Below are 61,622 nucleotides of genomic sequence, written 5' to 3'. Positions count from 1 at the left end.
CGCTGTTTATACTCTGAGGTTAATTTTCTTTTATTAATACATTATGTAATAAGTATTGTCTCTTGATATTATCCTTATTTGTGGCTATATGTGAGATTTGACTTCCTGGGCTTACATATAGTGTGTATCTGGTTTTGCCTTTAAAACCGGATGCTACAGTTTTATAATTAATCTATATTTAATACTCTTTATTAGTATCTAAACATTCGATATGACATGAATTTTAGGAGCAACTAAAGAACCAAACACTCTGTGTGGGGAAAACAGGCAGATGATCTTGTTTCAAACCTAAAACAAGAGGCTTTCGTGGGGGTTAGCACTTGCAGGCTGCAGCCCGTCGGGAGTGTTCGGCTGAGCAAGTTCGGTTTGTTTTTTTTTCAGCCGGAGCAGTGTTTTTCTCTCATAAACTTTCAGCATAAACAGTATTTCCAGCATGAACAGTATCAAATTTTATCCTAGCCGAACACTCTGTCGTGCTGAGCATGGCCAAACCTTGTTCAGATAATCACATTGGGCCCTTGTTTAGTTCCTCCAAACTCCCTGAAAAGTGCACTATGTAAAAAGAAGATTCTCCATCACATCAAACTTACGGTACATGTATGGAGTACTAAATGTAGACGAAATCAAAAACTAATTATACAGTTTGCTTTAACTTTGCGAGACGAATCTTTTGAGCCTAATTAGTCAATATTTAAACAATAATTCACAAATACAAACGAAATGCTATAGTAGGAAATCTTCACTATACAAATCTTTCGGGCGTCTTCCCTCCGGTCTGTGACACCCGATGCCCCGATACGCGTGTGACAAAGACGTCAAGGCAGATTCTTTGGCTCCACAAGTGCTAGGCTGCTAGCTAGTTCTTGATTTCGTGAAGCGGTGTTGGGATTTTAGCTCACTAATACCCCCTCCCAAAGCAGTTCCAATAATACTTTGGTGATTAGACAGAGTGCTAATGGATGGGAAGAACTTGAAAAAAATAAAACCGTGTTTTCAAAAACTTGGAAAATGAAGTTTCTAGATCTTAGTTGTCCCATTAGTTACGTGAGGCTCCCTTCGTTAGACGCTAACCCCCAACTATATATTTTTTATCTGTCTAAACTGAGTGTTCCAGAAGCTCATGACACTTGATTTTTGTCCATACATTTACGATGTCTTTTAGCTATATTTACAATGTCTTATTATTATATTTACAATGATTTCTTTACTGTAATTTATTGGACAAAGTGATGTAATTTAGGGATAACACAACTTCTATTTTTATGGATTGCAGATCTCCGAGAAATATATGTCAAATTATTCAGAAAAGTTTACAAATTATTTATATGGATTATAGATATCAGAGAAATATATATCAAATTCTTCACAAATGTTAGATGTCAGGGACAGAACATATCAAAACGAAGATCGAACCCATTCTCTTCTCTTCAACCTCCAGTTCAGGCGTGGGCGCCACCACCTCCTCCTCATCGCCATCGTCACTGTAGGCGTAGGCGTAGGCATTGTCGTCGTGCTCGCGCCCCCACTCGAGAGCCGACGCGAGCACCAACTGGTCCCTCTCCCCCAACGCATTGGCGTCACCCAGACGAGTGAGGTCGTCCCGCACGATGACATCGAGCTTGTCGGCGCTGCAGAAGAGGGAGGCAAGGATCACCCTGGCCCTGCTCCGGCACTTCTCGGCGGTGGCCCTCCGCCAGGCCGTGAAGCCGGGGGCGGGCCTAGGAGGAGCGGGGAGCGAGAGGGCGAGAATTTGCTGAACGGCCAGGAATCAGGTGTTGATGGCGCCCAAAATAACCGGTTGCTGTGTAGCAATCTTCTGTATTTTCTAAGTCCGGAAAGATAACCGCATTTTGACAAGAAAATAATTTCTCAAAAAAGATTTTGACACTTAATTTCTCTGACAAATATATTGACAGTTGCTTAACGCTCAATATCTTTTCAAAGGCACTTTGAATACAAATGGAATGATGCAAAAAATTATATTTTAAACTTGCATAATTAGTCATTTTTTTTATTTAAGTTTCCCCTGTCGAAATACGCTTACTATTTGTAGACGTAGGTGGAGAGAAATAAGACTTCGAGCGTAGTTGATTAGTAGAGTAAAAAAAGGCTTTCTAATTATAGGAGTATATACACAAGTACTGTATTAAAAAAAAAGGCAAATCTAGGCTTTGCTAAATCCCTCCTGGAGCCCATAGCACAAGTACTGTATATATAAGAAGCAGACCTGATAGATGTGACCCACGAGCCATTGACTTATCAAATTATAGATTAATTAGTCTTAATAGATTCGTCTCGTAAATTAATTTTAATCTGTGTTTTTGTAATTAGTCTATATTTAATACATTAAATTATTGTACAAACATCCAACGTAACATAGACTAAACTTAATCCCTTAAACCAAACGTACCCTTGCTACTGTGATGTCAGTAAAACCTGGTCGGCTGGTCCAACACAAGCCAAACTTGGGCAGTTGGGCCGCTACACGCACCGCAGACTCGCAGCACCAGAAAATAGAAGCGCCATATAAACGCCAGGCCTTTATTGTGCAAAAAATAGGAGGCGAGGCAGGATAGCCTCGCGGGTGAGGTTGACGTCGATGGGTGCACGGATCACCTGAAACCTCCACCGTGGCTGCTATTCCTCGCCGGAATTCGGTAACGCAGAGACCGGGCACACGTGTGTGGTGGCCGTCGCTCCGGCAAATATCCCTCCTCCGTCGTCCTCCCCGGCTCCTCCGACAACTCCCCCTTTCGTTCGTGGAACACGAACACGACCGTCATTTCGCCGCGCACGGCGCACCAGTGCACCACCTTCCTCCGTCTCTCGACGTCGCGCAACGTCAAAGGCAAGAGGGCGTCACACGGCTCACTTCGCACTCCGCCACCGCCATGCGGGCCCCACGGACACCCGTTCCCCGCATGCCAGTGACAAGCACTAGCAGCTCTTCCGGCCTAATCAGAGTTTCATAAAACACCTTTTGGGTCACCACTCACCAGCAAATATTTAAAATCATCCACTTCACAGCCACCGCGAGAGTCGCCGCCTCGCCTCGCCTCACCTCCTCGGACTTGGCCGCGCCGCGCGAAACCTCACCACCGCTCCAAACGCGGGTCGCAACGCGCCGCGCGGCGCTGCCGCATCGAGAGCTCTTTTCTTGCGGCCTGCTTTTAGGGTCTTAGCGCGGCCCGCCCCGGCGATCACGGGATAAGGGACCGCCGGTCGCCGGAGTTCGGTGAGTGCCTGATCTGCCCTGGTGCCCTGTATCGCCTGTCGTCGTCGTTGTCTTTGTCTTCCGACAACCGGGTTTAGACCTCCCTGATCTCGAGACTTCGAGAGCTGCGCGCGGGCTTTGGATTGGAGCCGTGCGGATCGATCCGAGTCGATCCGCCGGACAAATTTGAATCCGGAGGAAGGAGATTCATCGGCGCTACTGAATTGGGAGGAAGCCGGCATACGAGATTCGAAGAGATTTTGGTTGGACACGGTTTCGCCGTGAATTGGTTAGAAGCCGATTTGGCAACAGGGAAGCTCTGGAATGGGAGATCGGGCGGCTGCGGCGGAGGACGGGAAATGGTGAGCGGAAGCTTTAGCCGGAGCACATCCGCGCGGCTCACAGCGAGGGGCGGCGTTGGGAGCCCGCGGGTCTCGACGCCGGGAGCCGCGCACCGGAACTGGTACTGGGCGGCGGCGCCGTCGGGGCCGTCGTTCGATCGCGTCGTCTTGGCCTTCTTCCTGGCCTCCGTCGCGCTCGTGCTCTCCTGCGCTCTGTACCTCTACGTGTTCCGATACTTGGGCCGGGGCCGTGTGGTCGCCGAGTTCGCCGGCGGCGAGAATCTCGAGTCCTGCGACGTGTTCGACGGCGTCTGGGTGCCGGATCAGGGGCACCCCTTGTACAACAGCTCGCAGTGCCCGTTTGCGGAGAGGGGGTTCAATTGCCTGGCCAATGGGAGGAAGGACACCGAGTACCTCAAGTGGCGGTGGAAGCCTCGGGGATGCGATTTGCCGCGGTTCAGTGCCCGGGCTCTGTTGCAGTGGCTGAGAGGGAAGAGGGTCGTGTTTGTGGGGGACTCCATGAGCCGAACGCAGTGGGAGTCCTTCATTTGCATGCTCATGACAGGGGTAGATGATCCACAGACGGTTTATGAGGTTAATGGCAACCAGATCTCAAAGACAATCCGGTTTTTAGGAGTGAGATTTGAGTCCTTCAACCTCAGTGTGGAGTTCTTCCGGTCCGTTTTCCTTGTGCAGCAGATCCCTGCGCTTCGCCATGGGCGCAGAAGGGTCCGTGCCATCCTCAAGCTTGATAAGTTGGATGATTTAAGTCAGAAATGGGCAAACTCAGATGTTCTTATTTTCAACTCAGGGCATTGGTGGACTGCCAGCAAATTATTTGACATGTGAGTTCTCTTACTTTAATTCATAACTCAGTTTGTTCTTTTATAATTCTTATGTTATAATAACTAGCTAGCTTTCATTGATCTCATTTGTTACCAACATGTATCCCTTCACACATCACAGTCCATGAAAATTGATGCTTTGTTCAAGGCAACTCAAATACCTAGCACATTATTCCTAACTTCCTATGGAAGATGCCACTGCCATGTAGTATTTGAACTTCTAAGCACCTTTGTAGGATTAAAGGAGGATAGACTGTTGTTTTCGACAAGAATTCAAACAAGTTATACTTACCCTATCATGAGTCAATGATGAGGTGCATTCTTATCTGAGGTAGTGAAGCATTGAGGATTGCCGGATCAATGTGATTGACTTGAGATCTGGTATTTTATCAGTTCAGTCGTTTCTTGAAGTCATAGCAACATGAAAGAGTGTTAGGTCCTCTTGTCATCTCATTTGTTCTGGTTGATGTTGATACCTTTGTCTCTGTCTGAATATTGATTAGGTTTCATTTAAAAAGAAATACAGGCTCCAAGTGGACCTTATGATTTTGACAATACCAAGTTGAAAGCATCTAGGCCCCTAGTTGGATTTCGGTGATTAATGTCAATACAAGATTACTATGACTAACGTGTGTTTTGCAGAGGAAATTAAGTTAGGTCATGGTAATGGAGATCGATTGGGCAATCGAGGTTGTCATGCCCCTACGATGGAAATCGTTTCGGTTTTCAGAGGATGGACGACAAGGTTAAGGATAACTAGTTCTAAGTGTCGATTGGAGTTGGAGAGACACTTAGAGTAGTTTAGGACTTTGTTTTTTCCTTTGGCCGTACTATGAAGGGGGGTATGAACGGGTAGCTTGACCTAGTTGAGTCTAGTGAGTTAGGTGTGGTGCACACTTGTTAAAACTAGCTCTAGGTAGCTCCTATGAATGCCTAAGATCCTTTGGAGCAAACTTCATTCACATATGTTCGAAAGTTGAAAGTGAATGGAGGGTCAAACACTGACCGGACGCTGGCTCCGGTGCGACCGGACGCTGGCCGCAGGGTCCGGTCAGTTCGTTTGACTGAGGTGGTTAAGTCTGTTGTGACCGGACGCTGGAGGGTCGTGTGACCGGACGCTGAGAGCTAGCGTCCGGTCGACTCCAGTAAGGGTCCTAGACTTGGAAAAGTGTGACCGGACGCGTCCGGTCAGTGCGACCGGACCCTGAGGGTTCAGCGTCCGGTCGAGTCCAGTAAGGTTCCAGTAAGGGTTTTATGCGACCGGACGCGTCCGGTCAGTGCTGACCGGACCCTGCCAGCGTCCGGTCGACTCTTTAAATACTGGTTCGCGGGTAGAACTGACCGGAGCGTCCGGTCATCACGACCGGAGCGTCCGGTCATCCCGCAGAAGCTCATAACGGATAGTTTTTCAGGCTGCCTTATAAATAGAAGCTCCACTCGTGAGTGGAGTGACTTTTGCTCATTCCAACAGCTGAGAAACACGTTTGTGAGTGCCAAGAAGAGCAAGGTCCTAGTGAGGTGTTTGTGATTTGAGAATCCAAGAGAGTAGCCTCACTAGCAAATCAAGAGTAGCAAAGTGTGCATCCATCGTCTCATTAGGCTTCGCGTGGTCAAGTGAGAGTTCGTGCTTGTTACTCTTGGTGATCGCCATCACCTAGACGGCTTGGTGGTGATTGGGAGTTTGGTGTTCACCCGGCGGAGCTTGTGGGTGACCCAACTCAAGTTGTGAGCGGCTTTGGGTGATTCGCCGCGACGGAGTGTCGAAGAATCAACCCGTAAAGAGCACTTGATCCTTGCGCGGATCAAGGGGGAGCTACACCCTTGCGCGGGTGCTCCAACGAGGACTAGTGGAGAGTGGCGACTCTTCGATACCTCGGCAAAACATCGCCGCGTTCCTTTCTCTCCCTATTTACTTTGAGCACCTACTTTGAGTATTTACTTTGAGCAATTCAATACTTGTTTTACATCCATAGAATTGCTTGCTAGAGTAAGGTTGAAATATAGGTTGTGAGTTCGTTGTGCATTAGTTTAATAGAAACACCTTTCTAGGCACAAGGGGTTAATTGGGCTATCCGTAGGATTTGTTTATTGCAAGAGAATTTCGAATTAGCCCAATTCACCCCCCCCTCTTGGGCATCTTGATCCTTTCAATTGGTATCAGAGCCTCGTGCTCACGTTTTTAAGCTTAATCGCTTAGAGCAAGATGTCTCACGGGGATGGTCCTCCTCCTATCTTTGAGGGAGATGATTTTCCATATTGGAAAATCCGCATGGAGGCATACTTAGAAGCTCTAGATGTTGGAATTCTTAGAGCCGCCTCCCAAGGGTTCCCCGCACCTAGGAATGCCGCCCAACTTCAAGGCGATGAAGTAAATTATGAAAAATGGAATGCAAAGGCTCGCAACACCATTTTTAGAGGCCTTTGCAAAGAGGTGTTCAATCGTGTAAGGAACCACAAAGACGCCCATGCACTATGGTCGGACGTTTGTGCGCTCCATGAGGGAACCAAGAGTGAGCGTGAGGAACGCTATCATCTTGTGATTAAAAAGCTAAATTCTTTTGAGATGTTTCCCAAAGAAAGTGCTAATGAGATGTATTCTCGACTAAATGTTCTTGTAGAGGAAGTCAATGGGCTTGGACTTACTCAAATGTCACCATCCGACGTTGTGAGAAGAATCTTGAGTGTCCTCCCCATTGACAAATATGGGCACATTGTGACCGTGCTACATCAAGGTGATCTTTCCGCCGCTACACCGACACAAATCTTGGGAAAGATCAATGCTCATGAGATGTACATGCACATCACACCACAAGACGGCTCATCCTCTACAAAGAAGAAAGAGAAGGACTTAGCATTCAAAGCTAGCCAAGACAAGGGCAAAGCAAAACTTGAGTATGAGAGCTCAAGTGATGAAGATGATGAAGAAAGTCTTGCCCTCATGGTGAAGAAGACCACCAAGATGCTAAAAAGGCTAAATAAGAGTGGCATCAAGTTTGATGGCAAGAAGAAGAAGTTCTTCACAAGCTCAAGAAGAAAGCCAATCTCCGAGATGGATTGCTACAATTGTGGCGAACTTGGCCATCTAGCTCATCAATGCACAAAGCCCAAGAAAGACAAGTTCAAGAACAAGGGCAAGAAAGATGATTCAAGTGATGAAGATGAAAAGAAGAAGAACAAGCCATACAAGAAGAGAGATGGCAAAAAGAGGGACTTCTACAAGAAGAAGAAGAGTGGCAAGGCCTACATTGTCGGTGATTGGCTCACGGACATTGATTCATCAAGTGGATCATCCGATGATGAGAGTGACGATGAAAAGGTGGCCGCCATTGCTATTGATCTTGCATCTTCACCACCACCATCGCCATCATCCTCTACACACCTATGCCTTATGGCCAAAGGTGAACGCAAGGTAACTAAGAGTGATGATAGTAGTGATGATGAACATGCTAGTGATGATGATAGTGATAGCGATGATGATGACTCACCTACATATGATGATCTTGTCAAAATACTAAGAAAATATACAAAGATCATTAGAAAGAGTAGAGCTACAAATGAAAAACTTGATGCTAAAAATGATTCACTCTTAGCTAAGTGTGATACATTAGAAAAGGCTAATGATGAGCTCAAAGAAACAAATGATTCTATATCATCCAAACTCAAGGAGCTCAAAGCTTCTAAGAAAGAGCTTAAAGATAAAAATGAAAAACTTGAGTGGGTGCACAATGAGCTTGTCACTAGTCACCATGAGCTAAAAGATGAATATACAACTCTAAAGATCAATTATGATACCCTTATTATTGCACAAGAATTCTTACCAAATGAGCCACATGATGCTACTAACCATGTTGTTAAGATTGATATAGCTACCTCATGTGATGATTTAATTGATGAAAGCATTGAGCATGGATCTAGTATCAAGGGCAAGCAAGTGGTTGAGTGCAATGACTATGATGAGTTTGTCAAGCTCAAGAGTGACAATGAAAAGCTCATGAAAGATCTTGAAGAGATGAAAAGTCACAACACCATTGTGCTAGAAACTCTTGATCATGACAAAGAGGTGATCCTTGAGAATGAGAAGCTAAAAGAAGAAATCAAGAAACTCAAGGAGGAGAAGAACAATGATATTCTCAAGGAAGAGAATAAGAAGCTCAAGATGGAGAAAGAGCATCTCAAGGTGGGATTGAGCAAGTTTGCTAGAGGCAAGCATCTCCAAAGTGAGCTACTCATGAATACCGTCATGAAGATGGATAGAAGTGGCATTGGATATATGGCAAGTGTAGAGAAGAAGAAGGCTCAAGCTCAACACCAACAATCAAAGCCAAAGCCAAAGCCAAAGAGATGTTTTGAGTGTGGACAAGAAGGCCACTTTGCTCATGAGTGTCAAACTCCACCACCACAACCCTTGCCCAAGCATGCTAGACCCTTTGCCTTCAATGCTCACTACATGCTTAGAAAAGATTCGAGTGGAAAGATGAAAGTCATGTTCTTAGGTCCCCCCAACAAGAGTAGGCCTAAGAAAATTTGGGTGGCTAAGTCACTTGTTGAGAAGGTGAAGGGCCCTCAACAAGCTTGGATCCCTAAAGCTTGAATCTCTTGTGTGTAGGTGAACTACAAGACCGGTGGAAGTCATTGGGTTATTGATAGTGGTTGCACTCAACATATGACCGGTGATCCTCGTATGTTCACCTCACTAGATGAAAAGGTAGATGGACAAGAGAAAATAACATTTGGAGATAATTCAAAGGGCAAGGTCAAAGGATTGGGCAAAGTGGCAATATCAAATGATCATTCCATCTCCAATGTGCTCTATGTTGCTTCATTAAGTTTCAACTTGCTATCCGTTGGACAATTGTGTGATCTTGGCTTCCAATGCTTGTTCACCGAGAAGGAGGTTGTTGTATCCAAGGTAGATGACAAGCAAGTGATATTCAATGGATTTAGATACAACAACTTATATCTAGTTGACTTCACCTCCGAAGATGCAAATTTGAAGACTTGCCTATTCACCAAAACAACACTTGGGTGGCTATGGCATAGAAGACTTGCTCATGTTGGGATGAGCTCACTCAAGAAGCTTATGAAGAATGATTTGGTGAGAGGATTGAAGGATGTCAAGTTTGAGAAGGACAAGCTTTGTAGTGCATGTCAAGCCGGCAAGCAAGTTGCAAACACTCATCCAACCAAAGCCTTCATGTCAACCACAAGAGTGCTAGAACTCCTACACATGGATTTATTTGGACCAACAACATACAAGAGTTTGGGAGGAAATCTCTATTGTCTTGTGATTGTGGATGACTATTCAAGATATACATGGGTGTTCTTCCTTCATGACAAATCCGAAGTTGCATCATGTTTCAAGAAGTTTGCCAAGAGAGCTCAAAATGAATTTGAAGTGAAGCTAAAGAAGATAAGAAGTGACAATGGCAAAGAGTTTGACAACACAAATATAGAAGCTTATTGTGATGAAGTTGGAATCAAACATGAAGTCTCCGCAACCTATACTCCTCAACAAAATGGTGTAGTTGAGAGGAAGAACCGGACTTTGATCACTCTTGCAAGGACAATGCTAGATGAGTACAACACCCCCGAAGCTCTATGGGCGGAAGCAATCAACACCGCATGTTATGCATCCAACCGCCTATTTCTTCAAAAGTTCCTTGTCAAGACACCATATGAGTTGCTCAATGGGAAGAAGCCGGACGTCTCCTTCTTTAGGGTGTTTGGTTGCAAGTGCTACATCTACAAGAAGCGGCAACACCTAGGGAAGTTTCAAAGGCGTTGTGACATAGGTTTTCTTGTTGGTTACTCATTGAAGTCCAAAGCATATAGAGTATTTAATCATGCCACCGGCTTGGTTGAAGAAACATATGATGTGGAATTTGATGAATCTAACGGCTCCCAAGGAGCACATGAGAATCTTGATGATGTAGGTGATGAACCATTGAGGGAGGCTATGAAGAACATTCCGGTGGGAGACATCAAGCCAAAAGATGATGAAGATGATGTACAAGTCATTAACCAACCTTCTTCATCAAATGTACCACAAGATGGTGAAAAAGTTGGGAGAGTAGAAAATGAAGATACTCATATCTCCCATGAGCAAATGGTGGTACAAGCACAAGATGTTGATGCTCCACAACCTCCTCCTCAAGTGGTCAATAGAAGAAATACACCTCTTCCTACAAGATCATCCACAAGATCTCATCATAGGGAGTCCAACAAAGGGGGTGATGACTCGATCTCAAAAACTTACTTCATTTATTGCTCATCACTCTTTTGTCTCTTGCTATGAGCCTACCAAGGTAGAAGATGCTCTTAAAGATCCGGATTGGATCAATGCCATGCATGAAGAGTTGAACAACTTCACTCGCAATGAAGTTTGGAATCTTGAAGAGCGACCAAAAGGTGCAAGAGTCATTGGAACGAAGTGGGTGTTCCGCAACAAGCAAGATGATCAAGGTGTTGTTGTGAGGAACAAGGCAAGACTAGTTGCAAAGGGGTTCTCTCAAGTTGAAGGTTTAGATTTTGGAGAAACCTTTGCACCGGTTGCAAGATTAGAAGCCATCCGTATCCTTCTTGCATATGCATCACACCATGAAATGAAACTATATCAAATGGATGTGAAAAGTGCATTCTTAAATGGCTTTATTAATGAACTAGTCTATGTTGATCAACCTCCCGGGTTTGAAGACCCTAGATATCCTAATCATGTTTATAGGTTGTCCAAGGCACTATATGGGCTTAAGCAAGCCCCAAGAGCTTGGTATGAGCGCCTTCGGGACTTCCTTATTGAGAAGGGCTTCACCATTGGGAAGGTCGACACCACACTATTCACCAAGAAGCTTGATGGGCATATCTTCATTTGTCAAGTATATGTTGATGATATCATCTTTGGATCGTCAAATGAAGACTCATGCAAAGAATTTGGTGAATTGATGTCTAAGGAGTTCGAGATGTCAATGATTGGTGAGCTTACATTCTTTCTTGGTTTTCAAGTCAAGCAAATGAAAGAAGGCATCTTCATCTCTCAAGAGAAATACACAAAAGATCTTCTCAAGAGATTCAAGATGGATGAATGTAAGCCAATCAAGACCCCAATGCCTACAAATGGACATCTCGACCTAGATGAGGGAGGTAACTCGGTTGATCAAACTCTCTACCGTTCTATGATTGGTAGCTTGTTATATTTAACCGCATCTAGGCCCGACATCATGTTTAGTGTGTGTATGTGTGCTAGATTTCAAGCTAGTCCTAAGGAAACACATTTAATTGCCGTAAAAAGAATCCTTAGGTATCTTAAGCACACACCAAGCATTGGCCTTTGGTATCCCAAAGGAGCTTTATTTGAATTAATTGGCTATTCCGATTCGGATTACGCCGGATGCAAAGTTGATAGAAAGAGCACATCCGGAGGGTGCCATTTGCTTGGTAGATCACTTGTGTCTTGGTCCTCCAAGAAACAAAATAGTGTGGCTTTGTCCACCGCCGAAGCGGAATACATTGCCGCGGGTGCTTGTTGTGCACAAATATTATACATGAAACAAACTTTACTAGACTATGGAGTAGTTCTAGAGAAAGTACCTCTTTTGTGCGACAATGAAAGTGCGGTAAAACTTGCAAATAATCCGGTTCAACACTCTCGCACCAAGCATATAGATATCCGCCATCACTTTCTAAGAGATCATGTAGCCAAAAATGATATATCACTAGAAGGTGTAAGATCCGAAGATCAATTAGCGGATATCTTCACTAAACCGCTAGATGAAGCTACATTTTGTAGATTGCGGAACGAGCTCAATGTACTTGATTTTAGTAACTTCACAAAAAATTGAGCTTGTGTTGTCCCTTGCATTCATTGTAAAATACAACATGTTTAATGTGTGGCAATGCATATAGGGCTTGTCTAACATGGTTAAGATAACCGCCGAAAAGCGTGTGAAGAAGCTTAACCTTGGATCAAACTTGACAAGCAACTAGATTTACTTACAAGCATTACATATGCATGAATGTTGTTTTGTCGTTTTGTTCCATTTGCCCTCTTGTTGCCTACTTTCTTAAAAAGAATTATAGCCTAAGGCAAAATATTTTGAAAAATATGAGGGTTTGAGAGAGGTCACTCACATCAGTCCCAATTGGTGTTTATTTGGATCTTATTCAAGTTGGGACTTGATCGGGAACAGGTAGCGCGAAGGTATTTTGAAGAATTGCTGAAAAAGGTGCACCGGACGCTGCACCGGACGCTACTGTCCAGCATCCGGTCAGTTCACAGGAGGTGAACTGCTGTTGAAGGAGTGACCGGACGCTGCGTCTGTGCGTCCGGTCAGAAAGGGCTCAGCGTCCGGTCGATCGGAGGAATGACAAAGTTGTACTGACCGGACCCTGCCTACGTCCGGTCAAGGACCACCGGACGCGTCCGGTCGCGATTCCAGAGGATTTGGACCTCTCTGGAATCGACCGGACGCTGGGTGGTAGCGTCCGGTCGCTACCACCGGAGCGTCCGGTCAGTGGATCCCGCGCGACTTCAAGTCTCTTTTCCCGTTTCCTTCTCTGTCACGTTCTTGGGGGATTATATTAACAGGGCCTTCAATCTTTTCTTCCCTGACCTAACCCGTGACCCGCGCCCAAGTCGCCGCCGCACCGTTGCGCCGCCGCCTCTTCGCGCCTTACCTCGCGCCCGCGCCGCCGTGCCCTAGCCCGAGCCACCGTCGCAGCCCAGCCGCGCGGCACCTACTCCGGTCAGCCTGCACCCGCGCCCGCCGTCGTGCCTTCGCCTAGCGCGCCACCGAGCCCCGCGCCGCTGTCCCGCGCCTACCATCCTGCCCGTCGCAGCCAAGCGCCGCCGAGCTCCGGCCCTGCCTTGCCTCTGCTCAGCACCTCGCCGGTCACCTCGCACCCAAGCTCGCTGCCCCATCGGTGCCGAGGCTGCCAATCTTCGCCGCTCTTGCCCGATCCTCTCACTGGTTGGTAAGGCAAAATCTTGTGCTTCAATATTGATCTCAAATTGTGACCTAGATCAAACTCTAATCGCACTGATTCCCCATTGCATTCAGGGCATTTGACATAACCCTAGCCCGGTTCCGAGAATCCCCCGCGTGACAATCTTACCTCTTCTCGGTTCGCGTTTCGTCAGGTAGAAAGCCATACGATTCAATTTCGCATCTACATTGCTTTCTCTATTAGGATTTCGCAATCTATTAGATATATGGTATTTATTTGTATATCCATCTATTCCATCGTGCAGCGAGTCGGTTCCGTTGTGTTTCGTCTGGCAGTTGGCAGCAAACTCGGAGCCAAGCTCGCGAGTAAGGATCGAGGCCAAGCCTCGAAAGCAGCAGTATTGACAGTTGATCTTCATCAGCGGCAGTTCACCATCTTGTCAGCTCAGATGGCTCGCACCAAGAATGTTGGTGGTGGCCCAGGCGATGATGATCGGAGGCCCCCGCCTCGTCAGCCAGCCGGATCCAAGGGCAAGTCAACCAAGCAAGTAACATCCAAGAAGCGCAAGTACCCCGACGCCGAGACAGCGAGAGCAGCAGCTGTTGCAGAGGCCGCAGAGCGTGCAGAGAGAGGTGGTACCCGCAGCGGAGTTGTTATTGCAGATCAGCCAGTTTCACCCGCACTCAGAGCTGCGATTGAGGAGGCTGAGCGTCGTCATGGTAGTCCAGCTGGGACTGCCACGTTGGCAGGACGACGGGTTGCCATTGAGGAGGGTCCGTCAGCACAGCAGCAGCCCCCACCAGCAGAGCCTCAGCCAGCCCAGGAGGCTCAGGAGAGTCAGGAGACCGAGCCGGCACCTCAGCTACGCCGCTCGAGTCGTACCAGTGCTACAGTTCCACCGAGGCCAGTTACACGGCGCAGGGGTTCACGTCCCCCGCCCAGACCAGAGGGTCCGCCTCCAGTGGTACACCTCGACTTGAGGGCCGCTACAGCCAGGCAGGTTCAGCAGCTGCGGTTTGTTGAGTTCGAGATCTGGTTTCCTCCGAGGAGGGATGAGAGAGCAGCTGAGGGGTTCTACACGCCACTACATGAGGATTTCTACAATGCATATCTTAACAGTGGGGCAGTGTTCAGATCACAGAGGGTCTGTCAGATAGAGTCCATTGTGGCAGCAGCCGGAGAGGGCATTCGGCAATACTTGTCATATTTGCCAGGACTGTCAGATCTGATTGGACGGACGGGGATATATGTACCATCTTGGGTCCGTCAGTTTTATGCCTCGCTCTATGTTGATCCTCATCACAGATTCATTCACTTTGCCTTCAACGGCAAAGACCATAGAGTGACTAGTGGCAGAGCCAGGGAGATACTGAGACTACAGGAGCAACCCATAAAGATGCATGAGGTTTGCTATGGACAGCAGGGACCTCCCAGGCGTCCCCATGGAGGGTTGGTGCCCCCTACAGACTTAGTGCGGCATTGCTTCAAGGAGCCGTTTGGTGAGGGGTCGAGCAGGAACCCCAGTGACTTGACTCCTACAGCGAGGATACTAGAGGCCATCATCAGGAGGACACTGCTTCCCAGGTTGGGATACAGGGAGGGCCTGACTCGCTTACAGCTCTGGCTTCTCAATGCCATCATGCAGATGACAGTGTTTGACATCTGGGACCTCCTTCTTTCTGAGATGGAGGATACTATAGCTGAGGGATTCAAGGGTCGCAGGCAGCTTCCCTATGCTCACTGGATCACCTTCCTTATTCGCAGAGTTGTGATGGATAAGCCCCCTGGCATGATGGATGAGTATACAGGTGCCACCACAGAGTTCCCAGCTTACAACCTGTCACAGCGGATCAGACACGCCACTCCTCAGGCACCCAGTCAGCCTAGCCGTCGCCCCGACGTGCCAGAGTCTGCAGCTCAGCAGGATGAGATCATCAGAGGGATTGCAGCTACTGAGGAGGCGGAGCTAGAGGCACAGCAGGAGGTGAGCGAGTACAGTGATAGCTCCGACGACGACTACCAGCCTATACCTCAGATGCCTCCACGCAGACACGATGCAGAGGCCGGTAGCTCCAGTTCTGCTCCACCTGCTCCACAGACAGACCCCGCTCTCATTGCTATTCTTGAGCGGATGCAGCAGGATCAGACACGACAGGCACAGGAGACAGCTGCCAACTTCGCACAGTTTCAGGCTCGTCAGGACGAGTTCCAGCGGCAGCAGCAGCTCCTTCAGCACCAGCAGCTACTAATGCAGCAGCAGCTCATGGGATTCATGCAGCATGTAGTGACAGCTATTGGGGTCCCAATGCCACAGCCTTCGCCCCAGCTTGCACAGCCTCCTACCACTTCGACGACTCCAGCAGTACAGCCCATCGGGCTTCAGAGTCAGGGACAGCCTCCAGTTCAGTTCACGTCACCTCCAGTACAGGTGTCCCAGTGGTTAGCCTCACCGGGTGTTGCCCCGCAGTTCACGCCCTTTCAGACGGGCTTTACACCAGAGCAGTCTTCCTCGCTGTTCGTGCCTGAGTCGTCAGTCTCCAGGAGTCTTGGAGCATCATTCAGCGAGTTGACCGGCATGCCTACTCCGCCTCACATGCATACTGCCGGTCCGTCTACAGCAGCTCCAGCTATCATGACCACTCAGAGGCTCCCCTCGTCTGTCGCCTCGTCAGATCCTACGACAGACTTACTTGCAGCGTCACAGGCAGCACCAGCCCCAGCTCAGACCCAGACCGCTTCAGCGACACTTCCTGCTTCAGAGGGTCAGTCAGTTCAGAGCTCAGGATCTGATGATGATGGCGCCCAGTTCCATCTTGCTCCACGTACTTCAGCGCCCAACTCGTCCGCTGCAGCCCCGCCGTCCGACCCTTAGGTTTTGGTGTTTGACGCCAAAGGGGGAGAGGGTTTGAGTATGTAGACTTAGGGGGAGCGAGTTTTAGGGGGAGCTAGTTATCTATTATTAGCTTTTTATATACATTTGGAGTTTTATTTGTGTGATACACTATTACTTATGCATTCGTGTGTTTACTTTCATGCATACTATTATATATATGTGATAGTGCTATCTACGTGATTGTGATATTTGACATGTGTGATTCCTACTTTGCTTTATCTATATGTCATATCACTTGAGTAATGCTCATTTGCCCTTTGCTTCCGCGGTTATACTTCGAAGCAAATGAGCTTTGTAATTAGTACTCATGCTTAATTCATATCCTTTGAGTACATTGTGTTGGCTTGGGTCATATAAGCTTGACTAACTTTTTTTGTTCTTATTGACAAAAGCTTATATGAACCAAGCCCGTCAAAAACCTCACTCCATAACATACTCGAGGTAGTATTGTCATCAATCACCAAAAAGGGGGAGATTGAAAGCATCTAGGCCCCTAGTTGGATTTCGGTGATTAATGTCAATACAAGATTACTATGACTAACGTGTGTTTTGCAGAGGAAATTAAGTTAGGTCATGGTAATGGAGATCGATTGGGCAATCGAGGTTGTCATGCCCCTACGATGGAAATCGTTTCGGTTTTCAGAGGATGGACGACAAGGTTAAGGATAACTAGTTCTAAGTGTCGATTGGAGTTGGAGAGACACTTAGAGTAGTTTAGGACTTTGTTTTTTCCTTTGGCCGTACTATGAAGGGGGGTATGAACGGGTAGCTTGACCTAGTTGAGTCTAGTGAGTTAGGTGTGGTGCACACTTGTTAAAACTAGCTCTAGGTAGCTCCTATGAATGCCTAAGATCCTTTGGAGCAAACTTCATTCACATATGTTCGAAAGTTGAAAGTGAATGGAGGGTCAAACACTGACCGGACGCTGGCTCCGGTGCGACCGGACGCTGGCCGCAGGGTCCGGTCAGTTCGTTTGACTGAGGTGGTTAAGTCTGTTGTGACCGGACGCTGGAGGGTCGTGTGACCGGACGCTGAGAGCTAGCGTCCGGTCGACTCCAGTAAGGGTCTAGACTTGGAAAAGTGTGACCGGACGCGTCCGGTCAGTGCGACCGGACCCTGAGGGTTCAGCGTCCGGTCGAGTCCAGTAAGGTTCCAGTAAGGGTTTTATGCGACCGGACGCGTCCGGTCAGTGCTGACCGGACCCTGCCAGCGTCCGGTCGACTCTTTAAATACTGGTTCGCGGGTAGAACTGACCGGAGCGTCCGGTCATCACGACCGGAGCGTCCGGTCACCCCGCAGAAGCTCATAACGGATAGTTTTTCAGGCTGCCTTATAAATAGAAGCTCCACTCGTGAGTGGAGTGACTTTTGCTCATTCCAACAGCTGAGAAACACGTTTGTGAGTGCCAAGAAGAGCAAGGTCCTAGTGAGGTGTTTGTGATTTGAGAATCCAAGAGAGTAGCCTCACTAGCAAATCAAAAGTAGCAAAGTGTGCATCCATCGTCTCATTAGGCTTCGCGTGGTCAAGTGAGAGTTCGTGCTTGTTACTCTTGGTGATCGCCATCACCTAGACGGCTTGGTGGTGATTGGGAGTTTGGTGTTCACCCGGCGGAGCTTGTGGGTGACCCAACTCAAGTTGTGAGCGGCTTTGGGTGATTCGCCGCGACGGAGTGTCGAAGAATCAACCCGTAAAGAGCACTTGATCCTTGCGCGGATCAAGGGGGAGCTACACCCTTGCGCGGGTGCTCCAACGAGGACTAGTGGAGAGTGGCGACTCTTCGATACCTCGGCAAAACATCGCCGCGTTCCTTTCTCTCCCTATTTACTTTGAGCACCTACTTTGAGTATTTACTTTGAGCAATTCAATACTTGTTTTACATCCATAGAATTGCTTGCTAGAGTAAGGTTGAAATATAGGTTGTGAGTTCGTTGTGCATTAGTTTAATAGAAACACCTTTCTAGGCACAAGGGGTTAATTGGGCTATCCGTAGGATTTGTTTATTGCAAGAGAATTTCGAATTAGCCCAATTCACCCCCCCTCTTGGGCATCTTGATCCTTTCACAAGTAAAGCTTAGTGCTTATCTCAGTTGGCGTTTTGTTCTTTTCTTGTATTCTTTTGGCTTATTGGTGTGTCCATGTTTCTAAGATCACAACATAGTAATAAACGTGTCATTTTTAAGTCTTTTGAATGCTTAGCTTTGGTAGGGTAGCCACTGAGTACCTCTCAATGGAATTGGTATTATAAGGTGTAACCCATCGTAATTTCTTGATTTGCATTGACGTCAACTTCATATATGTTTGATTTTCAAGCTTGATCTTTGCAACAGGGGTTGCTATTTTGAGGCTGGAGGTGTGCTTAAACTAGGAACATCCATTAATGCTGCTTTCAAAATGGCATTGGAAACTTGGGCTTCATGGGTGAAAGAGAAAATCGATTTAAGGCGAACACGAGTATTCTTCCGTACATATGAACCGTCTCACTGGAGGTGTGTTTTTCTAGCATACAAAAGAGGTTTTACTTTCTTCTCTATTGCATTTTAGGAGTAAGTACAATTCAAAATGAAGATATAGAGCACTGCATCCTCAAAATTACATTATGATTATGTGGCTATTCGAAAAGAAAATATGCACTGTGCACAGGTCATTTTGAGAAAGTATATACTCAATGATTTTTTTTTCACATTTACAGTGGCTTAAATCAAAAGGTGTGCGAAGTAACAGAACAACCTACAACTGAGGCCAATGGAAATGACAGGAGAGAATTTGGGGATATACTTGCTGGTGTTGTGGCAAATATGAGTGTCCCTGTGACCATACTAAATGTGACTTTGATGGGGGCCTTCAGAAGTGATGCTCATATTGGCCTTTGGAGTCATCCTAATACCATACTTGATTGCAGCCACTGGTGCCTTCCAGGAGTTCCAGATGCTTGGAATGAGCTTGTATTCTCCCACCTTTTGACGAATGGTGAGTTCCTTGTTTACATTCTTATATGATTTTTTTTTTATAAATGTTGCTAAATCATCCAAGTAAAATATTTTGTAACTGCATAGAATTGCCTTGTCTCACAAGCCATTTTTACTTGGGATGTAATATGGAAATGCTGAGCTTTGTAATATGTAATGCAAAACACACATCTTTGGTGATGCCCACTGCCGTCATGATTCCTCTACAGTATCGTGCTCAATTGATTCACAGATCTGTGCTTGGCAATTGTGAAGGGTCAAAACTGAATAGTTTGAATATTAGAGAAACTGCATTTATATGCACAAGTAAATAATGCCTTTACAAACTCATTGACAATGTTATTCTGGTTGGGGCTCACTACGATTCCCAGCCCACCTGGGTTCTATACTTCTATCCTTGAGAGTTGAGAGCGGCATGGGTGCTCGCTAATGGAATTCTCAGGTGTTTTAGCTGGACATTTGTGATGCTCGGCTAGCCCGAGTTCAAGAGTCTCTGTACTCTTTCTTAGACAGTATGCAAGGAAAGCTACATGGCAAAAGAAAAGTTATCCGGAGCTCTTCCAGAAAATGTATATTTGAGTAAATAGAACTATTCCATCGATATCAATGACTCACAGAATTCGATAGAGCTTCATATTGCATATCCTCCTTTTGTTTCTGCTTGATGAACCATGATGCGGTTCAATGGTGGTGATCTGATGTTTTGCTGTCTGATTCTGCAGGTTGGCGAGTGCCGGCTAGCTGACTATTGACATGGTATACCTTTTTTCCCTGCTTCGTAATTTCTTCTTTCTTTGCTGCAAGAATCCTCGTGGGCAGCAGCATCTTCCACCAAGTTGTGTTATGTTCACCTTTTTTCCCCCTCGGTCACACAGATCTGCACATCTCCAGAGGCATAGAATTTTGTGTCATTTCCTGTTTTGGCTGTTTAGGCACAGAAACACATCACAACTGGCAACCTGTATGTAACAACAGTTCATTTGCAAAACTTTTGGAAATTCAATTCTTATGCACAGGGCGTATTTTCTGCATTCTCATTCATCAGGCACATCGTCAAAAGAAACAGCTATGAATATGCAATGTCTTTTTTGTCCATTGTCTTCCTTTTCAGCTTTTGCATCAGCGCCTGCTCCGGTGCTCCCTGTCCTCAGTTCAGCCTGTGGCCGGTGCGCCGACCATTTCAGTTTGATCCTCACGGTGGTTGGCCAGGTGGGCAAGCTCGCATTCGCAACCCATCTCCCCGCGGCCATGCTAAATTTGCCATTATCGCGTGGGGCATGGGTAGAAAGCTTCTTGGACCTTGCTTTGCTTGGCAGAACCTCCGTCACATGACAGATCAAACAAACTGCGCTCTTGCTATGTGGCAGCAGACCACGGTGCGAGGGTACTATGCATGTTCACCTGTCGCCGTAGTCTCTTCGTCCATTTCCAAACCGGCAGGCGGCAGCTATCGTGCCAAATTGACTAATCAGGGTATCAATGCACGGTATGCACCCGACCATAGAGGCAACCAGGCAGTGCAAGGGGGAAAGTGCCTTCAGGCGTGCCCGGTTGTGCAATTTAGCAGTGTTCGACGTTCGCCGGAGCCGTCTGCGGTTGCGGCTCCTCCGTTTGCTATTAGCCGTTTCCGGTTACAGCTCCTCCGTATTTTAGTAAGAAAATGTTTTTTTAATTTTTTTTAAAAATAAATTAGAAGTTGATGAGGTCATTAATTTTAGCTTCATCGGCTATAGTTCCACCGTGCATTAGGGCGTCCTCAATGAAAATCGTCGGCATCTAGCTATTTAGAAACCACGTCATCATGTGTGGGTCTACATTTAATCTATTTATTTTCTTAACCTTCCCAAAGGCTTCCTCTCATCCATGAAACCCGTCGCATGCATGCAAAAGATTCTTTCCAACCGCTGAGCCTATCCCACCTCGTTTTTTAGCGAGACTAGTGATGAAGGAATAGCTAGCGAGACTTTTTTTTTTCATTTTCTCGTCTCAATTTTTTTTTCATTTTCTCTTATTGCCACATCAGATGAAATTCTAGTCAGCTAACTATGTAGCCTCTTATTGGGGACGCCGTTATAGAAAAATTCAAAACCACTAACTATGCCAAATAGGACCTAAGTTAAGAAGTAATTGACCATCTTCCTCTGAGCTTATAGATTGTAGAGTTTGTTTTAGCTGAAATAAGAACCAATGTGAAAATCTTTTTGCCGAGACTTATAGACCTTACTCGAAGCTCATAACTATCTAAATGTCTTTTTTTTATCATCAGCAATGATTATAGGGTTGTGTATGCATAGTGATGACGGTGGGGTTATGTGCTAAATTGATAGCTCGATGGTACATTGATATGTGGATGTATGGCGGTGCGTCCATGTATTTGTGGGTATGACAGAAAAATGGACAATTCTCTTATACTTTAAGACCTACTAGGAACTGTTTCCCAGTCATATTACAACAAGGTCTTGCATATCTAGCTGGAGCTTTTTCTTGTAGTATAAACGACAAGTTAGGTTGAGTCCTACCTTATCTCTTAAAAGTGCATTTAGGTCTTATTACTAAGTAGGTTTTGGTGAATCGAGTGACAAAGTTGTTTAATCCCATGAAAAATATTTGTATGGTTCAATAAAGATCAAATGATATAAGACAAAGATCATTCCTACAATTTGTGAGATATTGATGCATGCATAAGTTGAAAATAGAAAGAGGTATGAATACATATATATGGTTTCATTTGTTGAAACCATATCTATATGATAGGGGGAGAATGAAATTTTATATGATTCATAAATATAAAGATAGCACATGACTTTTGTTGACTACTGACCCAGTTGTCAGATTGACAGAGCAGTTGCCGAACCGTCAATTATTACACAAAATACAAGTTTTTCAGCGGTACATAACATGTAGCTTTTGCAAATTAGAGTTTTCTTATGCAAATGCTCATGATAATCACGCTCAAAAGGTAGGTGCACACTAGATCATTAAAAAGGATTTAGAAGATAGTCTATAATGAAAATCTTCACTCCAAAAATGCCTTGTCTCGAAAATTATTATTGAAGCTACGATTTAAATCATAGATTCTATCTATAGCACTATGTAGGCGTAGATAATAATTATTCCCTAATTAGCTCCAAATTATAGCTCACTTTAGTTTTAAGTAATCTTTTCTATTTTTGACCAAGCTATTTTTTAAACACATTAACATATGCAATTTCAAATGAATAAGCAATCAACACATGTCTTTAGAAATATAATGAAATTACTTTAATAATATAGATGTTGGTATTTTTATATGAACTTAGTCAAAGGTAGAAAATTAACTCACACCAAAGTTAAATTAAATTATAATTTAGAAATGATGGAGTAGTGGCCAAAGCTCATAGTAATTTGTAGGATGGAGATTGAGGCCCTGTTTATTAGATCGATCCAGCTAATTATTAGCTGTGTTAGCTAGAAGAAACCAGTTAATATCTAATTGTTAGCTACAGCATAGGTACGATATAACAAAACATATTATCTGAGGATTTAGATAGACTAGTATAGTGCCCGTGCTAACGCCACGGCGGCATTTCAGAGACGTACATTAAAATAACAAAACGACGATGTTTCTTAAAACCAACCGTATCAGTTAACAAGGAGAACTACACAATCAAGTAACATATACTTTTTCCATTCTTAAAACCGCCGCCGCTTTCTTCTTGACAAGCTTCCGTTTTGATTCAGGTTTAGCTTGAGACTGGCACCACCTTGACTTAGATGTCTTCAAACAGCCACCACTCTTCATAAACCAACAAGTAACAAAAGTCATCACAATATAGTGTTTTATAAAGTAGAAATTAATTTAAATGACAGAGAGCACTCATAAAATTTCCACCAGCTATAAATCTATTTGCTAGCGGTTTATATTTCTGAAGCATACCTTAATGTTAAACCCAGCTTTAGCACTGGTTTCAATAAACATGACGCCAGGGTCATTCGCCTTGCCTTCCCCTTCCTCTTTCGAGACTTGCTGTTCCATGAGATGCAACAGAATTCAGCAAGAATATAAGAGTGACACATTGAGATTCCAGTTCTAATGACAAAAACAAGCAACAAAAAAAAAGAACACGCTCATACAAATTGAGTAAACATATATAGCAAATGCTAAGTTAATCTAGGATTAGAGAAAGCAAAGCTTCGAGCTTTTTGCTAAATGCTAACCCAGATATGTGCTTCAGAAGAACGCTCTAAATGTCTCACTGAAATTGAGCCATGGACCTAGGTCCCACTTGATATACTCAGCAACCAGCACACGGAATTGTTTTGAATCGCAAAGGGTGATATCCACCTAAAAATTCCTAGGAAATGCAATCCAAATATTTGAATTGAAATCCAATCGAATTGAAAAAATATGTTAGTGATGTTCTTCAAATAGAAAAGCGAAGAACTGAAACAAACACTACATAAATCAAAGTACCTGATATTTTGATTTTCTGAATTCCTTAAGACAAACCAAATTCCATGAGATGTCAGATGGGAATAACCTGTTAAGCCCTTTCTTGCAGCTGCAACATGATGTACCATCCACAAATTACCCTAAGAAACTATAAATCTGAGCCATACAGTGCAAATATGATAGATTAAAAAAAGAAAAGAAAAAGAAAGGCGAGTTCCTCTGCAACTAGCTAGTGCGACATCAACTTATGCTAGTGCGTTAATGGTTCCAAACAATTTCTAAATCCCTGCACTCATGAACCCAGAGTAACAATACAGAAGTCAGATGATCTTCCCTTCTTGTTATGTTTGTAGCGTGATACATTAGTTTTTCTCATTCCAAATTAAGAATATCATTTCCACTTCACTTTCAAAAAATAAAAGATCAGTTCCAATTCAGTGGTTCAGCTAGTACAACACATACATGCATCCATGATCTCTGTTTGGAGTCAAACAAAAAACAGCCTGCAGAAATATATTTATGCAGCCATATGGCAAACAGTGGGCAACAATCACCAAAAGGATAATACATCAAGCAATTGTCAGTAATTCATCAAGAAACCTATAGTCTGCCTTTGCATTATCCAGTACCCACAAATTCACAAAAGAAACCTGAAACTACAAATGATGAAGATTTAATACGAAGAAAAAAATAACTTACTGATGAAAGGATCACCATAATACTTCTCAGGGCCTCATCTAGCCCGCATAAAATTGCTTCAGATTGACCACCTAAATTCAGAACCATTTATCTAATTAAGTAATTAAAATAATTACAAGGTACATATAAAAAAGCACTAAAAAGATCACTTATTCCTTCTAAACCCACTGAACAAACACTTCCAAAATCTAAAGTCCACTTAAAAATTAACTCAGCCAAGTATTAACACCTAAGTCCAAAACAATTATCAAACAGTTAGTAGTAACCAGATTTTTTGTGTCAAGATCATGGATTCAATGAATAAGTCAGTACATGAGTAATCCCTATCTGATCATGTGGTTCATATGTGTCTACTTCTCAACAAGCTTGTCTGCTACGCCAAATATTTGAATCAAGCATGGGTGATAATGTGACTTGGAACTGGTGTCATTTTAGGCAGAGAAATACTTACAATGCCACTGAAACTGCTAGCAATAGAAGTTTGATTCTCCTGAAAAATGGCATCGACCTGTTCCTGTTGATGCGTGCCTGATCAAGTGATCATGGTAGTTTCAAGTGCGAAATAGCAAAATTGTAATAGACTATTGTAGCAAAATTGTAGAGTGAAATAGCAAAGTACCATGTGCCATGCCACGCCTGCAGCGCCCTGCAGAGCGGTTTGATGTCCACTGGCCTGACGCTCCCTGATGACGAACCCTGGCGCCCTACAGAGCGCAATCGTGGACCAAAATGATCTAGAGAACACCAAACTGAAAAACCACTTCTGCAGTATCATCAACGCCTCACCTGCATTTCCCTCTTCGAAAGCACCTTGCCGGCAGGTCACAAGCTTCTGGTGTGGAGGTTCGCGCCGGCAATGAACCATCCCATGTGCCCTGCAAAAGAATCAAAAGTTTATGAATTTGGGGGGGGGGGCAGAGAAATTAGTAGGAGTTGGGCCTGACGGCGTGGAGTCAGGGTAGAGATGTACCGCGAGAAGGAGAGGAGGGTAAGCGCATGGGACCTCAGGCACAGCTCCGGCCCCGGCAGGAGATGGAGGAGGCAGAGGTTCGCCGCCATGGCCATCATCCCTAGGCAGCGGGATCTAGCTTCTCGATCCTCGTGCATTCCACGGTAGTGCAGGCGGCCTCGTCATCCACGCAGATCACCGACGCCGCCATCCCTAGGCAGCGGGATCCAGGCACGCAACGTGGAGTCAGTGGCATCGACGGAGGCAGCCCGAGTGCCCGACGTTTCTTTTTTCGGAAGAGAAGAAAATTGGATGCGGGGATCGGAATCAAACCCTGGTCGCTCAAGCGTCGCGCGGTGTGGGTGTGGGTGCGTGAGAAGCTTGGCATCACACGTCGAACCGTCGCCATCAGATTTGGTTCAGACGTTTTATTAACCTTGATTTTAATAGATTCGTGAGAGGGTGACTGAGGGCAGACACACTAAATATGAGCCGTCGGATTTGGATGAGTAATGAGAGAGAATGACTAAGAGATAATCTGGTGTATCTGTTTTGATGGTGTTATATTTTCTAGGTGCATTCATGGGTGTGAATGTAGCATAGGTCATGACTGTGGAGTAGATATTTGTTGTGTGGGTGTAGATTTATTTTAACTGATGTATTATAGGGTGGGGTAGATTCTTTAGTTAGTTTTTAGCAGCTGATCCAAACAGATTGTTAGAAGGCCATGAAGTATTGATCATAGTCCCCAGACATGCCTTATGTTATCTAGCCAAATCAAGAATTTTTTTTTGGAAATCATCAGGAACGATCCACATCCGAGACATGAATGCTTTTCCTCCCTACTTTCCGTTCCGTTACATCTGCACCAGTCAAAATCACCATTCAACCCTTCCCTTCTCCAAACGAGCCATCGGCCCATCTCCATCCATCCGCGATATATAAACTGCTTACGGTCAAGATAAATTGAAATCAATAATTAAATATCATATTTTTTAATAGCTTATTCTGAATACGCATATTCCAACCGTTTTCATTTATACTAAAAAAATATAAACTAATTAGACCGACTTATTTTAAGCGCCGTTTTTACTCTGTTTATACAGCTCGTCTCTACCATCCCGGCCGCCGCGCGGTCCATTTGCGACTCCGCTCATCACAGTGGCGCGCCCACACAAGGCCGTCCGACCATCACCAATGCCTCCTGCAATTCGACTCCTTCCCCTCCTCGTCCTCGTCCTCTTCCTCTTCCATCTCCCCGTCTCCCTCTCCTCCCGCCACCACCGCCACCGCACCCCGTCCGCGTCCCCGTCCCCGTCCCCAGCGTCTTCTGATTCGGCGCCACTAGCGGTCCTCCTGGCCTGCAACGCCACCCGCTTCCAGCCGGCCTGCGTCTCCACGCTCTCCGGCGCCGCCTCCGATGCCTCCACCGCCGACCTCCTCGCCGCGACGCTCTCCGCGCTCCGCGCGCGCCTCCCGCCGGCCGTCACCACGGCCAAGTCCGTGCTGGCGTCCTCCTCCAACGTGAACCTCACCAACGCCGCCACCAACTGCCTCACGTTCCTCGCGCTCTCCTCGCACCGCCTCTCGCCGTCCCCGTCGCCGTCACTGCTCTCCGCCTCCACCGCGCTGCTCCACCTCTACGACTGCTGGTCCGCGTACAAGTACGTCAACTTCTCCCGAACCATCTCCGACGCCATGGCCTACCTCGACGCCACCATCACCGTGAACAGCAACTACATCTCCATGCTCGCCGCGTTGCAGCGCTACGGCGACGAGACGTCCCTCTGGCGCCCGCCGCAGACGGAGCGCGACGGGTACTGGCCGCCCGCCGCCGCCGCCGCGACCTCGGGTGCCGACGTGGACGCGCTCGGCGTGCCCAAGGGCCTGCCGGCGAACGCGACGGTGTGCAGCGCTGGGTGCGACCACAGGACGGTGCGGGAGGCGGTGGCGGTCGCGCCGGACTACGGCGACGGCGCGTTCGTGGTGCACGTGAAGGAAGGGGTGTACAGGGAGACGGTGAGCGTGCCGTGGGAGAAGACGAACGTGGTCCTCGTCGGCGACGGCATGGGGAAGACGGTGATCACCGGCGATCTCAACGCCGACACGTCCGGCGTGTCCACCTTCAACACCGCCACCGTAGGTGCGTATAAATACGCGTATTTCCGCCCCTTTCCTTCTTCTTTTTTCAAGTTCCTGCTTGCTGCGAAACGTACGTCCACACTACACTGATGAACGAGCGTACTCTTCGGCGTCGTACGCGTGTGCTTGCATGGAATCAATGCGATCTCGTGACCCGAGCATTAAGGTAGCCGTTTGTCCGCACCGAAAACGATTTCCATTGATTAGATGTTGTGACGCAGCCCTACGTTTGATTTGCTTTGTACGTCGCCGTCCGGCATATGGCACATGACCAAGTGAACGTACGATCGTTTTTGTGAAGGATTAGCTGGCTAGCATTCACATAAGTCGATAATTGTACGTAAGTTTCAGCTCACCAGATTGGAGTTGTCCAAATACTTTGTGGTCCTTCGTTTTTCAAATGTGGCCTAGATAAACATAAAAGTTGCTTCCAGAAAGGTCTAGAGGTGAAGTTGCTTTAGTGGTAGCCTTTATTTAGGCCACGGCGCACACTGCAAGTGGTTTTTTTTGACTAAGAAGTTGGGACAGAAGCAGCGCCTCTAGCTGTGTTTGTGTCAAGCAATTAATCTGCCTAATATATTTGTTACTATGTGAGTAAATGATTTGATAACTGCTGGCAGTAAATCTCTACCAACAAATCCAAATGGATTCATGATAGTCAATTAGTCCTACAGGCAAATCGAAATGGATTCACTTTCCAACAGTAGCAAGCTCAAACGCTCTGTTTGTTTATAAGTCATATTTTTTTAATTAATAAATAATATTTTTTTCTCGTAATAAATCGGCCAACAGTTTCGGCCCGCTGGCCAGCAATGCATGTTGTCCGTGCCGGGAAGAGACAATGCGGCGTAGCGTCACGAGCCTGCTCCTAGCGCTAGGCTACGGAAACGCTCAACTTTCCCGTGCTCCAGTCGGCCCCACGAACGGAAAGCCGTGTGCCGCGTGTCGTGGTTCGCCTACAGGGCCGCCGGCCGCCGATTCTCGTAGCCATTCAGTCCACCCAGAAGAAACTGCGGGCGAGCCTGATCCACCGCCGTCTCAACTTTGTCGTGCACTCCATCACTCATGTAGTCGCGTGCTAACACGCAGTATGTGCTGCAGGTGTGCTCGCGGACGGGTTCATGGCGCGCGACCTGACGATCGCCAACACGGCGGGCCCCGACGCGCACCAGGCGGTGGCGTTCCGGTCCACGGGGGACCGCACGGTGCTGGACGCCGTGGAGCTGCTGGGTCACCAGGACACGCTGTACGCGCACGCCATGCGGCAGTTCTACACCCGGTGCCGCGTCGCGGGCACCGTGGACTTCGTCTTCGGCAACTCCGCCGCGGTGCTCCACGACACGGCGCTCGTGGTCCTGCCCCGGCAGCTGCGGCCGGAGAAGGGGGAGAACGACGCCGTCACGGCGCAGGGCCGCACCGACCCGGCGCAGCCCACGGGGATCGTGCTCAGCCGCTGCGCCGTCAACGGCAGCGACGAGTACCTGGCGCTGTACCGCGAGAACCCCCGCGTGCACCACGTGTACCTGGGCCGCCCCTGGAAGGAGTACTCCCGGACGGTGTACCTCGGGTGCACGCTCGCGGAGATCGTGCAGCCGCAGGGGTGGATGCCCTGGAGCGGGGACTTCGCGCTCAAGACCCTCTACTACGGCGAGTACGACAGCGCTGGCCCCGGCGGAGGCGGCGCGGCCAGCCGGAGGGTGGCGTGGAGCAGCCAGGTGCCCAAGGACCACGTCGACACGTACAGCGTCGCCAACTTCATACAGGGGCACGAGTGGATACCCAAAGTGTAGTACGAGTACTTATGCTGCGTAATAACAGTAGAGAATGTACTGCGAACAATCGTGTCGAACAATTGACACGGTGCCCCCCCTGACGTTGAGCTTGAACATTGCAGTTACTCCTAATGTGGAGAGAGCAAGTCAAAGAACAGGAATAAACCTGCCGCGATAACGATCGCCATGGACATGGACATGTCAAGTGGCTGTGGCCTCAGCCCTCAAGAGAGGAATCAAGAGTGGCTTGGACGAAATGGTAGAGTGAAGTGGTGGTGCGGCACTCTGGCAGGGCACGAAGACGACATGCAGATAGGCTCGGCGTGCGGTTTCCGCAATTAGCAGGTCCTGGCAAACAACATTATCGCCACGCCGCTAGTGGCGGTCCATCACTGCAACACTGCCTGCCTTTGCAGCTGCGTCTTTTCACTGCGCCCTCCATCGCCGCATGTGCGCCGCGCCCAACCATACAAGGTGAGGCAGGAGAGTCTGGGTACATGGTTGTGGATCGGCGCCCACCCACTCACCGACGCATGCATTCATGCATGACTCAGGGAGTCGATAACAGGGCAGGAGAGCCGAAATGTTTGTGTGGAGGTAACGGGGAGAATGCTGCTGTTGTCGAATGTTCTTTTTCTTCAAAGAATAAATTCGGCATCATCATCTCTTGTGCCCAAGAGAATTAGACCGCTTATTTCAGCAAAATATAATAAAGAACAGTTCAATTCAAAACTTAATTTTAGCATTAATTAGCTATCTAAAACAACAAATAACTGCATTACGGCTGTCTCTAGAACGGGACAAATCTGGATGATTCGTTCCCTGTTGTCTTCACCTTGTTGTAGATACTTCAACACTACTTTTCAGCGAACGAACAACGTTTTTCTCTCACAACAAATCAGTATAAGCATCATCATAAGCTAAGCGCGTGGTGTGTTTTGCTTGCTTGAGTGTATTAGTACCGGTTTCGAAAACGACTGTTGTGGGAACAGTAAGGTGGCTATGTTTCATCACTCTATTCGCATGGAGGTCTTGTTTGGACGATGTTGGATTCATCTCAATCCACATGTGTTGGGGTTGAATGAGATAGAATTTAGTTAGTTTCACTCCAATCCACACCAGCACAGTTGGATTGATGCGAATTCAACTATATCCAAATAAAGCCTGAATGAATATTTGAAACCAGGGCAAGGCATATTTGAAGCTATTAGCACGTACTGCGGCAAATTCCCTTCAAAAGAAGACGTCAAAAGCAAATACAGGGATCAATGAAGAGAGCAGGTAGATTCACACATTCAGTTTACAGACGCCAGCTGGTTTGGACAGGGGGCAGAAACCAATCTGCACATGCAGAAATTCGCTCCAATTGTATAGCCGCAAGAGGATTTACAGTTTGTCCCCTGATTTTTCTTCTTACATAGCTAGTTCTACATTTTTGTACACCTTGGTTATTCTAGTAATGTGACAAAAAAAATCAGTTGCACAATACAAAACTATATACCTGGTTGAGGACCACAATAATCGCACACTGGAACATCCGAACGTACTGTACCAACATTACGCATAAGATCATCCTGGCTAACCATTACAAAAATAAGAGTGGGTAGTACCGAGGCTATGCATACATTTCAGGCATGCCATACATAAAACAAAATAGTCAGGTTCCCCTGTTCTCTTGTTTTTTTTTCCCTGTCGACAGAAAATACTCCCAAGGCAAAAATCATGCGTCAATTCCGGGACCAGGGTAAGCTGGGAGACTCATTATCCTCTTGTCAAGCACAGGAGCGCCCACTGTAAAATGGTACAAGCTTTGAAACTCCAAGCCTTTCAAGCCAAGTGCCTCGTGAATTACACAAAAAGTCTAGAAAATTAGAAGCTACACAAAAATTCTAGAAATAGAAGCTATCACAGTGGACAGTTAAACTATTGCCAACTCTCTGAATTGACTGGAAATATGGAGAATATTACTGCCTCGGGTCAATAATGACTGACGTTTCAGACAGCCATGTTAGCCCGCATTTAGCTGTCTGTCTGAAACTTCGAGAAATAATGACAAGAGGGCGTATTCAAGATGTCATCATGGATTATAATTAAGAAAAAAAAACAAGCATCATAAATCAGAAGTGACCTTGTGCTTCACGATGACAAGAGGTGAAGAGGAACAATCAACTTGGGCATGGAAATCGAGCAATGTGCTGCAAAGATGTATCTAATGCCAACCCGTGTTTTTCATGAAAAAAACTAAACATTTTGCATGTAACATGTACAAAATATTAAATGAAAGAATTGATCAATTGAGTAGTTGAGATGATCTCATTCTTAAGCTAGACAGCTGAACTATTAGGAAAACATGATTAGAGCTTAGTCATGTGAAGCATTAACACATATTTGTCTTTCACCAAATTTCTGAGAAATAGTTGTAAATGACATAATATGTAGAAATTGATGATACCTAGTGGTGAGAGAGTTGGGTGCATACTGCATAGGGCCATGTAAACCAATTTTGTTTCAGGACATTTGACAGTGAAAGACATGATAATTAGTTCATTCTCTGTCGTTAGTGTTAATTCACACCAGGCTAAGGAAAACCAGATAGCGTCGCTTTAAGGGGATTAAAGGTATAAGGAGATAGACAATGTATGCAAGGGAACTTCTGGGTTATGGCAAGAGTAATTCATTATTCTTGGTTCTTGCTTGATTAAAAAAGGATACAAAAGGCTATCCTTCAGAATCTAACGAACACCCTTTAACCCCAGGAAACTTATGTTAACTATGTCAAATATGCCTACAAGGAAATTGAATTAACATCTAAAACACTTTCTATCTCGTTTCTAATTGTTATGGGTCTCACACAATCAACTATCAAACTAAAACATCAGATGCTTTTAAACAAGCAGCTAGATGACACCAGTTCAGTTTTTCATGGAAATTAGAGATAACAATGAATCAAATAGCCAATGATAGGTTTTTGTATTTAGATGAAAAGTTGAGTTGCTCTCTGAGTTTAGAAGTTGTTTATTTGATTTCAAGAAGACTGACCCATATAAAATAGTCTTGTGAACAAATGGAAAAAGCCAAAAAGAAGTCTCTTCGTAACCCATCAGTTATCTGGGTCAATCTATATCACCTATCCTACTACCACATTCTCAACCAAGCAACGCTATCTGCAGCGCAGATATCCCATCATGATTCAACATTGATCACAAAAATGTGTTTGTTAAACTAACATTTGATCTGCAACACTTAAAAAACAATATCAACTACTGCACTGTTAGGACTAAAATGCATATCTACGGCAATTATACAATACCTGGAGGCAGAATAGGGCACGCATCAGTCATTAGAGCTATGCCCATTATGATACACCCTTCTATTCATTAAATATAGTCATTCTTCATGTTCAAATTTTACAAGGGAACAATTGACAACATTCGGTTGTGAGGCATGACTTATTGCACTAACTGAAGAAGGTGGACTTTATTATTAGGTTGGGATTTGGGGAAGTGAAGTGAGGTTCATTCATTGGGTGAATAATAATATTTCCGCCATTTCAAAATATAAACCTAGCGTACAAGGAGGTATTGTTTCACAAAGTCAATACAATCAGGAAATCAAGAGCAATCATTGTGATATTTCCACAAGCTACCTATACTTTGATTCTGTAAAAGATAGTAGTAACTAGTAGCAGCATGCTTAATTGAGGCATGAAATACTCTAATGAGATAAGTATTTAATCCGTTTTGTGCTTCGTTGGTATGTGCATATGGTGGTTTCAGAATCTTGAGATAAGGGGTGTCACTTTTAAATGAACTAGGTTTTACCCTAAGGACATCTCTAAACATAGGGGGTCTTACCTCTAATAAAACAAAAGTTATTTGTCCTACAAGGACTTGAATAAAAGAACCTAAACACATGACAACAACCAACAGTACTCTAAAAAAAAGGGCGTACCCAGTGCAGAGAGCTCCCGCTCTGTGCGGGGTCTGGGGAAGGGTGTTAGTGGCAAGCCTTACCCTCGCCTGTGCAATGCGAGGAGACCGCGACTCGAACCCGGGACCTTCCGGTCACAGGCGCTCTACCGCTTGCACCAAGCCCGCCCTTCAACCAACAATACTCTAATCATTCTATTTTTCTAGGTAGTGTTGCCTCTCAGCTGGATTAGTGAATAGCACAACAGCTGCTACAGAACAATATGGACGATATATCATTCTAAAAGCAATGTTGTACAATACAGATAAGAGTATTGGAATCCAGTAATGGGCACCAATATTCTTGAAGACTAGCAAAGATAGTGGACTGATTAGATAACTCTCACAAACAATATTTGCCTTATTTTAGCAAAGTATGTGCTTAGTATTTAACAGAGTCCCTTTATAGCATGTAAAATGTTCCTCATTTACCAATAGGTTATTGATATTGTAAGGGGTGGGGTTGGTATTGTATTTGTTACTCTTTCTTAAATGAAATGATACTGCTTGTTCGAGGAACAAAAACAAAATGCTGAGCACCCTACTCATGAATCACCAGATCTTTAATGTTCATAAACTGCAAAGCTCAATAGAAAAACTGTTGCTCCTCTATGTTGTGAACAGCATGGGAGATTTTTTAGAGCAAATTGACTGGAGTGTGTTGGTGTTCAAAAAAAAAATTATGTTATTAACCATTGTAGACACTCCCTGCACCTATATCAGCTAATGTAAGAGGACCATTGCTGAATAAAAACAATGCCTCCATGGTCAACCAACAAAGTACAAAACTATGATTGAGCTATTAAAATGGCAGCTCAACTTACCAGCATCATCAAAGTAGCATCCAATTCCTGTGGCAGATATTCCAACAGCATGGGCCTCGAGGTAAAGCACTTGACCAAGAATGCCAGTCTCCCAGAACAAACGGGGATACATCCATTCACCTTTCTCATGCAACACAGGCTCGAATCTAGCAATCATCCCACGGCTAAAACACCCATGCGAGGCAATTTCCTGTATTAAAAAAAGAGGATAAATACTAAAATATCTGCAGGTACTAGCATAAGTTTCACGATCAATTGGGAAATTTAAAAGAGGAATATTAAAATTAGTTTCAAATGGTTAATATAGCAGAACAAACAACATAACTAGTGGTGGAATGCGCAAATCTGAGCACAGCAAACAACATCATAAATAATAAAGCAAATCAAATACTCCCTCCATTCCAAATTATAAGACGTTTTGGTTTTTCTAGATACATTGCTTTAACTATGTATCTAGATATCGTATCTCTAAGTGCATAGCAAATGCTAAGTATAATTTATAAATGAATAGCCTGAAACAACACCATTTGACATCTTCATATACCTGAAAGCACGAGACCTGCATGGCAAACTTCTGGCAATCCCCTTTCATCAGCCTGTAGAGTGGGAGACCATCAGGGCATCCTTCTGGCTTAACCCACTCAAAGTCCTGCCTCATGGCATGCTGCAATGCATCAAAATGCTCCTCATTCCTGACCAGGAAATACATCCCCCTTGGCAGCCCTGAGATACGATGCACAAATAGTGCGGCATGCACCTCTGCTTCCCATGGTAATACACGGAACGGCAGGGCACTCTGCTGCCCTTGCCGCTCTCCTGATCTAACCTCCCCTGATGGGAGGCAGTGCATCAGCATCTGATAAAACGTATCCCTTCCCATCACATGCATGCCGTCCATGTCCACCGCGCTTCTCCTCCGCCGTACTACCTCCTGCGCTGTTAATTCATTATACAGTCCTTTGGACAGGGCTGGACTCTTCTGCCGTGGCATCACAAAAAACCGTTCTCCGGGTGCAGGGCCATGCTTCTTCACTTGCTCTGCTGTTCTGTATATCACATCCCACACCACATGATCTTTACTAAGTGCATTTGCCTTCCCCACCCACTCCAGCCCATCAAACCCCCTCAGCGTCTCACTCATTCTGCCATAGTCGAGCTCAGGCTCAGACCCAGCTGGGAATAGCAGAACAGCGCAATCTGGATGCTGCCGCTCCACCCACGGCGCCTTACCCTTGACCACTTTGTCAGGCGGTTCCTCCGGTGGGGTAGCCGGGCTCCCTTTGTCCACCCCCAACGAGCCTCCCGAGGTCCTCGTCCGACAGCCCGTCTAGCAAACGCGCGTCCCAACCCCGCGAGCGCGTGCCCCACGTCGTGATTGCAGTACCGCAGCGCCCGTTCCCCGTACTTCCACGCCTCTCGCCAGAAGATTGACGATAGCACCAGGACCGCCATCCCCGGCGCAGACAGAATCGCGGAACGATCCCGTACTGGTGCGGTAGCGCGGACTTCGAGGAGGTGGTCGCGGGGAGCGTAGTGGGCGACGGCGAGGCGGCCGGCCTCCCGCGGATGCGGGAAGACCAGGTGGGCCTCGGTGGGGTGCAGGTTGCCTCTGCTGGGGTTAACGCGGAGCAACCAGGTTGAGAGGCCCGCGGACTTCCAGGCGGAGAGCGCGAGGGAGTGGAAGAGCAGCGAGGAGAGGGAGTCGACGGCGAGCGGCTGCGGCGGCGGGGGCGGGGAGTGGAAGAGGGCAGGGTAGGGGACGGGGGCGACCGGAGGCGGGTTGGGGAGCGGTAGTTGCGGGGCGGGGGAGAAGCGGAGGAAGGGGTTGGGCTGGTTGGCCCAGTCGAGGCGTCCCGGACCGCGCGCGTAGCCGGCGGTGGGACTGTGCTTGGTGCGGCAGTGGTAGTAGGCGGCCGCGGAGGTGGAGGTGGAGGAAGAGGGGGAAGCGGAGGAGGACATGGCGACGCAACGCAGGGCGGCGAGAGGGAAGCAGCGGCGCGGGCGCGACAAGAGGCGGTGGTGGTGGCGGTGGCGGAGGAGCATTACTTCGAGCGGACGCGCCAAGATGTGTCTGCGGAACGGGATGGACGATAAGCCATGGCTGACCGTTGACTAATTCGTTGTAACAGAAAATTACTTTTCGTTCGTAAAAAAAAAAAAATACGACTTTATAAGTCAAACCAACAGAGCGGGAAAGATACGGAAGGTTCGCCAACTGGTCACTGGATTTTTTTTCTTTGAACTGCAGAATTACAGTCATGTAATATCACCCGTCCTTAGTTCATTTCAATTTATCAGCCTGATTGAGCAGCCACGGTTAATGTAGGTTTGCTTGAATTTATCCGTCCGTCTTATTCGCCATAGTACTGTAGGTTCGCTTGAACTGGTTACTATAGGTTCACGTGAACTTATCAACTATGATACACTAGTATAGTGCCCGTGCTAACGCAACGGCGATATTTCAGAGATGCACATCAAAACAACCGGATGTTTCTCAAAACTTTGTGATATATCACCCTTAAGAGACTTAAAGGAGAGATCTCTGCATTACATTAGATAGAAAAATAAAGATACTCAAAACACAAGAAACAACAAAAAAAATGAGGGATTTTAAAACACAAAATTAAGACCCATCTGACGATGCCCACAAAGCACTTATCGAAGATGATATGCAATCATGCATTCATTGTTCAACAACAAATTTAAAAGAAGCCAAATGAAAGGTCATGAAAAATAAATGTAGAATAGAAACACCAGGACATACATAGATGACCAATTTCCAGAAGGTCACACTGCAAATCATGGACATAATAAATTTGTACCAAGTTATGCATGATTTGATCTCATCAGTGAAATTAATAACAGCACGAAGGCATTCTTAGCGACATCTATGAATTTTATTAGCTTTTCAAAATGTTGCACTACTGCACTAAAAGAACCTGTACTCTAATAGAGGAAAAAATGGAACCTAATTACATATCAGTAATTTATCTTCTTGCAGCAGCACCTTCCTCCTTCCGGTCTCCAATTGCATCATTGGCCTACAAACGCACAAGGAAATGAAATCGTTTAACATACAAAGCAAGAGCACACAAATTTGAAACAATTAATAGATCTTTGCATCATTTGGCGCAGCTAGCCTGAAATGGTAAACTCCTTAAGTTGAAGCAGGTCCATCAAGAACATAATTTGTATAACCTGAACAGGGTAGAAGACTAATTAAGTTCTGTAGAGCACCATGTTGATCTGTATACAGGATAAGTATCTAAGATATTTCGGTAAAATAACGTGCCTTTTTGCAAATCTCAGGTGTATTCTAGCTCCCCCTGCGAGACATGAAAGAATATCATGAGTCTTACATCTGGCATCTACCAAGTCAAGAGAGAAGAAATGTGGATTTGAGGAAAAAAAACTTGATTTCTTGCAAAACATCACGCGTCTCTAGTATCCCCAACAAGACATGACCAAATCATATGGGATTTGCATCCTACGACTACCAATCACCAAATCGAGCGAGAGCAGTATGACAATTAGGGGAAATCACTTCACGGAGGCCCGGGTGAGGCGGGCCACCTCGTGGCGGCGTCGATGTCCCCAGTGCGCACCCGATCGATGAGCGCCTGAAGCAGTCTTACAATCAGGCAACAGAAAAGACTCATCTGAATTGCTTGGTTCAATTGCTCCAAATCAAATCTGTAGCACCAGATTTTGATATATCCCGCAATGGCACCTTCGCGGGGCAAAGCCGTCTCCTGAATCTCCCATTCAAGCCTCGCCGAATATATTAAGCATGAAGCTGCTGGCTAGAAAAATTGGAAAAGAAGATAAAATATATCATTCCATTATTGTAGTATCTGCAGGTGATGAAAATTGAGAACTTTCTTGACACTCAATACAAAACTAATCTCTCAATTAAAACTTGAGGAAAACTAAGAGGATTTTGTTTCAGGATATGAAAAGGGAAACTATAAAGCCTGAGATATGCAGAGAGAAACGAACACAACCTTACACATACAGGGGGAATTTTGTGAAGTTAAAGTAGTAAGTAATGCAATACTTACTGACAGGTGAATTCATCCCTGTAAAGAATGTTTTTACGGCTAAGACTCTGCTTAACTCTTCTTCTCTTTACTACCTGCAGCAACTGTGGAACCTGAACAACATCAGAACAGCATAGTGAGAAGATGATGCCACTTCAACAATAACCCAATTGAGAGAAGCCAATATACATGTCACAAATGTACCCTGAAAACTATAGGGATGTAGAAGGATCCGCTACGAGAAGAGACAGTCTGATCATAGTACTCCAACACATCGGCCTGCATAGCTAAAATGATCATCACATTATATGTTGAAAAACACGAGCAACTGTAGAGTTTCATCAGCATAGGTCACAGCTGATGAACTCCTTAGAAAGTTGAAGCCTTTGGTTTGTTTGGTATCTGGTATGCTAACCTTCCCAATGAATTCCAGGTAGATGGCGTGCTTCCAACACACGACATTGACAGGACTGTATGCGGAGTACAGTTTTAGTTCAGCACACTTGACTTGAGGATCTATTGATGCAAAAGTAGATCTGCAAACACAAAGGGCTAATACCCGAGTCGATATCCAAAGCGTGCCAGTCGATTTGACCTGTTAATCGACAAGGATGAAGATACGAGCACTTTGGTCCTGACAACAGCGATACGCCCGGAAGCCACGGCCAAGAGGTACTCACGCGGAACTCGAGAATCGCCGAAGGTTGCACTAAAGCTATGCAACTCGCCGAATCAATGAGAACTCGTGAAAAGGGAAAATATGCAAATTGACGAAATTGCCGAAAAGTAAGTAGATGCAAAATAGGAGTAAAAATTGGTTTTTGATATTGATTCCTTTTTACATTGCCCCTCAATCTATATTTATACCCTGATCTAAAGAGGCATAGCCAAACACAACTAGGACACCAAGTCCAAATCTAAGGAAACACACGACTCTTACATGAATCACACTCTAACAAATATAGAAAAGGAAATCAACTCCAATCTATTTCCCTGTCCGCCTCGATTACAATGGAAATCTTACCGACCTCCATTCTATCGGCATACTTCCTGTTTCATCGGCAGTAGCCTTCAAACCTTCCTTCATCAGCATCGGCAATAACATCTCCAGCCTTATTAACAACGCCCGAGTCTAAATCAACCTCTCCATCAATCACCACCATTCATCGGCAATTATCTTTACAAGCTATTTTTCATCGGCTGTCAGTGTATATAGTAACTTTCTTCCTGCCGATTAGCTCACTCTGATCTTTGTGCAAAAAACGGTGTCAACACATGCCCCCCAATTTCGGAGTATAAAACCATTAATGCTCCGAAATTTACTCCAGATAACGTTTGCCTTCACCCAATTACCGTAACTCATCCTCCAAGCCAAAACCTAATCTGTTATCAAATCTAATCAAATCTAATCCTGATTCACGTACCTCAGTAAATATCGCACAATCGCCAACCACTCTTGCCTTGATTATGGTTAAGATACCGAAACAATAATCCATCGGCAAGATCCTAACATAATAATGCTGCCATTTTCAGAATTAAAATATCCTATACCGATATCTCTTCCAAGTCATGATTACTTGCCATCAACTCATCTGTACAATCCCCTGATTATCATGCGAACAGTTACCATATCCATCTGAACCACCTCGACCTACATACGCGCGGTATAGAGATAAGTCCAAAATACCCCTACTCCAAGCGGCTTATAAATAGATTCCTCCGGAACGCTCGTCTTCTACCCTCAGACTCCAATCTTTGACATTTTCTCTTTTCCGGCGACGACTCCGACGAACAACTGCGCGACCTCAACCAACAAGAACTCTTCTCCAGCGTTAATCTCAAGTCTCCGGCTCGTGCCCCCATCTTACTCAAGATAATGGCAATCAACTTCGACGTCCCTGTGGTTCGTTCCACTTCCGTTACCTTTTACCTCGATTCCCCTAGTTTTTGCAAGTTCATACAGTTGGTGATTTTTCTTTTCTTTTGTTCTCCGGATCCTTTAAACTTAGGAACTGCACAACAAATTAGTTATTCTAACCGATCAGCCGCATGTCCAATGCCTAGGACCAATGGGCAACCCAGATCCAACTGATCTGATTAATGTAGAGGTTAACAGAATCCCCTTTAGAGCCCAAAATTTCTCTCTAAATTTATGGAAAGACACATTCCGATCTTGGCCCAAAACCACCAAAGGGTGAAAAGATTGGTACTTGAGGGTTAATAGATCGATGCAAGTATACTGGGCAGAACGGAAGCTAGACCAATGCATTAGGCTATCTATTGCTGATATGTAGAAGAATGAGTCAATGATGATTGCAGCTGCTTACTTCTGGTCAAACACAACAAACACTTTTATGTTTGGACATGGCCCAGCTACTCCCACACTTGCCGATGTATACATGCTCACTGGTTTGGATATTTCAACTGCCGATGAAGGCTCTATCTATGGCAGAAAATATGAATATAGGGTGAATACCCGCAATATCGGCGGTTGGACAGGATACATCCAAGAATGCCAGAAGACTGGGACAGTTAATCAGAGGGAACATGCCACATTCTTGAATATGTGGTTAGAAAAATTTATCTTCTGTGGTCGATCAATAGGACCAACCAATGCTTTCCTCCCTGCTACTGAACTCCTGGCCAATGGTGTAAGATTCCCTCTTGGCCGATACCTTCTGAGCTCCACTTATCATCTTCTTCATCAAGTGTCTTAGAAACTTTTGCTTGGCGAATCCATCGGCAACTTAGGAGGCCCGTGGTGGTTCATCAACATATGGTTGAATACCCATATGCACAAACGGTTGCAATGGGACTTCTTTGCCCAACAATTCCCATGAGAAATTGCTGAAGACCATGTGCTTGGGGACGAGGAATCGGCAACACGCTCACCTCTCAATTTTGGTGAAGCCATGATTGTCCTCCCTGGAACAGAAGCCAATGAAGACTAGATCGGTAGATTCTTTCAAAGCTTCTACAATGGTCTTTCTCATGATCATAGGGCCTGGGTGCCTTATATTGACGAAGAAAATAGATTCCCCCTTCTTTTTAACTTTGCCGATGACACTCTGAATCAAGATAATGAGCTCATGATGGCTATCATTACTCCCAGGGCAATTCCAGTAAACACATTCGGTAGCGGGAAAAACACCAATATCACATATGAGTTTTACAACCCATCGGCAGTATCCCATCAATTGGCTTTTGGGCAACTGCCAATCAAACTTTGTTTTGCTGATGTGATCAAACCCAGAGAAACAATCACCTGCGGAACAGATTAGAGCAGGGTAGTGCAACTCTCCCCCGATGCTGATACTACAAATGTCGATATATTCGTCGGGATGCCAGTATCTTTCATCACCGAATCATATAAGCAATGGTGGCGAGAGTGGAGGGAACAACTGTTTGCAACATCTGCTCACACATATCGGCACATGATTGACCCTGAATACGCCATTCCCGATAACGCAGTAAGTTCCTTTTAGCTCCCTTCCGCTTTTTCCTTTCATATATCGGTAACTAACTTTCTCGTGATAGGTTAACAACCCAGCACCAACTATGAGCAAAAGTGGGAACCCCTTCGATCTTCGGCCTGTTTCCCCGATATCACCGATCGGCTACAACACCCCCACCTTAGCTGCTTTGACTCACCAGAAGATCCGTACCAAGACCATCACCTCTAAGTCCAAATTGGCTACAGCTAGGGCCACTCCATCGGCTGCTGCTACAACCTTGGTCAAGGCATTCAAGGTAACAACCTGGTTTATTTCTACTTATGTCGATCATAAACTGTATTAACATTAATCATCAGGGGGTAAGAGCCGCTGCTGGATCGTCATCGGCAATTCCTCCGATATCAAGCACCACTTCTTCTGACAAACCTTCAGATGTATCTCTTTGATTTCACATTTTATCTGTTAAATATCATACCTTACACTTGTTTTGTAGCAATAAATGGGTACATCGGGAAGCATACCAGATGTCCAAGCTTCACAACCAACAAGTGCCGATGCCCCCTAGCCAACCGTTGCTGATGCCCAAGCAAAGCGTAAAACTTTAACAGATGCCGAGGCACAGCCAAAACGATAGAAGTCCATGCCAATCTCCACATCTGCCCCAATGTCATCGGTCATCATACCTCAAGAGCCAACCACCGATGAAGTCACAGAGGATATCCCATCGACAAGCTCAGCCGATCCTCCACACGGCATACTCCAGGCTGCTTCCTCCAGTCAAGCACAGGAAATTGCCTTGAAACAGGTAAACCGATTGACCTAGTTAATTTATAATACTCATACTTATCCTTAACTGACCTACTTTTCTTTTCCTCAGGAACAAGACTCCCCAAACAGCCTATTCTCCTTTACCATTGACGTTTCTGATGATGATGGAGAGAAAACAAGTTCTTCCCTTGCACTGGGAACAATATCGGCAGAAACTAAGTCCAAGTTGGAAGCTCTCCTAAACTTGTTACAGCAGGATACCGCCCAACTGGTAGATGACTCGGACCCCGCAAAGGCAATTTTCAAAACAATCCGTGGTTAGGTCCCTGCCGATGTTGAAGAAGTACTCTTCCCAGCAGCTCATTTAGAAAGCCGCCAACTGCAATATCAACGGGCTGCTCAATGCATTGCCGATAGAGCAGCTCAGGCTCAACTCAAGGAAGAGATGCTACAACTGAAACAAATTGCCGATGAGAAGCACAAGGGCATCGGCATCTTGCAGACTTCGGGTGCTGAACTCAAGCAGAAAATCTTAGATTTATCGGCAAAGAAGATGGCTCTATTGGCTGAATTGAAAGAAGTCGAGGCAGCCTTAACTCATGCTCAACAAGAAGAAAGCCAGCTACCCAATGCCATCAAGGCCCTTCAGCAAGAAAGAGACACCCAGGCTCGCAAAGCCTTGGCCATGAAGAAAAAACTCAAGCCTATGGAAGGTGCTACCGATGAAGACATCAAAGAAATAAAGGAAGCCGACCAGATTCGCCTGCGTGCGATATTGGCTATCCAATCCTTGTTAAACTTGTAAATCTTGTCTATTGCATCGGCACTTTACGAGACATTGACATCCTTGTATAATTCTAGCTGATAGGACTGTTATCGGCACTTATACTTTTATGCATCCATCCAGATACTAGGGTAATATTTCTTTAAATATTTTCCATTTAACGCTCTGGGAAACACGACCCCTTCGAGGGTTTCTAGAATATATGCGTTACTAGGAACAGACTGATTTATCTGATATGGACCTTCCCAATTAGGAGACCACTTTCCGAACTTTGAACTTTTAGTCCCAATCGGTAAAATCAATTTCCAGACTAGATCTCTATCGGCAAACTCCTTTACCTTCACCTTCTTGTCATACCATTTGGCTACTCTCTTCTTATTTTCTTCGATGCTAACTAGAGCCCTTAACCGATGACCCGTCATATCTTCCAACTCATCCTTCATAAGAGTATCATAATCATCGGCTGTCAGCTGATCTTAAGAACGTATTCGCCTAGAGCCAGTTTTAATTTCCCAAGGTAATACTGCGTCGTGTCCATATACTAACTGATAAGGCGTCACTTTGGTTGCACCATGATATGACATCCGATATAACCACAAGGCTTCATTTAATATTGTATGCCACCTCTTAGGATTTTCTTCAATTTTGCGCTTAATGAGTTTGATGATCCATTTGTTAGAAGCCTCAGCCTGACCATTAGCTTGAGCATAATATGGAGAAGAATTTAAAATTTTAATTCCCATACCTACAACAAACTCATCAAATTCTCCTGATGTAAACATAGTACCCTGATCGGTAGTGATAGTCTGAGGAATACCAAATCGGTAAACAATATGCTCTTTCACAAAATTGATCATATTAGCCGATGTCACCTTTTTTAAAGGAATTGCCTCAACCCATTTTGTGAAATAATCGGTAGCAACCAGAATAAATTTATGTCCTTTGCTCGATGGCGGATAAATCTGACCAATGAGATCGATAGCCCATCCCCGGAACAGCCAAGGTTTGATTATAGGGTTCATAGCCGATGCAGGCGCTCTTTGAATATTACCAAACTTTTGACACCCCTGACATCCTTTAAAATATTTAAAACAATCTTCAAGAATAGTCGGCCAATAGTATCCATTCCTTCTGATCATCCACTTCATCTTGAAAGCCGATTGATGCACCCCACACACTCCTTCATGAATTTCACCCATCAAGCTTTTTGATTCATCACTGCTAACACACCTAAGTAAAACTCCATCTATAGTTTGATAATATAATTTATCATCGAGGAGCACATACTTGGTAGCTTGGAATCTTATACGTCTTTCAACCTTTTTATATGGATCCTTTAAATAATCAACAATCTCCTTCCTCCAGTCATCGGTATCAACTGCCGATGTTAGTACTTCCTGAATAGGCTGATACCCTGAAGCATGCTGAGCTAGTCGATTAGCCTCCTCATTATGCAGTCGAGAAATATGTTCAAGACGAAAATCTCTAAATCCTTTCAACAGTTGCAAACACCTTTTATAATACGAAATTAAAACTTCACTTCGGCATTCATAAATCCCAGTCAATTGATTTATAACTAGCATATAATTACCAAAGATTTTAATAGCATTGGCACGTATCTCCTTCAGCAATTCTAACCCTTTTATCAAGGCTTGGTATTCAGCCTGATTATTTGTCGACGTAGCAACAATCGGCAATGAAAACTCATACTTCCTTTCTTGAGGTGAAATCAACATAATGCCAATATCTGCTCCTTCGCCACATGTGGACCCATCGAAGAAAAGTGTCCAAGGAGCAACCTCCAGAGAGTCCACTGTGTTACAATGCTGAGTGACAAAATCAGCCATAACCTGCCCCTTAACTGCCTTAGTCGATTCGTAACGTAGTTCAAATTCTGATAATGCTAAAATCCACTTGCCGATTCTACCACTTAATATCGGCATTGACAGCATATACTTGACTACGTCGTCTTTGCATATGATCGTACATTCGGCAGATAACAAATAATGTCTTAATTTGACACAAGAAAAATATAAACACAGACATAATTTTTCAATGGCCGAATACCTGATCTCAGCATCCACTAATCTTCTGCTCAAATAATAAATAACACGCTCTTTTCCTTCAAATTCTTGAATAAGAGCTGAACCGATAACGGTATCATCAGTTGACAAATACAACCTGAAAGGTTTCCCGTGTTGAGGTGGAACTAGCACTGGAGGATTTGTCAAATATTTCTTAATCTCATCTAGGGCTAACTGCTGCTCAGCTCCCCATATAAATTCCTGATCGACCTTCAATTTAAGTAATGGACTGAAAGCTTTGATCCTTCCCGACAGATTAGATATGAATCTTCTAATGAAATTAATCTTACCGATCAAAGATTGCAATTCAGTTTTAGTGGCAGGAGCAACCACCTTGTTAATTGCATCAATAGACTTCCTACTGATTTCGATGCCCCGCTGATGCACCATAAAACCCAAAAATTGACCCGCCGATACACCAAATGCGCATTTATTAGGATTCATCTTCAATCCATGCTTCCTTGTGCACTCCAATATCTTTCGTAAATCGGCTAGATATTTTGTGATATCTCCAGACTTAATCACTACATCATCAATGTAGATCTCCACTAATGTGTTGATGTATTTATGAAAAATAAAGTTCATAGCTCTTTGATAAGTAGTGCCGGCATTTTTCAAACCAAACATCATGACTACCCACTCAAACAACCCTACATGACCTGGACATCTGAAAGCAGTCTTGGGAATATCTTCTTCAGCCATGAATATTTGATTGTAACCTGCATTACCATCCATGAAGCTGATAATTTGATGTCTGGCTGCAGCATCAATTAACAAATCAGCAATCGGCATTGGATAGCCATCCATCGGTGTGGCTTTGTTAAGATTCCTAAAATCAATACAAACACGAAGTTTTCTATTTTTCTTATAAACAGGAACCACATTAGAGATCCACTCTGCATATCGACACTGCCGAATAAACTTTGCCTCAATTAATTTAGTTATTTCGGCCTTAATGTCAGGAAGTATATTAGGGTTGCATCGGCGCACTGGCTGCTGATGTGGCCGAAATCTAGATTTGATAGGTAACCGATGTTCAACTATCGATCGGTCTAATCCAGGCATTTCAGTATAATCCCAAGCAAAACAATCTTTATACTCTTTTAACAAATCAGTCATTTGCTGCTTACACTTGGAATCTAACTTAGCACTAATAAAAGTAGATCTTGGCCTATCGCCATCACTAATATCTCCTTCTACTAAATCATCTGTCGATGTGAACCCTTGACCTAATTTTCCATCATCGACAAACCTATCCATTAAAACTCTCCTTCATAGCCGACTGCTTGGATCGGTGGAATTTCATAATCAGTAACTCTAAAAAACTCTTTTTCCCAAATTTCTCCTGATATGCACTTAGTTCGCTCATAAGTATCTGTTTCTACCGATGCAATGATATAAGAAGAATCACCAGGAACAAACTCAATCTTATCTCCAATCCACTGTACGAGGCATTGATGCATTGTAGAAGGAACATAACAATTAGCATGAATCAAATCCCTCCCTAGAAGCAGATTATATGCACCCTTGCCATTAATAACAAAGAACGTCGTTGGCAAGGTTTTACTGCCGATAGTCAATTCGACACATACCGCCCCTTTAGCCGGTGACACATTGCCTTCAAAATCCTTCAGCATCATATCGGTTTTGGCTAAATCTTGATCTCCCTTACCCAGTTTCCGATACATCACATAAGGCATAATATTAATCGCAGCCCCTCCATCGATAAGTATCTTAGATACAGGCTGCCCATCAACTCTACCTTTCACAAACAAAGCCTTAAGATGCTGTCTCTCATCATCAGTAGGTTTCTCAAAAACTGCCATCATTGGATCTAGTGTCAACTGAGCTACTTGATCAGAGAGAACAACTTCTTCATTATCAGATAGTGTCAAAAACTCCATCGGCAACATGAATACCATATTAACATCTGCTGATGGACCCTTATTTTTATGTTTTACCTGCCACTGCTGATGACCGAACCTCTCATTGGAAGAATTTTCCTCTCGGTATAAATTCTCCTGATGCTCACGTTGCATCCTTCTTTTTTGTGTCTTTGTCAGACCCTCCGGGCACCATCGAGAAAACTTGGTCTTCCAAACCGGCTGATAACAGGTCCAAGTTGATTCTACACGGCGTATATTAGGGTCCCTATAGAATATTTCTTCATCGAGAACTCTTGCGTTTGCCATCTCCTTAAGCTCCTCTTGATTCCTTGGAAAATATCTAGCACATTTACCAAGCCTTTCATGTACACTAAGTGTACCCCCCCAGCCGATCATGCACTGATGCTCTGCCTCTGATCGGCTCATTAATAAATAAACCCTGATCGCTAGGTTGAAACCTCCTTTCTGACCGATTGACCCCATAATGACCATTGCACTCAGGGCAATTTTCAACAGTTGGCAATTTAATACCTTCTTCCCAGCAATGGATGAAAAACGGGCACCTCTAATGATCTTTATGCCAATGCCATTCTTCCCGATGTCTCTCTTCTTGCTGTTGTCGATATCGGTCATTTCGCTGACGCCAACTCTCCTGCTGCCTTCGATGGGTAATCACAATGCTAGGTCGAGGAGGATTTTTGGAACTACTGCTTTCTCCCAGCAAACCCTTACTTTTTGCATCATTGGTAGTTATCCGATGTTGGGGATCCACTGATGCGTTTTTCTCAGCAGCCTCTGACGTCAATACCTTGGTCTTCCCTTTAGCCTCCAACATATTTGCTGGAAAAGGGTGTTGATCAATCTTCATCGGCTTCTGGGCCTTAGAAGTACCAAACTTAATTCTTCCAGATTCAATAGCTGATTGTAACTGTTGCCTGAACACCTTGCACTCATTTGTACTGTGTGAAGTTGCATTGTGCCATTTGCAGTACAAGATCTTCTTCAACTCTTTTGCCGATGGGATCACATGATTAGGTGACAGCTTAATTTGGCCCTCTTGAAGCAGAAGATCAAATATTTTGTCAGCCTTGGTGATATCAAAGGTAAACTTTTCTGGCTCTTTTTGACCAAAGGGACAAGATATCGACTTTTTATTCTTAACCCACTCAGCTAAGCCGATAACTGGTTCTTCATCAGAATCAGAATCTCCTACTTCTTCAACAAATGATACCTTTTTATTCCAATTCTTTTTAGGTTCAAAAACCCCAGTATCTTGATCAGAGATCCTTTGCACGAGATGACTGAGGCTTTCAAATTCCTAAGAAGCATATCTGTCTTTGAGATGTGGCAATAACCCTTGGAAAGCCAAATCGGCAAGCTGCTGATCATCCAGCACCAGGTTGTAGCACTTATTTTTTACATCTCGTAGCCTTTGCACAAAGCTTTCTACCGATTCATCATTACGCTGTCTCAATTTTACTAAATCGGTAAGCTTCTTTTCATGAATTCCAGCAAAGAAATACTTATGAAATTATTTTTCTAGATCAGCCCAGGTAATAATAGAATTTGGTGGTAACGAAATGAACCATGTAAATGCCGATCCAGACAAAGATGATGAAAATAATCGAACTCTTAATTCATCTCTGCTACCAGCCTCTCCACATTGAATAATGAAGCGATTGACGTGTTCCATTGTTGATGTATCATCTTGCCCAGAGAATTTAGTGAAATCTGGTACCTTGTACCGATTTGGGAGAGGAATTAAATCATATGCAGGGGGGTAAGAAGTTCGATAAGAATAAGTATTGACCTTGGGCTTTATCCCAAATTGATCCTTCATAATTTCTGCTATCTTATCGGCCCAAAAAGCACCAGCCTCCTGCTGACGAACTGGCTGAACTTCTATAGGAGGTACCTGCTGATATCCCTCCACATATCTTTATGGCCCACGATCTCCAGCAATCGGCATATTTGCCATTACTTGTGGTCCATTAACCTGCTGGAAAAGATTCATCGGCTGAGCTGCCGATGCTTGATTCTGGAAACCAGCTTGCATATGACCTTGTTGAACCCCTGCAACCTGCTGATTTTGCTGAACTGTATATTGAACAGGTAACTGTCCTAGCCAACCATTATTAGAACTCATCGGTACAAACTTACCGATGGCTGGTAATTTGCTGACATTGTTGGATAATTATAACCAGCTTAAGGCATGAACTAAACCCTAGTTTGACTCATAGCAGGGGCTTTCTGCTGCATCGGCAGTAAGCTTGCCGATGGACTTGAATTGGGTGTTTGAACCAAAGGTATCTGGAAACCTCCTAGAGTTGGTTGCACAGTAGTTGCTGTGGCATATTGAGGCATTTGAGCCATCAGCGAAACAGCCGATGGTATAGGAGCTTTTCCTACTGCGTCAAATACTTGAGGTAACCCAGGATTGAAAGCAGATGACTCCGGAGACATACCATATCCCTACCAATTAGCAAGAATCTGGCTATTCTGAGACACAGGGCCTGACATAGCTGATGCTGATAGATCTGTATTAAGCTGAACTCGTCCTCCTGGTAGTACTGGATCTGATCGTATCGGTGTAGATTGAATATTAGGTAAGCCTGCCGATACTGGAGGAGAAGTAACTTCTGTACCCACAACGGCCGAGGGAGCCGATGGAGTATTAACAGATACCGGCTCTGGTTGATGATAGGCAGGCCCAACATAATGCGGCGCCGTTTGTCCTTCTTTGAGAGTTCGAACCACAGATTATGAACAATATTGGACAACATATTAGAATAATTAATTAAAGCATGATTTACTACAGAATTAACCATCTCTTGAAGTTTACCAGGATTGGAGTCAAAGGTAACCTGCCGAGGCAATGGCAAATCTTGCTTCTGAATGACTTGTCCACTCTTGTTCAGGCTAAACGATTTCAGACAAAGCTGCCTGTATTCTTCTACAACTTTTTCCATAGCCTGCCTCTGCTCTTCCTTAAGATCTTCTTCTGATACCACGATAATGTTCTCTAAATTGATCTCGGAATTGAACATATTGATCGGATTGATTGGTCCCACTAGGCGTGCCAAAAGATGTGTTGATGCAAAAGTAGATCTGTAAACACAAAGGGCTAATACCCGAGTCGATATCCAAAGCGTGCCAGTCGATTTGACCTGTTAATCGACAAGGATGAAGATACGAGCACTTTGGTCCTGACAACAGCGATACGCCCGGAAGCCACGGCCAAGAGGTACTCACGTGGAACTCGAGAATCGCCGAAGGTCGCACTAAAGCTATGCAACTCGCTGAATCAATGAGAACTCGTGAAAAGGGAAAATATGCAAATTGACGAAATCGCCAAAAAGTAAGTAGATGCAAAATAGGAGTAAAAATTGGTTTTTGATATTGATTCATTTTTACATTGCCCCTCAATCTATATTTATACCCTGATCTAAAGAGGCATAGCCAAACACAACTAGGACACCAAGTCCAAATCTAAGGAAACACACGACTCTTACATGAATCACACTCTAACAAATATAGAAAAGGAAATCAACTCCAATCTATTTCCCTGTCCGCCTCGATTACAATGGAAATCTTACCGACCTCCTTTCCATCGGCATACTTCCTGTTTCATCGGCAGTAGCCTTCAAACCTTCCTTCATCGGCATCGGCAATAACATCTCCAACCTTATTGGCAACGCCCGAGTCTAAATCAACCTCTCCATCAATCACCACCATTCATCGGCAATTATCTTTACAAGCTGTTTTTCATCGGCTGTCAGTGTATACAATAACTTTCTTCCTACTGATTAGCTCACTCTGATCTTTGTACAAAAAACGGTGTCAACAGGATCAAATCCAGAAAGTGCATATGGTAACAAAAGTGCCTTTCGGAAATAGGAACAGACCACCAGTTTAAGAACTGTAACTCTGCAAGTATAATGTTAAATTAACCATGGATGTTGCTACTTGATGCATGTTATGTGCAAAACATTCCACAATTGAATCTCTACATATAATAAGTGAAGAGCATTTTGAATGATTTAAGCCTGTTCTCTTTGTGTTTATTTTCTACCAGTAAAGCTTGAACCTCACAACATGCATGGTGGCTGCCAGCGCCACCAGGATCACTTTGCCTAAAGATTGCAACTTTGGTCCACCAGAAAGGCAACAAAGTCCCTAAAATAGATAGCGTGAGGTCAGAACAAGTTGACCCTTAATCACATACTCTCGCAATGCATGATAAACCTAACTGAGGAAATGGAATTCAAAGCCAACCGGCGACTCAATACCAAACCACATTTACTGAAAAAGTTGAATTAATTGCTCAGAGACAACCAACAAAACAAATAAATAGTTTATGACATTGCCCGTGCTAACGCTACAGTGTGTCCAACAAAAATTCAATATGACATTGCCTATGAGGACTTGTAACAAAACAAAATACAGAATCCTTCAGGTCGGCTTGGGAGGAAGGAGAACTAAGCAATGTTAAGCATGGTTCACAATATAATAAAGAAGTATTTAACTTTAGATAATCTTGATACCTTGTTCACTTTTCTCTTTTCATCTGGGCTACTCCGGGCAACAGATTTTTCCAACAGGTTGAGTATTTTGAAGCAGAGGATATCTCCTTGACAATTTGCTCTGCCCATCCATAGCAATTGGTGGGAATGGTTTCCACTGTCAGGTCAACTGCAATAGGCATTGATGCAGTAAGGTTTAAGTTAACGGTAGCTGATTTAAATGATTAAATAAATTTGTTTGCATGAAAATAATATTGAGATATTAAACATGGCTGCATACCATCATATTCAGATAGGATGCTATCGCCTACCTCATCGTCAGATGCAACATGGTTTATGGCAGAAGCAGATTCTGTGCTTCTTTCTACCAAATAAACTTTGTATGCCTTGATTGCAACATCCAAGACATTTTCTGATCCTTGTAAATAGTTTTGTAGAACCTGTAAATTAAGAGAAAAAATAATTTTAGGTGCACAGATCCTAACCAGTACTAATTTGTGTAGGATAAGAAAATACATGACTGAAGATATTCATTGGTATAGTACTGTAGTACCAATTGGTAATGACACCCAGTGATGATTGAAATCCAAAAGACAGAATTTTTGAAGTCGTATATTGTAATGATGTCACGGTAGCTAATTGCAGGACCTCGTTGCCTTGACCCCTGGCCTATCGGCATTCTGTAAGCCTGTTCGTCGTGATTGATTATTATTTTTTAGGACTAATAAGCAATCCATGTATCAAATAAACTTGATCGTTAAACGTACACGTACGCACATCGACGCACCAGGAGATCCTCGCGGGGGAAGATGAGATGGAGCGCTTCGATCGGGTCGAACTACAGCGGGAAGCTGAGGCCGAGGTCTGCGGCAACAATCGACCGCGGTGGACCGGGGGCCTGTGGGACGGTGCGCCGCCTCGCCGGGGGCGGCCATTGTCGGGCTCCGCCGCGCCAGTGTGCGTCACCCGCGGGGGAGGGGGGCCGCGCTGCAGATCCGGCCACCGCGGGCTGGATAGTCCGTCCGGCCAACGCGAGCTGGCTGGCACGGCTGGCCGCCGCCGACCCTCCACTTGGTGCAGCAACGGCGCCAGTGGCTGCCGATTGAGGGTGCGCCAATCTGGTTGCCGCACTGGTCGCCAGAAAGCCCCCGGGGCCGTTCATCTCCTCCCGCTCCACCGGCGATCCAGGCCGCCCCGCAGATCCGACCACCTCGCGTCCTGGTGGCCGGCGGCCTCTCCTGGTGGCCGATGCCCGGCGTGGCCTGGTGGCCGGCGCCCAGTCGCCTACCCTATCACGCGCGTGTGTGGGAGAGATCGCGGCCTCGTCCCCGGCGGCGCCGGCCTGGGGGCGGCGCTCTGCCTCCATCCCTCCATCCAGGCGGCGCGGTGGCAAATCCAGGCCGGCCCGACCTCCTGGCTGCGGCACCATCGCCTCGCCCGCTACTTCTCCAATGGTGTGGAGGCGCTGCCGCCGTCTCCTGACCCCGCCTTGCATTGAGTTTTTTATTTTGGGAAAAAATGTGGCGGCTGCGGGAAGAAAACCTGAGGCGGGATCGAACCGTGGTCGGGGAACGCGGGCGTTGGCAGCTGGGCGCGGGGGCTCGCTGGTTCCGGGAGATCCATTGAAGGATGACCGTCGGATATGGCTGAGTAAAGAGAGAGAACGGAGGAGAGTTAATCTGGTTCTTACGTTTTTAGTGTGGTGTATTTCTAGGTGCATATATTGGTGTGGACGTAGTTAAGATCATGACTATAGAGTGGGTAATTATTGGGTAGATCTAGGACAATTTGAAGTGGTGTATTATAGGGGTAGAGATAGAGATTATTTTTCTCTCACGATAAATCAGCATCAGCCAATTTATTAGAGGTAGAAACCATCGGCCGAACAGCTGATCACCTATTGCCACATTTCTTTGCCAAAACATTACCAAATGTGGGATTAAGAATCTAGATGCGTCTATATTTACAATATTTTTTTATTATAATTTATTAGACAAAGTAATGTAATTTAGAAATAACATAAATATATGTTAATCTTTTTTAAAAAATATAAATTATTTCTATAAAATTCAAACATCAGACAAATATATGTTAAATTGTTCATATATTCTTCAGAAATTAAAAAAAAAATATAAAACCCACACAAAATTGTTGCGACCGGAAGGGGGCAGGCGGGCAGCGCCCGCGCACCGTGTACGCGGCAGACGAGATCGGTGGGGGCCGCCCGTGTCACCAGCGCCGCCAGCAAGCGGACGGACAGACGGGACATCGGGATGGGCCGGCTGCGAGTCGAGACGGTGCGGGGTGTGCGACGACCGGCGAGGACGGGACAGCTAGCGCGCGCCGACATGCATTTTAAATGCATTTATGGTTAATTTTATATGCATTTTAAATAGTCAGTGCGATGCTATCATGTACAAATAATGCATTATAAAAAATATTCTACCTTAATTTTGGGAAATTATTGATATAAGCAACCTTAAAGACCCGTACAATGCATCTGTAGGTTTGAATGGTTTAATTCGGCGCTAAGGAAAGAATAGTAATTTCACGTGCAACTTAACGTCGTTATCCTATCCAACTAACGGAGAGGCCAAGAAACCAAGCAAATCTCATTTCAGGGCCAAACAACTATGTTCAACAAAAAAAAGACCAAAAAACTAAGAGGCATTTTTTTAGGGCCATGGAAATAATTTCCTTTCTCTATATAAAGAGAATTCCTTGTGCCTATCCATATGTTTGTTTGTTTTGTGGGGGAAAACGGAAATAGGAGTTTAGATGGCAAACTCCAACTAATCACTTCTCCGAAGAGGGGTGAGAATTGTGCTATAACGGAAGATAAATGTATTATCACCGTCGATCATGATTTATCTAATATAAATTCCCACTGAAAAACACCAACACCGAACAGGGATATGTCTCTTCAACCCTCCCTCTTATTTCCTTCATAATACAAACAAAGAGATTGAACAAAAAAATCGAATGCGCACCTTAATTTCTCTCTCAATTCCCACCACTACAAAGCCTCGGCCCGCTAGAATAGCAAAACAAAATTTGTCTCAAGTGGGCTGGGCCAGGCCAATTGAAATGTGGAATCGATGCGCGGACGAACTAGACCTTCGTGAAAAGTTATGGGTGTGTCCAACTTGGGCTGCGTTGATGCCGTTTAAGGGCCCACAGCTCAGGGAAAATGGGTGCCAAACTGTTTGTTCACTACTCTGGAATCCAAGGTTTGCTGGTTTGGGCTTCTCGTGGCGGTTGGGCCCAAGCAACACCCAGTTAATTCACCGTTGTCGTAGCGGCCCACTCACGTCCGCGTCAGCAACCGCAATCTGCGCCGGCCATCGAGCCATGAGTCTCCTCCTGCGCCGCGTTCCGAGTCTTCCGTGCACAGCCGCGACCGCAAACCCTGGGTCGTGGCGCATGCGGCATGCAGCCGCAGCCGGACCCGGACGAGTCGCTGTTGCCGCACCGGCAACACGGCGCGGCGCCGCCGCATCCGCGTGACGGCGAGAGGCGAACCAACCATGCGCTGGATTCCTCCTCGCCCCCCTGCTGAGCACGACGTGTCCATGTGAATGGCCGAAAGCCCACGCCTTCCTCGTTGCCAACGGCAGTGCCGGAGCCAGAACAGGTGAGACGAGCGTGAACTCGTTCGTACTCGTACCATCGTACGCGCAGTGCCCCACCACACCACCGCAGCGTGGCCGCGACCAGTTCTTTCTTCAATTTGTCCCTTGGCTCTCTTGCTTTGCCCGGTCAAAAGCTCAAAAGCTGGCAGCGCGACAAACGTCCGACGCAGGGCGACGCGTGTCGCGGCGCCGGCCCTTGCGCGGTGGTCTCTGGACTGTCCTGGCCTAACCTATGGCACCGAGTGCAGTGGTCGGTCCATGCCATGCGCCCATGCCGGCATGCTCACCCTTGCCCTTGCATGCGTATCTGAAGCCAGCAAGATTGCCGCGTCCCGCTCGTGCTGGCCGAGGCAGAGACACCGGGGGCCGGGGCTACACCGCCGCCGCGTGTACGTACGAGCCTCAAACCCGTCTTCCCAAACAATATTGTAGTACACCGCGGTACGGACCACGACGGAGTGCCTTGGACGATGGCTCACAGGCAGGGCGGCATAAAAAAGAGCGACCTCGCAACGCGACGCCGACGCGCATGGGCAAGGCAAGAATAGTGGTTAGAGATGCAGGAACAGTGCGTTTTTCTGTGTATTGTATGTAGTAAGTATATACTTGTACTACTACTAAACCGCGCGTCAGATCTGGACGCGTCTCTCGGATTTTCTAATGGCAAACGAGGAGAAAAACCTAATCCCAGTCACTTGCAACGCAACCGTCCAGCTAACTCCAATCGTGAGCGACAAGGGAAAGGATTCAATCTGGAGTATGTGCAGTGTCTCTTGGCACCGCCAGAGCAGCTCGTACAGCCTATCCCTGTGCTTTTTTAGGTGTGCTGCTGTTGGAAAAGCGAGCAAGGCTGATGAGCTGCGAAAGGAAGTGAACATGACGAGATCACGGATCCGGGCAATGATGCATCTCGTTCTTTGGCGCAACAGCAGTGCACCGAACCAAACCTTACGGACGCAATGATGCTTGCTCTGTATCAGTACGATACAGGGAGGCACGGCATTTGAATGCTTGCATTGCGTCCATGGTTAGGTGGCACACAACCAGAAACACCGAGATGCTGCATGCAAAGAGCTCAAAACACAGGGTGGTTTCATTCATCCCAAACAGCACTCAAAGAATATCATTTGGTCCCCAGCAATCAAGCTAATCCAACTTCACTACGCCATAAAAAATGACGCCATCATATTCATATGCCAAGATGATGCAGTGTTCGCTGGTCAGCAATCTCATATTGCATCACTCCAGATTTATCACTGAAACTGTTCAACCACCATACATCAAACCAGGCGTACTGCATCAAAAGCAATAGCCAATGGGATTTGAAGCATCAGACCCGGACAGGACTCAAGCCAGAGAGGAAAAACAGCCTATACTGATGAATTATTGGCAAAAACCAAAAGAATTGTTAACCATCAGAAAGCAGCGAGGGCGCTGCAGCTGTGACGGCGAACAAAAGTATAGTCATTCGGGGAAAGGCCTACATAGCTACCTTTACAGAGCTGTTGCTTTGTATGTATTGAGCTTCGGAAGTTTTGTATCCGGTATACTACTCTCAACAAAGCTATCTACAACAAATCTCATGAGCTCGACAGGCTCGCAGTAGGTGTTGCTGGCACTACGCTGTTCTGCGTCGAGTTGGTCTTGTTCTCACCCCAATGCCATAGCATGCTCTCCCAGAAGCAGAACTTCTCAAAGCAAGTTTTCAGCCTCGGATCAGTTATGTTCCGTTTCCAATGCCCATCAGTGAAGTTTGCTTTCTCAGCCTGCCGCCGCTCCCACTCCAACCCAGCCTTCAACCTTGACCTCAGAAGGCAATAGCTCTGAAGCTTCTTCGGCATCTTGTTGTGCACCTTCCACCAGCGAGCATGCGCAACATCACTCGCAAACTCCCGCAGAATTTCAACATTCCAGTTGCAATCGTAGTCCCGGAAGCATAACCATGGCTTCCGCCCCAAGTAGTGAAGAACATAGAGGATCGGTGGGTTAGCACCAAACAACCGAGTCTTCTTGGCCTTCACTTCCTCTTCATCACCCTCCCAGAAATGCTTCAAGAAATTCATGTGTTTTGGAATCCGATGCCACCATGTGAATATCTCATTCAGGTACCCTTGGTCACCACCGTTGTACGATGTTATCTCATTGATGTGCTCCATCAGTAACTGGAATGTGCAGTTTGAAGGCTCAATGACCATCACTCCGGAGTTGAAGAGTGTTGCATTGTTCCCACTTGCAGTGATTTCAGGCATTGCAAACAAGAAATCAATGTTCCTCAGGATGATGAGATCAGCATCAATAAAAATAACCTTGTCATAATCTGTAAGCTGCCATAGCCTGAATTTGCTGTAGTTCCATTCGTTGTAGGCATCGCGTTCAGCTTTGGGATTCCGGATCCTCTCTATTATTCTGACCTTCCACCCCGCAGATTCCAGCCCCTTGCGGTGGTGGTCACTTATGGTGTCATCAACAAGAATAACAAGGTCCCTTGTTGATCCTGCTTGACGAATGCTTTGAGCTGCTGTGATCGCACCACAAACATATTCACTTGCTGAATGCAGTATTGTAGCATATGCTTCTCTGCGTCTATCTATCGTGTAGAGTCGTGCTGCAGAAGACAGGAATTGTTCATGATTCAGGTAAAAAACCCTTTAATACGTATATTTTGAGTTTCTTTTTCCAACAAGTTTAAAGCAAGCTAGACTTGTATCCATAGATAGTGTTGGAAAGTTCATGCATGCATTATAATCTATAGAGTTACTAGTTTTTTTTGGATATGTGCATTAGGGTACACTAGGGAAATAATGAGCAACTTCTTATGGGAAGCTATTACAAGCTTGATACATTAGTTAACTTACCTTTTGCACTGAGTGGAACAGCAAGCTCACAGGAACCAACAGGCAGCCTGAGCTTATCCTTTAGAGCCTTCACGTCAGGTTTGTACAGCCAAGCATTGCCTTCACGTTTCACTAGGTCCTTGCAAGAGAAGAGATTTGGAATTGGGAAGCAATCAGTCACAAACAGCACATGGATTCCACTATTGCCTCTTGCTGTGGCTGCCGCTAATTTTGCTGCTGATAACTGCAAATGCAGCCTTGCAACATCTCTTGACCAACCCGCCACACGAGAACAGGGAAGCTTAACAGCAACAACATCAAAGTGTGTCGCTCTTGGAAAACTTGGATCTGGAAGCGAAGGGCAAGATGGTATCTCTGTTTCTTCCTCCTCATCTATCCATTCAGGATAGAGAGTCTGCCAGGTAATGCTTTCATTGGCATGCTCTAGCCTTATGATTGAAAAATCACTTTCTGGGAGCATATGTGTCCAAGCGCCAAACTCAGTTCTATTAAAATTCAGGAGTCCAACACTGAGCTTTTGTTCACCAACATTCAGATGTTGGATACTCTTATATACATCCTCCCATTGAATGGCGGCAGAAGATACATATCGGGGATCAGAGCTTCTCTTATCCCATATCCACCCATTGACAAGCCTGCAAAAGCATCATGGACAGCATAAGCACCACATAAATAGACATTGTATGGTTATATTAAAAACTTCATGGCTCAATCACGAAAACATTACACCATGAACTAATGGGGAGGTATCATGATTCTCTACTGCATTACTGGATATTGCGCGCATGTATACTCACCGAGAGCTTGACTGCAACTGATGTTCATACACAGATGGTGTGTATAGGAGTGTTAGAAATGCAGCAGACATGATAGCGAAGAGCAAAAGTTGCAACGATCGGAATTTGCAACCGGAACTTTTCTCCAGCACAAAAACATCAAATTTTTCAACCTCTTTGAAACTTTTGCTTTTCTGGGTCCTTCTCTTAGCTGTGTCCTCACTGAAAAGGTAGAAAGAAAACAATGTCAGGACAGCAAACTCTTCAATGCGTGTATTTTAACAACAATTAGTAATCCTAATCATCACAAAAAAAAAATCGAAAAACAACATATTTGATTTGTGTAACAACTGTCTGTGGATAAAAGGCAGTCATCACAAAATGGAAGTCAATGTAGGTTCAAAGCATTTATGATGATACTAGAGTACAGAATTACATCAGGAGAAAAATTACAGATGGTAAATTGCTGAAGAAATAAGTGCAATTTCCAGCTCATGTGATCACTGTGTTTTACCTAAACTGCTTACAGATTTTCAGCAGGTCCATGCCAAAATAATTACAACTACATTGTTGAAATGATGACACTAGTCCGAGGTAACAAAACCTGGTCCCAGCTTTTTACTTCGTAAATCTTAGTTCTAGAAAGGTAAAACTAAGTAGTACTGGTGCTGGTGTTTAACTTTTCTAGAAGATTGCATTGATCTTATTTATTTAATGTTCTTGCTTGGGAGGAGATGAATCCACTGACATGTGGCTGCCTCTGAGGACAGTACTGCCTTTTAATACTAAAATTAAAGTATTCAAAGCACATCTTTTTGAGAGGAAAAACTTTCGTATCACTTATGCACTCCCTCCGGTTCTCTAGAGCAAGTTGTTTTGAGGTTGTCTAAGTCAAACATTTTAAACTTTGACTACAAATAACTTCTTTTGGGTTGAGTTTGAAAATATGAAAGTGATGTAAGTAGATTCATCTCGAAATGTAGTTTCATAAAAGTATATATTGACTATATTTTATAAATATTTTATAGCAAAAAGTTGCGGTCAAAGTCGTTTCTTAAAGACCTTGTCGATGTCCAAAACGACTTGCTTTAGAGAACCGGAGGGAGTATAAGAGTAAAGTGCTCAATCAAACAAAAGTTGTTTGGCTATAGAAGAAAAAAGGCTAAAGGAAAAAAAAAACACACACCCAGCACTGAGAATTAAAAAGGAGCCAAAAGAAATTAGTGGCCTCTGTTAATGTCGAGAGCTCTACTTTATTAGTCACATCTTTTGGGAAAGCAGAGCATACAGGAAGATGCCTGGTACCTAACCCTCCATGTTCTTTGATACCATGAAACACGCAACGAAAAAGCCGCACGGATGATTCATCCCGGATACAGAGAAGAAGAAACCCTTTTCTTCCCAGTACTAGGGTAACATCATGAAGAAAATTTGGTCCAAACATATGGACCCGACCAAGATAGCCGACATCACCGGGGTAGGGCACACACGAAAACCTACCATTTTCTACACCTACACGCTAAGCACGGCAATTCAACAGTCCAGGGCCAGAGGTGGCACCAAGCAGCAGCAGTAGCTGACCTGCTCAATGTTGTGGCCTTAGCAGACACTGCACATGAAGCTAATGCTTGCAGTGCAGGGATTTAAATAGGGCTGCTGCCACAAGGTGCAGTCTTTGGGCAAAACAGCAGGGCGAGCACATGGATGGCCACCGACGCCAGGCTGCGTGCTTTACAGCAGAAGAAACTGCTCAGCTCGAAGCAAATCTTTGTTGCTTGTTAGTAGAATCCTAATATGGATCGAAAATTGCCACAAAAGAGTGTGACTTTCGACCAGGAGAACCGTGAAAATCCAGACGAGTGTGAGAGACGGGCAGATTTACACGTTTGAAACGCATCGACAGCGAACCACCAGCAGCCACACATATCATCTGTGGGCAGAAGGGGCGAAGTTCTTGCTAGTTTCTCAAGCTGGGGATGGCAAAATGGGAGGAAGAACGGACCGACCGGTGGAAGATGTCATAAAGGCATAACCACCACTACCAGCGCCACCTACAAAATCCGGGGAAGTTATGGAGGAGGGGCAGGGCACGGTGAACGGAACGGCATCTTGTACAGGGTACATGGCACTAGTACCGCAACACTCCCTCCCTGCTGCAAGATTACATGATAAGAATGGAGGATGGTCGCCATCTCACCACAGACACAGGCATCAATACCAGGCTTAGATGTAAATCAATACAGCACGCAGCACAGGACCGCACATGGTAAAGCAAATGGCGCATCTGAGACTGAACCTGGATTAGCACGCTATCCACAGTCCACACCAAGCAGAACCAGCACAAAAGCGTGAGCAGCAAGCGGGGTGAGGTGAGTAAGGAGGAGGGGAGGTAGATCGAGACTCGAGAGGGAGGGAGATATTACGGTGCCCCGGCCGGCCTGTACCGGGCCTCCAAGGAACCCATGCGCTTAAACTCCAGGATCCTTCTCGGCGTTAACCCCGACGAAGGCTCAGGCCGACCACGCTTGCACCGCCCAGGTTGCGCCGCTTCTCATCTGCAATGGAGACAAGGGACACGTCAGGGTCCGCTAGCTTTCGCAGTTCATTAAAGCAAGCAAACAAGAAGATGCCAGGATGCCACACAGGGCCAGACACAATAGAAGCGGAAATCTTCGTGAGACGAAGCATGAAGGCCATGAATGGGAGCGAGTCGGTTAGAAAGGAGCAACAACGCGCGGTAAAGCAGCGAACCGCAATCTACCAAGAAAGAAGGAAACAAATCAAGCAAGAAACCAGGGAGGAAAAAAGGGGTAAATCTGCTGCCGAAAGTGAGC

At 45.2% G+C, this 61,622-nt stretch overlaps 3 protein-coding genes and 1 pseudogene across 4 annotated transcripts in view; 2 read left to right on the top strand and 2 right to left on the bottom strand.

Annotated features, from left to right (window-relative positions):
• The first annotated feature begins 2,854 nt into the window (after positions 1-2,854).
• LOC136453742 (protein trichome berefringence-like 7) lies at positions 2,855-20,686 on the top strand. 2 transcript variants are annotated; one of them, XM_066454298.1, is made up of 5 exons: positions 2,855-4,400; positions 18,561-18,719; positions 18,923-19,200; positions 19,922-19,955; positions 20,075-20,244. In XM_066454298.1, exons 1-4 carry the CDS (start codon positions 3,574-3,576, stop codon positions 19,942-19,944), a joined length of 1,287 nt encoding a protein of 428 aa, XP_066310395.1. In that variant the 5' UTR covers positions 2,855-3,573; the 3' UTR covers positions 19,945-19,955; positions 20,075-20,244. The 2 variants fall into 2 exon arrangements, with proteins under 2 accessions (XP_066310395.1, XP_066310394.1); XM_066454297.1 differs by lacking the exon at positions 20,075-20,244 and adding an exon at positions 20,311-20,686 and having other exon boundaries at positions 2,856-4,400.
• Positions 20,687-26,412: 5,726 nt separating this feature from the next.
• On the top strand, positions 26,413-29,866 carry LOC136453740 (probable pectinesterase/pectinesterase inhibitor 51). The gene is made up of 2 exons (XM_066454296.1): positions 26,413-27,422; positions 28,523-29,866. The coding sequence occupies exons 1-2, from the start codon at positions 26,477-26,479 to the stop codon at positions 29,209-29,211; spliced, it is 1,635 nt and encodes a 544-aa protein (XP_066310393.1). The 5' UTR covers positions 26,413-26,476; the 3' UTR covers positions 29,212-29,866.
• Positions 29,867-30,619: 753 nt separating this feature from the next.
• On the bottom strand, positions 30,620-36,028 carry LOC136453739 (uncharacterized; annotated as a pseudogene).
• Positions 36,029-56,512: 20,484 nt separating this feature from the next.
• LOC136450889 (UDP-glucuronate:xylan alpha-glucuronosyltransferase 1-like) overlaps positions 56,513-61,622 on the bottom strand; it is a 5,509-nt gene continuing 399 nt past the window's right edge. The window contains exons 2-5 of the mRNA XM_066451551.1: positions 61,212-61,343; positions 58,810-59,010; positions 58,013-58,647; positions 56,513-57,762 (exon numbers count right to left, since the gene is read on the bottom strand). Coding sequence (XP_066307648.1) covers positions 56,738-57,762; positions 58,013-58,647; positions 58,810-59,010; positions 61,212-61,252 — 1,902 coding nt within the window. The 5' untranslated portion in view covers positions 61,253-61,343 and the 3' untranslated portion in view covers positions 56,513-56,737. The remainder of the gene's footprint in view (positions 57,763-58,012; positions 58,648-58,809; positions 59,011-61,211; positions 61,344-61,622) is intronic.

Source organism: Miscanthus floridulus, chromosome 5 (genome assembly GCF_019320115.1).
Source record: "Miscanthus floridulus cultivar M001 chromosome 5, ASM1932011v1, whole genome shotgun sequence".
NCBI lineage: Eukaryota > Viridiplantae > Streptophyta > Magnoliopsida > Poales > Poaceae > Miscanthus > Miscanthus floridulus.
This window is presented reverse-complemented; position numbering and strand designations above follow the sequence as displayed.

Excerpts from the sequence above, each read along its gene's own strand:
- LOC136453740 (XM_066454296.1), top strand. The coding sequence starts at position 26,477 with ATGCCTCCTGCAATTCGACTCCTTCCCCTCCTCGTCCTCGTCCTCTTC. Across the intron at positions 27,423-28,522 it reads CTTCAACACCGCCACCGTAG|GTGTGCTCGCGGACGGGTTC; the intron begins GTGCGTATAAAT and ends TATGTGCTGCAG.
- LOC136453742 (XM_066454297.1), top strand. The coding sequence starts at position 3,574 with ATGGTGAGCGGAAGCTTTAGCCGGAGCACATCCGCGCGGCTCACAGCG. Across the intron at positions 4,401-18,560 it reads GCCAGCAAATTATTTGACAT|GGGTTGCTATTTTGAGGCTG; the intron begins GTGAGTTCTCTT and ends TCTTTGCAACAG. Across the intron at positions 18,720-18,922 it reads TATGAACCGTCTCACTGGAG|TGGCTTAAATCAAAAGGTGT; the intron begins GTGTGTTTTTCT and ends TCACATTTACAG.